General features: G+C 45.9%; 2 protein-coding genes and 1 pseudogene across 2 annotated transcripts; 1 reads left to right on the top strand and 2 right to left on the bottom strand.

Moving 5' to 3' along the window:
- Nucleotides 1-21,930: 21,930 nt before the first annotated feature.
- LOC123096915 (50S ribosomal protein L3, chloroplastic-like) lies at nt 21,931-24,660 on the bottom strand (annotated as a pseudogene).
- A 1,914-nt stretch (nt 24,661-26,574) lies between these two features.
- On the top strand, nt 26,575-30,293 carry LOC123097583 (endoglucanase 9). Its single transcript, XM_044519363.1, has 6 exons — nt 26,575-27,158; nt 27,535-27,842; nt 27,929-28,396; nt 29,248-29,383; nt 29,469-29,641; nt 29,732-30,293. Exons 1-6 carry the CDS (start codon nt 26,777-26,779, stop codon nt 30,131-30,133), a joined length of 1,869 nt encoding a protein of 622 aa, XP_044375298.1. The 5' UTR covers nt 26,575-26,776; the 3' UTR covers nt 30,134-30,293.
- Nucleotides 30,294-34,203: 3,910 nt separating this feature from the next.
- On the bottom strand, nt 34,204-42,680 carry LOC123097584 (probable apyrase 1). The gene is made up of 9 exons (XM_044519364.1): nt 41,939-42,680; nt 40,267-40,395; nt 40,129-40,185; nt 39,895-39,987; nt 39,518-39,723; nt 37,050-37,144; nt 36,331-36,548; nt 34,757-34,946; nt 34,204-34,669 (listed from the first exon to the last, which is right to left on the bottom strand). The coding sequence occupies exons 1-9, from the start codon at nt 42,293-42,295 to the stop codon at nt 34,557-34,559; spliced, it is 1,458 nt and encodes a 485-aa protein (XP_044375299.1). The 5' UTR covers nt 42,296-42,680; the 3' UTR covers nt 34,204-34,556.
- Between the last annotated feature and the right edge of the window lie 29,409 nt (nt 42,681-72,089).

Genomic DNA, 72,089 nt, shown 5'->3' on the forward strand with positions numbered 1-72,089 from the left:
CGGGAGAAGGTTTATCGTTCGTTGATCGTGAGAACTTATGATGGGCTAAGTTGGGACACCCCTGCTGTTGAGGATATAACCATTAGAGTCACCCGCCCAGGAGGGGCTGGGTTACTCATAATGGTCATCACGCGAAGCCCGGTACCGAGCTTGAAGACGGCGGGTCAATAATGGGCTTAAGACCCGGAGATGGCTTAAGGCCCGTAGTGATAACCGCCATTATGGTGGAACTTGTAGTGTAAGGCAAGAATAGTTGAGAGTCCGAGCCGGACACTCTTATGAGCCGGCCGGGACTCTGAGAGCCGCTGGGCGTCAACCTCTCTATATAAAGGGGCGACCCGGCGGCGGTTTAGGGACAAGTAAGATCTCGTCGAGAGCCAGGCATAGCGATTAAGCTCCCTGGTCATCGAAACCATAATCAATACCACCTCAACTGGACGTAGGATTTTACCTTCGCCGTAAGGGGCCGAACCAGTATAACCCCCGTGTTCCTTATCCCGTTTAACCCCTTTAAGCTTCCTAGCTGCGATGGCTCCACGACTAAGTCCTAGCTCGAGGACATCTGCCGTGACAATTCCACGACAGTTGGCGCCCGCCGTGGGGCTAGCGCACGGTGGATTTGAGTTCTTGAAGGGCAGCTTCGAAGGGCTCAAGGGATACGCTGTGGGCCGGATGACCAAGAGTCGTCGCGGCAAGCTCTACATCGACGATGCAAACTGGGGCCCCGACGCTGGCTCAATTGAGTACGGGTACCGGGTCCCCTTCGGCGGAATTCATGTCTTCATTGGCAAGATTGGTAAGCCGGGCCCTGAGCCGGATCTCTGCGCCGATCTCATCGAGACGGCTCAGCGTGCACGACCCGCCCGGGCTCTACCTGCCTTGAAGCATGCTTTTGTGGGATGTGTTCATGGAGGACTCTCTGAAGGATCTGGATCTGGTGATGAGACGGCCGCCGGCTCTGACGGCGAGTCGTCTACGGATGAGTCAAACTCGTTGTATCAACTTCAAGATGGCAGGCTCAGGGGTTGTTCCGATGGCGACAGCATTCCGGACCCTTTTGAACCGCCGAGCCGGGTTGGAATCTTCATGGCCAGCGCGCAACCTGTTCAGAACCCCACCTCCGGGTCAGGAAGCCCGGTGCCCTCACCGGCTCAGGTGCTGATGGATCTCACAGACAAGATGACGGTCCTGTTGACCGCTACGGTGGCTCCGGCGGATCAAGTTCAACATGACGCGGAGGTGGCACAGTTAAAGTTGGATCTAGCAAAGGCCAAGGAGGATCTGGCGGCGGAGGGGATCAGGATGGCTGCAGAGAGGGCGGCTCTCGACGCCCAGACTCAGCTGATTCAGGCACAGTCCTTCCGGCTCACGATGGATCAAAACGCATCCAATGAGGTCATGAGAAGGAGGCATCAAAAGGCCCAATCTCGACTCCCTCCGGTTTACGATCCTCGAAACCTCTTCAACACGCCGGGTGCAGGGTCTAGTAACCCGCCGGAGATCATAGTGCCCGGGGCTGGGACACCAATTCAGCCCCAAGTGATGGGACCTCCCCGGGTGAACCCTGCCCCGCCTCAGTACGTGCCAATACCACCGGGTCATTATGCCAACCCGCTGGAAAACATGGTCGCCGCGGCGGCACGGCTGGCGGCTCTCCCAATTGATGGCGACTCTCCAACGGCGGTTGAAACCCGCCGGGTCAGAGAACTCCTTCAGACAGCTCTGGCGCAGCAAGAGGCGTACTCTTATAGCCGGGACAGGATCCATTCAACCCCTCGTCCAGGCCGGAGCCCGAGTTATAGCAGACACATGATATCAGCGACCGGCTCAAGTAATGTCCGACGCCATGACTTGCCACCTGGCCACGGCCCGGCTCATAACGGGGCCTTTCACGCAGCAGACCAAGACAGAGCACGGCAAGAGGCGGAGCAGGTGCCTCAGTTGACGGCTTACCAGACACCCCCGGCTTATCCGACGGCTTCCGTCGACGTGGGTATCCCTACGAGGACTGGAGGTGTCCCTTGTTTAGTGCCGGCTCTCCGCAATGAACGTCTACCCAAGGACTTCAAAGGGCCTAGGAAGGTGCCTAATTACACGGCTGATTTACAACCCGGAGCCTGGATCGAGAGTTACGAGATGGCTATGGAATTGCTGGAGGTCAGCGAAGCGGCGATGGCCAAGTACTTCACCATGATGTTAGATGGGACTGCCCGCACTTGGTTGAAAGGGCTGCCACCGAATTCTATCGGGTCTTGGGCTGAGCTGAAAGCCCGGTTCATCCAAAACTTCAAAGATACCTGTAGGCAGTCTATGTCAATTGTGGATTTGACTAACTGTAAACAGCAGGAGGGTGAGTCTACGACACATTGGGTTCGCCGGGTCAAAGAGATAATACATTCATCTGATAAGATGGATGCCGGCTCTGCAGTCTTAATGTTGGAGCAGAATTGTCGTTTCCTGCCCCTGAAGATGAAACTCGGGCGGCTCAAGCGCGACTGCAATGATATGGGTACGCTGATGGCGGCTCTCGTCAAGTACGCCGACTCTGATAGTACCAAGGACCCCGCGTCAGATGATGAAAGGACAGGGAAGGGAAAGAAGAACGGCAATGGCAAGGGTCCTCAGCATAACCCGGCGAACCAAGGAGGTAACAAGCGTAAGGCTGATGGCAGCATGGAGTTTGTGGCCAGTGCCAGCTCACAGGGTAACAACCAGCGACGTAAGGGAGGCCACCTCCCCGAGCCGGCGGTTCAGGCCCAACGCTTGAGCAGTTGTTGAATGAGCCTTGTCCAAGGCATGGCTCTAGGGAGAAGCCAGCTACTCATCTATGGAAAGATTGTGCAATCATGAAGGCCTTTAAGAATTCCAATGCCTTTAATGGCAACAATGGCTCGGGCGGCGGCTCAGGCGCCGGCGGCTTTCATGGCCCGGGCGGCGGCTCAAATTCCAATCCTCAGAATGTTCAAGGGGGCTTTAATCAGCAGTCCGGCCAGGGTCATCAACAGCAACAGGGGGGATACCAGACCAATCCAAAGCAGCTCAATGGTGGACAGTACCATGTGTTTACCACCAGTCTGTGTAAGCGAGATCAGAAGCTTCATAAGAGGGCTGTGAATGCTGTTGAGCCGGCGGTTCCACGCTATTTAAGATGGTCTGAGCAGCCTATTGTGTGGAGTAGGGAGGATCACCCTCCCCGGGTTGATAATCCGGGTCACTTGGCCCTGGTGGTGGCTCCTCAGGTGGGAGGATATAAGTTCACTAAGGTGCTCATGGATGGAGGCAGCAGCATCAACATCCTCTATTATGAGACCTTCCGTCGTATGGGGTTGATTGATAAGAACCTCAGCCAGTCCAATACTGTTTTCCATGGTGTGGTGCCTGGTAAGTCGGCTTATCCAGTTGGTAAGATCGAACTGGAAGTGGCCTTTGGAGATGAATACAACTACAGGGTGGAAAAATTGACCTTTGAGGTGGTCAAGATAAGAAGTCCGTACCATGCCATATTTGGGCGGCCGGCTTACGCCAAGTTCATGGCACGGCCGTGTTACGTATACTTACAGCTCAAGATGCCGGGTCACAATGGGACCATTACGGTTCATGGCAGCCGAAAGATAGCCTTGGAGTGTGAGGAAGGCGACGCGGCTTATGCAGAGTCTGTTTGTGCAACAGAGGAGTTGAAGTTTTATAAAGACAATGTTGACCCAACAGATATGACATCTCTGAAAAACCGACCACGGAGCATGAGCCGGCGATGAAATTTAAGTCGGCTGATGAGACTAAACTTGTTGATTTCGTTCCAGGTGACTCATCTCAGCAGTTTAGCATCAGTGCCAATCTGGATCCAAAATAGGAAAGCGCGCTCATCGAGTTCATCCGTGAGAACAGGGACATTTTTGCATGGAAACCTTCTGACATGCCAGGTGTACCTAGAGAACTCGCTGAGCACACTCTCAATATTGATCCGAAATTTAAGCCGGTCAGGCAATTCCTTCGGCGGTTTAATGAAGAGAGGCGAAAAGCCATTGGTGAGGAGGTGGCCCGGCTCTTGGCGGCCGGGTTTATTGTCGAAGTCTTTCATCCAGAATGGTTAGCTAACCCGGTGCTCGTGCTCAAGAAGAATGGCACCTGGCGGATGTGTGTGGACTACACGGACTTAAACAAGGCGTGTCCGGCTGATCCTTTTGCTCTCCCCCGTATTGATCAAATCATTGATGCTACGGCGGGTTGTGAACGCTTAAGTTTCTTGGATGCTTATTCTGGATACCATCAGATTAAAATGGCAGTTAAGGACCAGGAGAAGACGGCGTTCATCACTCCCTTTGGAGCCTTCTGTTATGTGTCTATGCCTTTCGGACTCAAGAGTGCACAGGCGACTTACCAGCGTTGTGTGCAGAATTGTCTTCATAACCAGATTGGGCGCAATGTTCATGCCTATGTGGATGATATCGTGGTTAAATCCAGGGAAAAGGAGACTCTAGTCGATGACCTTAGAGAAACCTTTGATAATCTCCGGGTTTACAAGATGATGCTTAACCCGGCCAAATGTGTTTTTGGTGTTCCTGCAGGCAAGCTCTTGGGTTTCCTGGTTTCTAACAGAGGCATGGAAGCTAACCCGGAAAAAATCAAGGCAATCACCTCTCTAGCTAAGCCAGCGTGTCTAAACGACGTCCAGCGTCTAGCAGGCCGCATTGCTGCTTTGAGCCGGTTTATAAGCCGCTTGGGTGAAAAGGCCATGCCACTGTACCAGTTGATGAAGAAAACTGATGACTTTGTCTGGAATGATGCTGCTAATACTGCTTTTAAGGATTTGAAGAGGCAGCTGGCGGAGCCCCCAGTCCTTGCTGCTCCGGTTGACAATTACTGAATGTAGCTGCTAACACACGAGCCGTCAGTGTGGCTGTGGTGGTGGAGCGCAAGGAAGAGGGTAAGGAGTATCCGGTTCAGCGGCCGGTTTATTACGTCAGTGAAGTGCTCATTGAGTCCAAACAGCGGTATCCACATTGGCAGAAGCTTGTTTATGGTGTGTTCATGGCAAGCCGGAAGCTTAAGCATTATTTCCAGGGTCACCCTATCACTGTGGTTAGTTCTGCTCCCCTTGGAGATATCATCCAAAACAGAGAAGCCACAGGAAGAGTGGCTAAGTGGGCTATAGAGCTCGGGCCTCATGGTCTTAAATACGTACCGCGCACTGCTGTTAAATCTCAAGCTTTGGTGGATTTCATCAACGATTGGACAGAGCTACAAGTGCCTGAAGAAAAGCCGGATAATACATATTGGACTATTCACTTCGATGGGTCTAGGCAATTGGAGGGCTCGGGGGCTGGAGTCGTGTTGACTTCCCCTAAAGGTGACAAGTTCCGTTATGTGCTACGGTTGATGTTTCCATGCACTAACAATGCGGCTGAGTACGAGGCTTTGCTCCATGGTCTTCGGGTGGCTAAGGAGATGAGCTTGAGCAGAGTAAGATGTTTGGGCGACTAAGATCTAGTGGCTCAACAAGTATCAGGCAAGTGGGATTCCAAGGACCCTCTCATGGCGGCTTATCGCCGTGAAGTTGATGCCGTTGCTGGACACTTCCAGGGTTACCAAGTAGAGCACATCGATCGCAGGAAGAACGAGGCGACTGATGCATTAAGCCGGATGGGCTCTCAGCGAAAGCCGGTGCCGCCTAATACTTTCTTGGACATCTTGCATAACCCTTCTGTTAAGTTACCTACAGAGGAAGACTTGGCTGTCCCTGACCCGGAAGCACAGTTGGTGGCGGCTCTCCACATCACCCCAGACTGGACAGTACCATACTTGGCTTACATGACCCGGGGAGATTTGCCTGAGGATGAAACTTTGGCCAGACAAATAACCCGGCGGTCTAAGTCAATGGTCATAATCAATGGCGAGCTGCATCGTCGCAGTGTTACTGGAACTTTCCAGCGTTGTGTTTCCCCTGAGGAAGGCCAAGATATTTTGCGTGAGATTCACGAGGGGGATTGTGGCCATCATGCCGGCTCAAAATCTCTTGTGGCCAAGGCTTTCCGTCATGGTTTTTATTGGCTGATGGCTCACGCTGATGCGGAGGACTTGGTCAGTAAATGTGACGGTTGTCAGAGGTTCTCGCAACGGGCTCATGTGCCGGCTCAAGAGTTGAGGATGATACCAATCACTTGGCCATTTGCGGTCTGGGGGCTTGATATGGTTGGGCCTTTTAAAAGGTCCAAGGATAAGAAGACCCACCTTTTGGTGGCAGTTGACAAGTTCACAAAGTGGGTTGAGGCAGAGCCAGTTAGCAAGTGTGACGCGGCCACGGCAGTTCAGTTCATGAAAAGGGTGATATTTTGCTTCGGCTTTTCACACAGCATTATAACTGACAATGGTACCAATCTGTCTAAGGGCGCCATGGAGGAGTTTTGTCAACGAGAGCATATACGGCTTGATGTTTCATCAGTGGCTCATCCTCAATCCAATGGTCAAGCTGAGAGAGCTAATCAGGAGATCTTGAAGGGCATTAAGCCCCGGCTTTTGGTCCCTTTGCAACGGACGCCGGGTTGTTGGGTGGAGGAGTTACCCTCCGTGCTATGGAGCATCAATACTACTCCTAACAGGTCTACGGGTTACACGCCTTTCTTCATGGTTTATGGAGCGGAAGCAGTCCTCCCCAGTGACATCCGTCATGACTCGCCTCGAGTGGCGGCTTATGTTGAGGCAGATAATGAACAGGCGCGCCAGGATGCTCTTGACTTGTTGGACGAACAGCGTGACGTGGCAGCAGCTCGCTCAGCGATTTACCAACAAGACCTGCACCGTTATCACAGTCGCCGGGTTAAGTCCCGAGTCTTCCAGGAAGGTGATCTGGTGCTCCGGCTCATCCAAGATCAAACAGATGCACACAAGCTATCCCCGCCTTGGGAAGGGCCCTTTGTGGTCAGCAAGAACTTGCACAACGGGTCATACTACCTTATTGACGTCCGGGAGCATAAAGATTCACGCAAGTCGGAAGAAGAGACCCGTCGGCCGTGGAACATAGCTCAGCTTCGGCCTTATTACACCTGAGCCACCGGCTCTCATAATGTACATATTTCTATAGCCATGTATATATTATGTTCAATAATAAAGCAGGACCTCTATCCTTTTCTCCTCCAAAGGTAAACGTGTTATTTCCATTACAACATCACATGGTCACTTGGAGGTGGATCCGGCTTATGATCGTATTCAAATCTAGCCGTAACCAATATAATCACCTGGGGGCTTCCTGTTCAAACATAGGTCGTATTCGACCCAAAGAGAAGATAACTGTCGATACCCACTTGATTGGCAAAGTGCCGAGCTCATTGGGGAGTTTTTGTTGTTCATATTTGAATCATAGCTCAACCCCCTTTGGGAACCGACGTGGATCGTATTCGAATCAGCGTCGTTAAACAACTCTTAAGGTCATTTGGGGGCTTCCTGTTCAAACATGGGTCGTATTCGAACCAAAGAGAACATAGCTGTCGGTACCCTCTTGATTGGCATCGCCAAAGCCACTGGGGGCTATATGATCGCATTCGAATCTTAGCTTAACCCCTTTGGGACGGTTCTCTGGTCGTATTCGATAGATTGTATTTCCTTGTTGCAATCTGTGCTAAATTCTCCTCATGCTTATAGTCAAAATAAAGCTTTTACCAAACATATCGTTGATGCTTTGATGCAATCTTATGAAGAAAAACTTGAGTTGGAAGTTTCTAAGCCTAGAAAACTTTATGATGAGTGGGAACCTACTATTAAAATTAAAATTAAAGATCATGAATGCTATGCTTTGTGTGATTTGGGTGCTAGTGTTTCCACGATTCCAAAAACTTTGTGCGATTTGTTAGGTTTCCGTGATTTTGATGATTGCTCTTTAAACTTGCACCTTGCGGATTCCACTATTAAGAAACCTATGGGAAGAATTAATGATGTTCTTATTGTTGCAAATAGGAACTATGTGCCCGTAGATTTCATCGTTCTTGACATAGATTGCAATCCTTCATGTCCTATTATTCTTGGCAGACCTTTCCTTAGAACGATTGGTGCAATTATTGATATGAAGGAAGGGAATATTAGATTCCAATTTCCATTAAAGAAAGGCATGGAACACTTCCCTAGGAAGAAAATAAAACTGCCATATGAATCTATTATGAGAGCCACTCATGGATTGCCCACCAAAGATGGCAATACCTAGATCTATCCTTGCTTTTATGCCTAGCTAGGGGCGTTAAACGATAGCGCTTGTTGGGAGGCAACCCAATTTTATTTTTTAGTTTTTTTGCTTTTTGCTTCTGTTTAGGAATAAATATTTGATCTAGCCTCTGGTTAGATGTGTTTTTATGTTTTAATTAGTGTTTGTGCCAAGTTTAACCTAATCTTCTTGGATGATAGTTATTTGATCTTGCAGAAAATTTCAGAAACTTTCTGTTCATGAAAATAATTGTTAAAAATCAACAGAACGTGATAAAATACTGATTCCAATTGCTGCTGATCAATAAACAAATTTCCTACGACTTCCTATTTTGTATGATTTTTTGGAGTTCCAGAAGTTTGCGTTAGTTACAGATTACTACAGACTGTTTTGTTTTTGACAGATTCTGTTTTTCGTGTGTTGTTTGCTTATTTTGACGAATCTATGGCTAGTAAAATAGTTTATAAACCATATAGAAGTTGGAATACAGTAGGTTTAACACCAATATAAATAAAAAATAATTTCATTACAGTACCTTGAAGTGGTCTTTTGTTTTCTTTCACTAATGGAGCTCACGAGATTTTCTGCTAAGTTTTGTGTTGTGAAGTTTTCAAGTTTTGGGTAAAAGATTTGATGGATATGGAACAAGGAGTGGCAAGAGCCTAATCTTGGGGATATCCATGGCACCCCCAAGATAATCTAAGGACACCAAAAAGCCAAAGCTTGGGGATGCCCCGGAAGGCATCCCCTCTTTCGTCTACTTCCATCGGTAACTTCACTTGGAGCTATATTTTTATTCACCACATGATATGTGTTTTGCTTGGAGCGTCTTGTATGATTTGAGTCTTTGCTTTTTAGTTTGCCACAATCATCCTTGCTGTACACACCTTTTGATAGAGACACACATGATTCGGAAATTATTAGAATACTCTATATGCTTCACTTATATCTTTTGAGTTATATAGTTTTGCTCTAGTACTTCACTTATATATTTTAGAGCACGGTGGTGGATTTGTTTTATAGAAACTATGGATCTCTCATGCTTCACTTAGATTATTTTGAGAGTCTTAAATAGCATGGTAATTTGCTTAAACAATCCTAATATGCTAGGTATTCAAGATTAGTAAAAACTTTTTTATGAGTGTGTTGAATACTAAGAGAAGTTTGATGCTTGATGATTGTTTTGAGATATAAAGGTAGTAATATCATAGTTGTGCTAGTTGAGTAATTGTGGAATTGAAAAATACATGTGTTGGAGTTTGTGATTCCCGTAGCATGCACGTATAGTGAACCGTTATGTAACGAAGTCGGAGCATGAAGTATTTGTTGATTGTCTTCCTTTGTGTGGCGGTCGGGATCACGCGATGGTTAACTCCTACCAACCCTTCCCCTAGGAGCATGCATAGTAGTACTTTGCTTCGAGGGCTAATAAGTTTTTGCAATAAGTATATGAGTTCTTTATGACTAATGTGAGTCCATGGATTGTACGCACACTTACCTTTCCGCAATTTTCTAGCCTCTTCGGTACCGCGCATTGCCCTTTCTCACCTTGAGAGTTGGTGCAAACTTCACCGGTGCATCCAAACCCCGTGATATGATACGCTCTATCACACATAAACCTCCTTATATCTTCCTCAAAACAGCCACCATACCTACCTATCATGGCATTTCCATAGCCATTCCGAGATATATTGCCATGCAACTTTCCACCGTTCCGTTTATCATGACATACTCCATCATTGTCATATTGCTTTGCATGATCATGTAGTTGACATCGTATCATCGTATTTGTGGCAAAGCCACCATTCATAATTCTTTCATACATGTCGCTCTTGATTCATTGCATATCCCGGTACACTGCCGGAGGCATTCATATAGAGTCATGTTTTGTTCTAAGTATTGAGTTGTAATTCATGAGTTGTAAGTAAATAAAAGTGTGATGATCATCATTATTAGAGCATTGTCCCAAGTGAGGAAAGGATGATGGAGACTATGATTCCCCCACAAGTCGGGATGAGACTCCGGACTAAAAAAAAGAGGCCATAAAAAAAGAGAAAAGGCCCAAATAAAAAATGATGAGAGGAAAAGAGAGAAGGGACAATGTTACTATCCTTTTACCACACTTGTGCTTCAAAGTAGCACCGTGATCTTCATAATAGAGAGTCTCTCATTTTGTCACTTTCATATACTAGTGGGAAATTTCATTATAGAACTTGGCTTGTATATTCCTATGATGGGCTTCCTCAAATGCCCGAGGTCTTCGTGAGCAAGAAAGTTGGATGCACACCCACTTAGTTTCTTTTTGAGCTTTCATACACTTATAGCTCTAGTGCATCCGTTGCATGGCAATCCCTACTCCTCGCATTAACATCAATTGATGGGCATCTCCATAGCCCGTTGATTAGCCTCGTTGATGTGAGACTTTCTCTTTTTTTTGTCTTCCCACATAACCCCTACCATTATACCTCATTCCACCATAGTGCTATATCCATGGCTTGCGCTCATGTATTGCGTAAGAGTTGAAAAGGCTGAAGCGCGTTAAAAGTATGAACCAATTGCTTGGCTAAAACCGGGGTCGTACATGATATGAATATTTTGTGTGGGGAAGATGGAGCATAGCCAGACTATATGATTTTGTAGGGATAACTTGTTTTGGCTATGTTATTTTGATAAGACATAATTGCTTAGTTAGTATGCTTGAAGTATTATTGTTTTTATGTCAACATTAAACTTTTATCTTGAATCATATCAAATCTGAACATTCATGCCACAATAAGAAGAATTACATTGAAATTATGCCAAGTAGCATTCCACATCAAAAATTCTGTTTTTATCATTTACCTACTCGAGGACGAGCAGGAATTAAGCTTGGGGATGCTTGATACGTCTCCAACGTATCTATAATTTTTTATTGCTCCATGCTATATTTATCTTCTGTTTTGGACATTATTGGGCTTTATTATACACTTTTATATTATTTTTGGGACTAACCTATTAACCGGAGGCCCAGCCCAGAATTGCTGTTTTTTGCCTATTTCAGAGTTTCGCAGAAGAAAAATATCAAACGGAGTCCAAACGGAATGAAACCTTCGGGAACGTGATTTTTGGAACGAACATGATCCAGGAGACTTGGACCCTAAGTCAAGGAAGCTTCCAGGAAGCCACGAGGTAGGGGGGCGCGCCTACCCCCCAGGCGTGCCCTCCACCCTCGTGGGCCCCCTGTTGCTCCACCGACGTACTCCTTCCTCCTATATATACCTACGTACCCCCAAATGATCAGATACGGAGCCAAAAACCTAATTCCACTGCCGCAACCTTCTGTACCCGTGAGATCCCATCTTGGGGCCTGTTCCGGAGCTCCGCCGGAGAGGGCATCGATCACGGAGGGCTTCTACATCAACACCATAGCCTCTCCGATGATGTATGAGTAGTTTACCTCAGACCTTCGGGTCCATAGTTATTAGCTAGATGGCTTCTTCTCTCTTTTTGGATCTCAATACAATGTTCTACCCCTCTCTCATGGAGATCTATTCGATGTAATCTTCTTTTGTGGTGTGTTTGTTGAGACCGATGAGTTGTGGGTTTATGATCAAGTTTATCTATGAACAATATTTGAATCTTCTGAATTCTTTTATATATGATTCGTTATCTTTGCAAGTCTCTTCGAATTATCAGTTTGGTTTGGCCTACTAGATTGATCTTTCTTGCAATGGGAGAAGTGCTTAGCTTTGGGTTCAATCTTGCGGTGTCCATTCCCAGTGACAGTAGGGGCAGCAAGGCACGTATTGTATTGTTGCCATCGAGGATAACAAGATGGTTTTTTTATCATATTGCATGAATTTATCCCTCTACATCATGTCATCTTGCTTAAAGCGTTACTCTGTTCTTATGAACTTAATACTCTATATGCATGCTGGATAGCGGTCGATGTGTGGAGTAATACCAGTAGATGCAGGCAGGAGTCGGTCTACTTGTCTCGGACGTGATGCCTATATACATGATCATACCTAGATATTCTCATAACTATGCTCAGTTCTGTCAATTGCTCAACAGTAATTTGTTCACCCACTGTAAAATACTATGCTCTTGAGAGAAGCCACTAGTGAACCTATGGCCCCCGGGTCTATTTTCCATCATATTAATCTTCCAATACTTAGTTATTTCCGTTACTTTTATTTTACTTTGCATCTTTATCATAAAAATACCAAAAATATTATCATATCATATCTATCAGATCTCACTCTCGTAAGTGACCGTGTAGGGATTGACAACCCCTTATCGCGTTGGTTGCGAGGATTTATTTGTTTGTGTAGGTGCGAGGGACTCACGCGTAGCCTCCTACTGGATTGATACCTTGGTTCTCACAAACTGAGGGAAATACTTACGCTACTTTGCTGCATCACCCTTTCCTCTTCAAGGGAAAAACCAATGCAGTGCTCAAGAGGTAGCAGGTCACACTTGGGTCTTAGTCGAAATGGAGGATAAACCTGAAATAATTAAGTTGGTAAATAAATATGTGATTGTTGGGGAACGTAGTAATTTCAAAAAAAATCTACGCACATGCAAGATCATGGTGATGCATAGCAACGAGAGGGGAGAGTGTTGTCCACGTACCCTCGTAGACCGAAAGCGGAAGCGTTAGCACAACGCGGTTGATGTAGTCGTACGTCTTCACGATCCGACCGATCAAGTACCGAACGCATGGCACCTTCGAGTTCAGCACACGTTCAGCACCTAAGCACCGCTACGATATTATCGAGGTGGATTATGGTGGAGGGGGGCACCGCACACGGCTAAGAGATCAAGAGATCAATAGTTGTGTCTTTGGGGTGCCCCCTGCCCCCGTATATAAAGGAGCAAGGGGGAAGGCGGCCGGCCTAGGAGGAGGGCGCGCCAAGGGGGGAGTCCTACTCCCACCGGGAGTAGGACTCCTCCTTTCCTTGTTGGAGTAGGAGAAGGGAAAGGGAGAAGGAGAAGGAAGGAAGGGGGCGCCCCCCTTCCCTAGTCCAATTCGGACTAGTCCATGGGGAGGGGTGCGGCCACCCTTTGGGGCCTTTCTCTCCTTTTCCGTATGGCCCATTAAGGCCCAATACGAATTCCCGTAACTCTCCGGTACTCCGAATAATACCCGAATCACTCGGAACCTTTCCGATGTCCAAATATAATCGTCCAATATATCGATCTTTACGTCTCGACCATTTCAAGACTTCTCGTCATGTCCCTGATCTCATCCGGGACTCCGAATTCCTTCGGTACATCAAAATATATAAACTCATAATATAACCGTCATCTAACTTTAAGCGTGCGGACCCTACGGGTTCGAGAACTATGTAGACATGACCGAGACATGTCTCCGGTCAATAACCAATAGCGGAACCTGGATGCTCATATTGGCTCCCACATATTCTACGAAGATCTTTATCGGTCAAATCGCATAACAACATACGTTGTTCCCTTTGTCATCGGTATGTTACTTGCCCGAGATTCGATCATCGGTATCTCAATACCTAGTTCAATCTCGTTACCGGCAAGTCTCTTTACTCGTTCCGTAATACATCATCCCGCAACTAACTCATTAGTTACAATGCTTGCAAGGCTTATAGTGATGTGCATTACTGAGTAGGCCCAGAGATACCTCTCCGACAATCGGAGTGACAAATCCTAATCTCGAAATATGCCAACCCAACAAGTACCTTCAGAGACACCTGTAGAGCACCTTTATAATCTCCCAGTTACGTTGTGACGTTTGGTAGCACACAAAGTGTTCCTCCGGTAAACGGGAGTTGCATAATCTCATAGTCATAGGAACATGTATAAGTCATGAAGAAAGCAATAGCAACATCTAAACGATCGTGTGCTAAGCTAACGGAATAGGTCAAGTCAATCACATCATTCTCCTAATGATGTGATCCCGTTAATCAAATGACAACTCATGTCAATGGCTAGGAAACATAACCATCTTTGATCAACGAGCTAGTCAAGTAGAGGCATACTAGTGACATTCTGTTTGTCTATGTATTCACACATGTATCATGTTTCCGGTTAATACAATTCTAGCATGAATAATAAACATTTATCATGATATAAGGAAATAAATAATAACTTTATTATTGCCTCTAGGGCATATTTCCTTCAGTCTCCCACTTGCACTAGAGTCAATAATCTAGATTACACAGTAATGATTCTAACACCAATGGAGCCTTGGTGCTGATCATGTTTTGCTCGTGGAAGAGGCTTAGTCAACGGGTCTGCAACATTCAGATCCGTATGTATCTTGCAAATTTCTATGTCTCCCACCTGGACTAAATCCCAGATGGAATTGAAGCGTCTCTTGATGTGCTTGGTTCTCTTGTGAAATCTGGATTCCTTCGCCAAGGCAATTGCACCAGTATTGTCACAAAAGATTTTCATTGGACCCGATGCACTAGGTATGACACCTAGATCGGATATGAACTCCTTCATCCAGACTCCTTCATTTGCTGCTTCCGAAGCAGCTATGTATTCCGCCTCACATGTAGATCCCGCCACGACGCTTTGTTTAGAACTTCACCAACTGACAGCTCCACCGTTCAATGTAAACACGTATCCGGTTTACGATTTAGAATCGTCCGGATCAGTGTCAAAGCTTGCATCAACGTAACCATTTACGATGAGCTCTTTGTCACCTCCATAAACGAGAAACATATCCTTAGTCCTTTTCAGGTATTTCAGGATGTTCTTGACCGTTGTCCAGTGATCCACTCCTGGATTACTTTGGTACCTCCCTCCTAGACTTATAGCAAGGCACACATCAGGTCTGGTACACAGCATTGCATACATGATAGAGCCTATGGCTGAAGCATAGGGAACATCTTTTATCTTCTCTCTATCTTCTGCAGTGGTCGGGCATTGAGTCTTACTCAACTTCACACCTTGTAACACAGGCAAGAACCCTTTCTTTGCTTGATCCATTTTGAACTTCTTCAAAACTTTGTCAAGGTATGTGCTTTGTGAAAGTCCAATTAAGCGTCTTGATCTATCTCTATAGATCTTGATGCCCAATATATACGCATCTTCACCGAGGACTTTCATTGAAAAACTCTTATTCAAGTATCCCTTTATGCTATCCAGAAATTCTATATCATTTTCAATCAGCAATATGTCATCCACATATAATATCAGAAATGCTACAGAGCTCCCACTCACTTTCTTGTAAATACAGGCTTATCCAAAAGTTTGTACAAAACCAAATGCTTTGATCACACTATCAAAGCGTTTATTCCAACTCCGAGAGGCTTGCAGCAATCCATAAATGGATCGCTGGAGCTTGCACACTTTGTTAGCTCCCTTTGGATCGACAAAACCTTCCGGTTGCATCATATACAACTCTTCTTCCAGAAATTCATTCAGGAATGCAGTTTTGACATCCATTTGCCAAATTTCATAATCATAAAATGCGGCAATTGCTAACATGATTCGGACAGACTTAAGCATCGCTACGGGTGAGAAGGTCTCATCGTAGTCAATCCCTTGAACTTGTCAAAAACCTTTTGCAACAAGTCGAGCTTTATAGACAGTAACATTACTGTCAGCGTCAGTCTTCTTCTTGAAGATCCATTTATTCTCAATTGCTTGCCGATCATCGGGCAAGTCAACCAAAGTCCACACTTTGTTCTCATACATGGATCCCATCTCAGATTTCATGGCCTCAAGCCATTTCGCGGAATCTGGGCTCACCATCGCTTCTTCATAGTTCGTAGGTTCGTCATGGTCCAGTAACATAACTTCCAGAACAGGATTACCATTTCGCGGATCTTATTCTGGTTGACCTACGAGGTTCAGTAATAACTTGATCTGAAATTTCATGATCATCATCATTAACTTCCTCACTAATTGGTGTAGGTGTCGCAGAAACCGGTTTCTGTGATGAACTACTTTCCAATAAGGGAGCAGGTACAGTTACCTCATCAAGTTCTACTTTCCTCCCACTCACTTCTTTCGAGAGAAACTCCTCCAAAAAAAATCTGAATTTAGCAGCAAAAGTTTTTCCTTCGGATATGTGATAGAAGGTGTACCCAATAGTCTCCTTTGGGTATCCTATGAAGACACATTTCTTCGATTTGGGTTCGAGCTTATCAGGTTGAAGCTTTTTCACATAAGCATCGCAGCCCCAAACTTTAAGAAACGACAACTTTAGTTTTTTGCCAAACCACAGTTCATAAGGTGTCGTCTCAATGGATTTTGATGGTGCCCTATTTAACGTGAATGCGGCCGTCTCTAAAGCATAACCCCAAAACGATAGCGGTAAATCAGTAAGAGACATCATAGATTGCACCATATCTAGTAGAGTACGACTATGACATTCGGACACACCATTACGCTATGTTGTTCCGGGTGGCGTGAGTTGCGAAACTATTCCGCATTGTTTCAAATGAAGACCAAACTCATAACTGAAATATTCTCCTCCATGATCAGATCATGGAAACTTTATTTTCTTGTTACGATGATTTTCAACTTCACTTTGAAATTCTTTGAACTTTGCAAATGTTTCAGACTTATGTTTCATTAAGTAGATATACCCATATCTGCTCAAATCATCTGTGAAGGTGAGAAAATAACGATATCCGCCACGAGCCTCAATATTCATCGGACCACATACATCTGTATGTATGATTTCCAACAAATATGTTGCTCTCTCCATAGTTCCGGAGAACGGCGTTTTAGTCATCTTGCCCATGAGGCACGGTTCGCAAGTACCAAGTGATTCATAATCAAGTGGTTCCAAAAGTCCATCAGTATGGAGTTTCTTCATGCGCTTTACACCGATATGACCTAAACGGCAGTGCCACAAATAAGTTGCACTATCATTATCAACTCTGCATCTTTTGGCTTCAATATTATGAATATGTGTATCACTACTATCAAGATTTAATAAAAATAGACCACTCTTCAATGGTGCATGACCATAAAAGATATTACTCATATAAATAGAACAGCCATTATTCTCTGATTTAAATGAATAACCGTCTCGCATCAAACAAGATCCAGATATAATGTTCATGCTTAACGCTGGCACCAAATAACAATTATTCAGGTCTAAAACTAATCCCGAAGGTAGATGTAGAGGTAGCGTGCCGACCGTGATCACATCGACTTTGGAACCATTTCCCACGCGCATTGTCACCTCGTCCTTAGCCAATCTTCGCTTAATCCGTAGTCCCTGTTTCGAGTTGCAAATATTAGCAACAGAACCAGTATCAAATACCCAGGTGCTACTGCGAGCATTAGTAAGGTACACATCAATAACATGTATATCACATATACCTTTGTTAACCTTGCCATCCTTCTTATCCGCCAAATACTTGGGGCAGCTCCGCTTCTAGTGACCAGTCTGTTTGCAGTAGAAGCACTCAGTCTCAGGCTTAGGTCCAGACTTGGGTTTCTTCTCCTGAGCAGCAACTTGCTTGCTGTTCTTCTTGAAGTTCCCCTTCTTCTTCCCTTTGCCCTTTTTCTTGAAACTGGTGATCTTATTGACCATCAACACTTGATGCTCCTTTTTGATTTCTACCTCAGCAGCCTTTAGCATTGCGAAGAGCTCGGGAATTGTCTTATCCATCCCTTGCATGTTATAGTTCATCACGAAGCTCTTGTAGCTTGGTGGCAGTGATTGGAGAATTCTGTCAATGATGCTATCATCCGGAAGATAAACTCGCAATTGAATCATGTGATTATTATACCCAGACATTTTGAGTATATGCTCACTGACAGAACTATTCTCCTCCATCTTGCAGCTGTAGAACTTATTGGAGACTTCATATCTCTCAATCCGGGCATTCTTTTCAAATATTAACTTCAACTCCTGGAACATCTCATATGCTCCATGACGTTCAAAACGTCGTTGAAGTCCTGGTTCTAAGCCATAAAGCATGGCACATTGAACTATCGAGTAGTCATCAACACGTGACTGCCAGGCATTCACATGTCTGCAGTTGCTGGCGCAGGTTGTACACCTAGCGATGCTACCAGGATGTAATTCTTCTGTGTAGCAATGAGGATAATCCTCAAGTTACGGACCCAGTCCGTGTAATTGCTACCATCATCTTTCAACTTTGCTTTCTCAAGGAACGCATTAAAATTCAACGGAACAACAGCACGGGCCATCTATCTACAATCAACATAGACAAGCAAGATACTATCAGGTACTAAGTTCATGATAAATTCAAGTTCAATTAATCATATTACTTAAGAACTCCCACTTAGATAGATATCCCTCTAATCCTCTAAGTGATCACGTGATCCATATCAACTAAACCATGTCTGATCATCACGTGAGATGGAGTAGTTTCAACGGTGAACATCACTATGTTGATCATATCTACTATATGATTCACACTCGACCTTTCGGTCTCCGTGTTCCGAGGCCATATATGTTATATGCCAGGCTCGTCAAGCTTAACCTGAGTATTCCGCGTGTGCAACTGTTTTGCACCCGTTGTATTTGAACGTAGAGCCTATCACACCCGATCATCACGTGGTGTCTCAGCACGAAGAACTTTCGCAACGGTGCATACTCAGGGAGAACACTTATACTTTGATAATTTAGTGAGGGATCATCTTATAATGCTACCGTCAATCAAAGCAAGATAAGATGCATAAAAGATAAACATCACATGCAATCAATATAAGTGATATGATATGGCCATCATCATCTTGTGCTTGTGATCTCCATCTCCGAAGCACCGTCATGATCACCATCGTCACCGGCGCGACACCTTGATCTCCATCGTAGCATCGTTGTCGTCTCGTCAATCTTATGCTTCTACGACTATCGCTACCGCTTAGTGATAAAGTAAAGCATTACAGGGCGATTGCATTGCATACAATAAAGCGACAACCATATGGCTCCTGCCAGTTGCCGATAACTCGGTTACAAAACATGATCATCTCATACAATAAATTTAGCATCATGCTTTGACCATATCACATCACAACATGCCCTGCAAAAACAAGTTAGACGTCCTCTACTTTGTTGTTGCAAGTTTTACGTGGCTGCTACGGGCTTAGCAAGAACCGTTCTTACCTACGCATCAAAATCACAATGATAGTTTGTCAAGTTGGTGTTGTTTTAACCTTCGCAAGGACCGGGCATAGCCACACTCGGTTCAACTAAAGTTGAAGAAACTGACACCCGCCAGCCACGTATGTGCAAAGCACGTCGGTAGAACCAGTCTCGCGTAAGCGTACGCGTAATGTCGATCTGGGCCGCTTCATCCAACAATACCGCTGAACCAAAGTATGACATGCTGGTAAGCAGTATGACTTATATCGCCCACAACTCACTTGTGTTCTACTCATGCATATGACATCTACGCATAAAACCAGGCTCGGATGCCACTGTTGGGGAACGTAGTAATTTCAAAAAAATTCTACGCACACGCAAGATCATGGTGATGCATAGCAACGAGAGGGGAGAGTGTTGTCCACGTACCCTCGTAGACCGAAAGCGGAAGCGTTAGCACAACGCGGTTGATGTAGTCGTACGTCTTCACGATCCGACTGATCAAGTACCGAACGCACGGCACCTCCGAGTACAGCACATGTTCAGCTCGATGACGTCCCTCGAACTCCGATCCAGCCGAGCTTTGAGGGAGAGTTCCGTCAGCACGACGGCGTGGTGACGATGATGATGTTCTACCGACGCAGGGCTTCGCCTAAGCACCACTACGATATTATCGAGGTGGATTATGGTGGAGGGGGGCACCGCACACGGCTAAGAGATCAAGAGATCAATAGTTGTGTCTTTGGGGTGCCCCCTGCCCCCGTATATAAAGGAGCAAGGGGGAAGGCGGCCGGCCTAGGAGGAGGGCGCGCCAAGGGGGAGTCCTACTCCCACCAGGACTCCTTTCCTTGTTGGAGTAGGAGAAGGGAAGGGAGAAGGAAGGGGTGCGGCCACCCTTTGGGGCCTTTCTCTCCTTTCCCGTATGGCCCATTAAGGCCCAATACGAATTCCCGTAACTCTCCGGTACTCCGAATAATACCCGAATCACTCGGAACCTTTCCGATGTCCAAATATAGTCGTCCAATATATCGATCTTTACATCTCGACCATTTCGAGACTCCTCGTCATGTCCCTGATCTCATCCGGGACTCCGAACTCCTTCGGTACATCAAAACATATAAACTCATAATATAACCGTCATCTAACTTTAAGCGTGCGGACCCTACGGGTTCGAGAACTATGTAGACATGACCGAGACACGTCTCCGGTCAATAACCAATAGCGAAACCTGGATGCTCATATTGGCTCCCACATATTCTACGACGATCTTTATCGGTCAAACCGCATAACAACATACGTTGTTCCCTTTGTCATCGGTATGTTACTTGCCCGAGATTCGATCGTCGGTATCTCAATACCTAGTTCAATCTCGTTACCGGCAAGTCTCTTTACTCGTTCCGTAATACATCATCCCGCAACTAACTCATTAGTTACAATGCTTGCAAGGCTTATAGTGATGTGCATTACTGAGTGGGCCCAGAGATACCTCTCCGACAATCGGAGTGACAAATCCTAATCTCGAAATACGCCAACCCAACAAGTACCTTCGGAGACACCTGTAGAGCACCTTTATAATCACCCAGTTACGTTGTGACGTTTGGTAGCACACAAAGTGTTCCTCCGGTAAACGGGAGTTGCATAATCTCATAGTCATAGGAACATGTATAAGTCATGAAGAAAGCAATAGCAACATCTAAACGATCATGTGCTAAGCTAACGGAATGGGTCAAGTCAATCACATCATTAGGAGAATGATGTGATCTCGTTAATCAAATGACAACTCATGTCAATGGTTAGGAAACATAACCATCTTTGATCAACGAGCTAGTCAAGTAGAGGCATACTAGTGACATTCTATTTGTCTATGTATTCACACATGTATCATGTTTCCGGTTAATACAATTCTAGCATGAATAATAAATATTTATCATGATATAATGAAAATAAATAATAACTTTATTATTGCCTCTAGGGCATATTTCCTTCAGTGATAACCAGAATGTGGTGACTTGGACTATGAGATAGTCGTGAGAAGTCACGGCGATGTTTTGATATGATCACGAGACGAGGTCTCGGTGAGTGTTGGAGACCAAGTGTTGGTCATGGTTGTGATCACCGGAAAGATCACCGTTTGGTTACAAGGTAACCCGTTGAACCGAGTGTGGTTCCGTTTGTGATCCGCGCATGATCACAGTTTGGTTGCGAGGCAATCCGTTGGTAAGAGAGTCCGAGGGACTCAGTCCACAAGTTTGTTTGCATTGCATGAGTAATACGTTTGCATTTAAAGAACCTTGGCCGAACAAGAGATAGTTGCATAAAGTTAACATGCTATGTCTGCATTGGATATGACCCGTAGTTTATATTCAGCATAGTTTCATGATGCCATGCCATGCTTTGATTTATATGTTAAATTATGCCATGATTGAGATGATATGCTATGTTTTGCTATTATCATGTTATAAGCATGTTTTGATATGCCATGTTATTACCATGTTAGTAGATGCTAGGGAGTTGTTCATGCTTAGTTGACTTATATCATGCCATTTTTAGTAATTGATATGAGATAGGTTGTTGCATGCGCTTGGTTCTTGCTTTGTCTTCTGCTTGTTTGGATGCTATGTATTTGGTTGTCTTGCAAGTACATTCAAGTACATTCAATGTACTGACCTGGCGTGTCATGCCAGCTTGTAGGTCGTGCCTGGATTGTTCGCTTGATCCGTCGTGCTAGGCCGTAATCTTGCCAGTCCTGTGAGTTGTGGAGCCCAGCCAGAGTTGATGAGCCGCCAAACCAAGACTTCCGCCACCTTTTAAATAGCCTTAGGGCTATGCCAGATAATTGTATTCATCAATGATGTACTCTTCTATACATGTATTTGATGAATATTCTTGTACCCGGAATGTTGTATCTTGGACCTGTCGTGCGCCAGGTGTTATCCTGGGCTGACGTGCGAAGGCCCCCTGTTCCATGCGGATCGGGGTGCCACATCAATCTTGTCTAGCTCCGCCACTGCAAGATGCCATTGTCCATATACAGTATTATTTTGTTTTCTTGCCTATATATATGCCAGAAGATACTTTAGACTGTAGAAGATCCCTAGTTGATATATGAACTAAACCATACAACAAGAAATTTAAAAATATCAGATTTAGAACATAGCAGGCTATTGATCAAAATAAACATGTGTACTACCAAAAACATAGCCTAATTTTGCATCAAATATATAAAAAAAGATTGATTAATCTGTCAGCTACTTTCAGATACAGGCCCACCATTTAGTTAGAGTTTATATTTTTATAAAATGTTGAACAGATCTAGGTAGTATGTTTGTGCCACATGAAAATGTAATTATGAGTTAATATTATCTTTAAAGTATAAAATGTTGAACAGATCCAGGTAAAATATTTGTGCCACATAAAAATGGAAGGAATATAAAGGTGAATTCATGCATAACACAACAAAATAGAAGAATAACCTTCTCAACAATCATATGATATTGTGTCTCGTTGCCTGATGCAGGCGCCCCAGAGATCGTCACCTTCAGCGGTGCATCCACGTGTGCTGACAACAAGGGTTAAGACTGAAGAATGGGTAGGTTGGCAGCCCCATCTCCTTAGCCATGTGCACTGCCGAATCCCATGGCACCATCGGCGACGACACAGGTCACCGAAGGGACTCCCTCCATCCTTCCGAGCGTCTCGACGAACTCCCTGACGTCGCTAGGGCTGAAAGTTTAGAAAAAAATATCATGCAAGTTTATTTTGACCCGTGAAAAATTATACTTGTTCTGTAATTAGTTCTCATACCACTCAGTACACGTTATGCGGTATGAATAACCTTGCAGCATTGGAGGGCGGTGACGACCTATTGTGGTACATCTTCAGCTCCACTTCAACTCATGACCAGCTTGCTGTCATCTATGGAGCTGCACTCTGTCTCTTGAAACAGGGTGTGAATAACAAAATTAGAGGCGCGAACAAATATTAGCTGCAAATAATCTATAATTAGGTGCCGCACCAATGTAATTTCAAAAGAAGATACATCGTGGGAGACTGTACCATAAAAGGTACAAATTATAGACCACCTTCAATTTTGGATAATAGGAGAAGAAAACGCTAAACTGGTACAAAATGAAACTGATCCTGCGGATGTTCTTTCCAACAATCTCGGCAAGCCTAATGCGGAGAAGATTCACATGGAGTAATGGCTCCCTTGATAATCACAAGTTTAAGATCATTTACGATCTTGAGCTTCCTTCGTGCCCATCCTCCTGGGTTAGTTCCCACGCCGATCGAATCTAATTAAGACTTTGTGGTTCTTGGAACTGTAAGTCATCAGACCAAGCTTGAAGTTGTGCCTCCTAATTCCACCTGCACAACAACGACAAACCATGAGGCAAAAATTAAGAGCATAAGTGTCGCAAGTTATTAATGTTCTTAACCATCAGAAAAAATGAATCAAGGACACAACTGATGATGTCCCATGTTAGCGATCAGAATGGGCATGAGTAAAACTGATGATGACCCATGTTAGCTATTAGAAAATGAACCATCAGCATGTCACAACTCACAAGCTGTCAGTATTCTAAATTAAGAGCACAATGGATGGTGATCAATGTTGCTACTTGCTAGCCATCAGAAAATGAACCATGGGTATGTTAGAAGCTGTCAACGTTATTGACCTGATCAGAAAATCAATGGAAATAAAACACGGTCAGGTCACAAGTTGTCAATGTTCTTAACATTCAGAAAATTAAATCAAGGGAAATCTATAACCAATGCCAATTCTTGCATTAAGCTGTAAATACAGGAACTGTAAATGATGTCAAGCATTGACATGATTGTTGGAGATACTGCAAACTGCAAGGAAGTGACATTGCTTTGTTGGTAATTTCATGCGTTGATACACCAGATGGTTCAAGCATTGAGAGGAAATAACATAGGCATCAATACATTGCTCACCTTGAAATCCCTTTCCGATGGATTTGGCAGAGACGTCTGGCAAGGTTCGCCCTCCTTGAAGACCTCACTGAACAGGAGTGCCTGCCTGAGGTTGAAGGCGTGGACGAACATCAGCGGTTGTGAGCTAGCCCTACCGAGGCGGCCCAGCAGCTGGAACTGCTGCAGGTGCGCTTGCATTGCAGAGGTGTCCCAGCTCTGGGCGGGTGAGCATATCCTCACCCTGTCGCACACGCCATATTGATAGCCAACTTGCACGACGTCCTACCTGTCTGTGGCGGCGGTCTTCACCTGCGTCAGCACGTGCAGGTCCGCGGCGGCCACTATCCTCTCTCCACCGCGGTTGCCTACGGTGTCGGTCTACTGTGCCAACGACGACGACAGTTGTACCCAGCAGAGGCGGGCACGCCGTATGGGTGTGAACGAAAACGTTGAGGCCGCGCGTCCTGACAACGCGATGCCGGTCCTGCGGTGCCATGGTGCAGGGAGGCGAGCGGGGGAGGGGCGGGGTGGGAAGGTGCACGGGAGGAGGCCGGCGACGACGCGGTGCAGGGGGGCGCGCGGGAGGAGGCCGACGACGCCAGTGTACAAGGAGGAGTGCGGGAGGAGGCTGGCGGCGGCGATGCGGGAGGCAGGGGAGAGAGATTAGGTTTGGTCGGTCTTTTTTTAGAAAAAACAAATGGTATTAACCAGATGGAGCTCGCGGTGGAAAAAACAATGGTAGGGTTGGCGACTTCCTTCGTTCGATGGCAACGAACGAAACGAACGACGACCTACAGACTCCCCCGTTAGGAGTAGAGAAAAAAATTGATTCTTAGAAAAGGCAAAGTTGATGCATTAAGAAACTTAGGATTTGAAATTGATTACCATAAAAACTGAATATTATTGATTGGTAATGTGCTATCGGCTCCTGCCCGTTTGTAACGTGTCTAATTAGGAAAATTTTGAAAGGTTGGGAAAGTTTTTATTGTGAGGATAAAAAACCAACGTTAGGAGATATGATGATGGGATGTAAGACGAAAAAAATCAAACAAAAAAAATCAGATAAAAATGATGGAACTATTTAACCAACTCGTCTATTAAAAGTAAAGATGTGATAGGGCACCCCTAGAAGGTTGTGCCGGTTCTCCCTAAACCTATTGTCTCACCGTCCATTACGGGTCAGGGTTAGAGATGTGGTGAATACGTAAATTCTGGAGCGGTAGCGGGAAGCTTGGCGGGCACGGGCAGCACGGGGAAGGAATCCAAATTCCAGGCAGCCAATAAATTGCCGACGCGGCACAGCTCCAAAACCCCGTGAGTCCAGCGAGTCCGACCGAGTTGAAGTCTATGGTGTGGTGTGGTGATGCCGCGGCGTTCCCCTCCTCCGCTGGCAGAATGGAGCAGCATCCAGCAGTATCCAGTCCACTACGGGCAGACCCAGACCGTCCTCTCAGCGAGTCCAGAACCTGGTGTCTGAAAAACGGTGTTAGCAATCCCACTTGTATTAGGCTTTTTGTTTTTACCTCATGAGTAAGTACGTAGTTAGCACTCAAAATCATCAGAGTGGAACTACTCAACCCCGAATTGGCTATCGCGGGGGTTCGCCACGCAACAGGAGGAAGATGCATCATAATGCTGGCTGGCAACAAGTTAATAAGGTTAAAAGGGAAGGGAACAGTGAGGCGCCACATCGTCATGTTGGAGCTGCAAAAGGAAAGGTGGAGGTGGAGCTCCTTTTTCCTCTTCTTCTTGATTGATGAGGGTAAGGCTGAGTTCCTTTGCTAGGAAGGAACACGCACGGTGATGAATCAGAATGAAAAAGTGGCTGCCTTAAGCGATAAGAGGTTGCGCCACAGCTCAACGCGCAAAAGTGCATTTATTCATAACCTGATCAACGCCCTACGCTGTACTAGCACTACTTGAATCAATTACGGAAATGTTTTGTCAGTACTAGTATTATCATCTCAACAGCATTTCCGACACTCAAGTTTCACGTGATTGCTGCAGCGCAGGTGGATGCCTCCAAAATTCCTGCACCCGTTCCATATTAAACGACCCTGTCGAATGCCCTGAAATTATCTATCCCTTTAATTATCTCAGAGAAGAACAATAGTTGCCAGTATGTTTTTTGCGAATTAATAATAGTGAGGACAGGTGATTTTGATAAACAAACAGGAGAGAACTCTGACAGAGATATGGGCGACTATAAACAAAGACGAAACAATTAAAACCGCCTCTCCTTCCTAAGCCCAAAGCCCAAACGAACGACCATGGTCAAACAAGAAAACGAAAACAGTTCTCCATCTCGTAAGCACCCATCGCTGTCGCCGGACCCAACACAACACAGCGATACCAGTGCCAGTACCACCGCTTAGCAGTACTTTTGTTAAGCAAACGGCCAGAGCACCCGGTCCCTAATACACTCCCCCACACTAAATCCCTCCTCCCACTTCACCTCGTCGCCCACGCACGCCAAAAACCCACCCTTCCGTTCCCATTCCAAGGCGGCGGCGGCGGAGGAGGCGCGCCCGCGGCATTGCGGGAGGCGCTCATAGGCGTTTCGAGGTGGTGGTAGGGGATCTGTGGGATCGGGCGGGCCGGCGGGGGGCGAGATGAGCATGTACGGGAGGGACCCGTGGGGCGGCCCGCTCGAGATATGCCACGACTCGGCCACGGACGACGACCGGAGCCGGAACCTCGACCTCGACCGGGCGGCGCTCTCGCGGACGCTCGACGAGACGCAGCAGAGCTGGCTGCTCGCGGGGCCCGGCGACCAGGGCCGCAAGAAGAAGAGGTACGTCGACCTCGGATGCCTCCTCGTCAGCCGCAAGCTCTTCCTCTGGTCGCTCGGCCTGCTCCTCGCCGCCGCCGCGCTCGCGGGGATCGCCGCGGGGATTGCCAAGGCCGTCCCCAGGCACCAGGCCCCGCCCGCGCCACCGGACCAGTTCACCCTCGCGCTGCGCAAGGCGCTCATGTTCTTCAATGCCCAGAAATGTCAGTGCCCCTCTGCTGTCTTCTGCCCTTCATTTTCGGTTTCAAAGATTAGATTTTGATGCTTTTCGACCCAGCGGATGTTCTTTCTTTTGGTAATTGTTCCGGACCGGAGTTTCGGTTCTGATTTAAGGCGTGAGCTGCGCCGAACCGCAAATGCGAGATTCCCTTTCTTTATGCGGTGTTTCTGGTGGTTTTGTAGATGTAAATTCATCCTTGCCTGAATGGGGGCGGACAGTTGCCCTTAAACCCTCCCACCCACCAGATCCATTCTGAAGATTTTGAAGAACGATCCTCCCAATTAAAAAATATATTTTATTTTATTGATCTGTTTGCTCTGAAAAAAAATTCATCTGTTTGTTCTGCAAAATTTCTGCAGCCGGGAAGCTGCCGAAGCACAACAATGTACCATGGCGCGGCGACTCGTGCCTCAAGGACGGACGCTCGGACCAAACATCCCGGCGAGACCTCTCTGGTGGCTACTATGACGGCGGAAGCGCTGTGAAATTCAACTTCGCATCTGCCTTCTCCATGACCCTCCTCAGCTGGAGCGTCATCGAGTACAATGCTAAGTACGAGGCTGCTGGGGAACTTGGCCATGTCCGTGACACTATTAAGTGGGGGGCCGACTACCTATTGAAGACCTTCAACTCCACGGCACGTTCCATTGATCGCTTGGTTGCGCAGGTAAAAGCAACTCTGGATATACATACATGGACACAAAGTTCCTGCCACTCGTTCATTCCTAATGTGAATTTTGTTTGAGGGCGCAGGTGGGTGGTGCTGCAATGTCAGAAGGTCCGAGCCAGCCCAATGATCATTATTGTTGGATGAGGCCAGAGGACATCGACTACCCACGTCCAGTCACCGAGTGCCACACTTGCCCTGATCTTGGTGCTGAGATGGCCGCAGCATTGGCCGCAGCATCCATTGTGTTCAAGGATAACAGGGTTTACTCCCACAAGCTGTTACACGGTGCTACCACCGTCTGGGACTTTGCAAGGAAGGGAGGTAGTCGTCAAACATATAGTGTACCCCGGTCAGATGCTGCAAAGTTCTACAATTCAACCGCTTATTGGGATGAATATATTTGGGGCGGTTCGTGGATGTACCTCGCAACTGGCAATTCATCATACCTGCAGTTCGCAACGGATGCCAAGCTTGCAAAGAATGCTCACATTTACTCTCGTCCCCCCAACTATGGGGTGTTCAGCTGGGATAATAAGCTCCCTGGTGCACAGGTAATGTATTAGCGTATCTTGGTTTCGTTTAATTCGCAAGACATTCCCCATGCTGACCCATTGGCATTTTAGTTTGCATGATACTCCCTCCGTAAACTAATATAAGAGTGTATAGATCACTAAAGTAGTGATCTAAACGCTCTTATATTAGTTTACAGAGTCCCTCCGTCCCATAATGTAAGATGTTTTTTGACACTACACTAGAGTCAAAAGCCGTCTTACATTATGGGACCGGAGGGAGTAGATTCCATGTCTAACACACTGACCGTCAGGTTATAGTACTATTGGGACCAAATTTCTTTATAATATCTCACCCAGTTTACCTGCAGTACTAGTAAAGCGTGTAGTCAACTTGTCCTACCATGTGATAAGCATTAATGCTGCCTAAGTACAGGGCACTTACGATTGTAGCACAAAAGGTTTCCTGCTTGGTGGATATACCAAGGATTCTGTTGAAACCATGTCAGTGTTATCATGTTTTCATCTTCTGTACTTTGGAATTCTTATCCTTGAAAAGGATAGCCATAATGAAAACAGCCTTCAGCATGGAACCTACATTTTGGATTACCTAGTTGAGAAATTCGTTATTCGCAGAATCTGATGTTTATGCTTGTAAAGAACCATGTGACAATCCAAGCAAACCACTGTTAGTTAGCTATACAGTAGGATTTCATAAAAAACACTATACGACAGGTTTCAGTTTAGGTGTCATACAGCATGTTAGCGTTGCTTTGTAGAAGAATTTAGGGCTAAGTTTTTGTATTACCATGTGCCCTAGCTTGCAAAATAAAAGTTATAATAATAATTAATATGACTTAACTTTACTTATTTTGCATTGTTTGACGTTCCAGGTTCTTCTGAGCCGGTTAAGGCTCTTCTTGAGTCCTGGGTATCCGTATGAAGAGATGTTAAGGACATACCACAACCAAACCAGCACCATCATGTGCTCTTATCTTCCAGATTTTAGATCATTTAACAGAACAAAAGGTTTGAAGTCGCAACTAGCTAAAAACAAATACATGATTGCCTATTGAATTCATAGGACAGTTTACTGAATTATCTTGCATTACAGGTGGTTTGATACAGTTGAATCACGGGCAGCCACAACCGCTCCAGTATGTAGTCAATGCTGCATTCCTTGCTTCTCTGTTCAGTGACTATCTTGAGGCTGCAGATACCCCTGGGTGGTATTGTGGCCCCCATTTCTACTCCATCGAGGTTCTTCGCAGTTTTGCAAGGACTCAGGTAGGTTTCTATCATTGAATATCTGAACATATTTTTGATCTGGTATAATATTAATCTGCGCGCCTGGTTCTAACTCACTACATGTGTCAGATGGAGTACATCTTGGGCAAAAATCCTTTGAAGATGAGCTATGTGGTCGGGCACGGAAAGCATTATCCCAAGCGTGTTCATCACCGTGGTGCGTCGATCCCGAAGAAGAAAGGTGTTCACCCTGGCTGCAAAGGGGGTTGGACATGGAGGGACACCAAGAAGCCCAACCCTCACATCATTGTTGGAGCCATGGTGGCCGGCCCTGATCGCCATGACGGCTTCAAAGACGTCCGGAGGAACCGCAACTACACAGAACCAACCCTAGCGGGCAACGCTGGTCTAGTCGCAGCATTGGTAGCTTTATCGGGTGAAGGCCATGGAGTGGACAAGAACACCATGTTCTCTGCTGTGCCGCCAATGTTCCCTTCGCCCCCGCCGCCTCCAGCACCATGGAAGCCATAATGGCTGGGTGTTTAGAATAGAACAGTGGAGACGACGACGTAACCGTTTATTTTTATTTATTTTAGTGTAGTATCATCACCATGCCATGTTGTTTGCTATGCAAGGACTATGTTGAACGAAATGCATAATGACCTAAGTTAGTACTAGTAGTTTTCCCTCGTGTACCTGTAGCTGTCTGACACCATTGTCGTCTTGAAGCAGCGAGAGGATGCACAACCATTGCCTCTGATCTATATCTGTACTTTGTAGACATCAAATTTATAATCCACAATAGAAAAAACGTGCTTCACATCACAAAACTGAAGTAAATTTGCCCGTTGCAAGTTCAGTTTTAAAACCACTACATATCCATAGCATACGTGTCCTAAGGCAACCGCTCGTGTCCACATCCCTGACGGGGATTTGGATCATTTGCCCCACTTTACATGGGGTGATGATTTACCCTATTATTGTGTCAATGGTTAGTGGTTATCAAAGTTAGAAGTAAACTGGGGCAAAAGATCCAATTTCTTCATCCCTGTCCTGGACAAGACCACTCGACCAAATTCATGTTGGCGAAGCCATACCACCCCCACTTCAGCGCCATGAGGTGCTTCAGGTTCTTGGTCACGCGGGTGCTCGTTTATGTCTCGGGTGCCCGCTCCGCCCACTCTGGAGCGTGGCGATGACCGATAGTTTGTACAGTGTCTCTTTTAAGATAACTACTACTCCCTCCGTTTTTAAATATAAGAGATTTCAATATGAACTACATACGGATTATATAGACATATTTTAGAGTGTAGATTCACTTATTTTGCTTCATATGTAACCCATATTTAAATCTTTAAAAGGTCTTATATTTAAGAACAAAAGGAATATGAGTTAGTGCTGCCATTAGCATGAAGCAACATTGAGTATTTAGTGCTCAGTGCTAGAATATAGAAGGACTAGAGTCCTCTCTTGATTATGGATGATCGACTCATTTGTAACTGATGTTGTAACTCAAGTTGCATGTTTAATACTTCCTCCGTCCCAAAATAAGTGTCGCTGATTTATTACAAAGTTGTACTACAATGACACTTATTTTTAGATGGAATGAGTATATAAAGATAGCTCTCCAGTGAGGTTTATCATTGCTTAAACAACAATATTAACAGTTTTGCATGGTATCAGAGCGCCCACTTCAGGACAATGCGCAACACCGGAGGCCGCGCCGAAATAACAAAGGGCACTTAACCGTAGAGGAAATATCAGGTGCTCCTGTGATACAAGCTCACGTCGGTTGCTGGATCCACGGGTGGAGCTTCTCGACCTATGCGTAATTACTAGACTCTTAGTTTTTTTTAGAAAATTTGCCAGAGCTCCTCAGATGACCGTCAGATCTCAAATCCAATGCCGAGCTCACAAGGAAGACTGGGAGGCTAGGGAGCACATGACATTTCCCCTCAGACCACAAAAGCATGACCCAAGGGAATGGAAAAAGAAATGGTACCGCTCCACTAGCCGCTGCTACAGATCCCATCCTGTGCGTACACGACGACATATGTCGCCACCCGTTCCAACGTTACATCGCATGTCGCGCGCTCTTTGAGCTCAGCTTGTTCGCTCCTTCAGGCTTGGCTCCAATATCCACACCCGTCAATTACTTGACTCACATCATCCCATATCAGTTGTACACACGAGCTACCATCGACGTGTTAACAGGTCATGATCTCATCTTCCCGCGCTCCAATCCCATCTTCTCCAGTACTCTCGTGTATGCGGCCATGGCAAATGTCGCCTCCCACGGACACGCCCACGTTTTCCTCATCCCCTCCTCCTCTACGTTGGACAAGCCGGTGTTGTCCTTTCTCTGCCTCAACGCCAGCTCGGTCCCTGCATAGTTCCTCCCTGGCTTCATCGTCCTGTCCATCCTCCTCCAAGGACAGTTTCTCTCTAATATTTATATCATTTTTTAATTGTTACACTCTAGCATCTCTGTCTAATTTGCACGCAATCTCTGTAACAATAACTTTCGTGCTTGTTAGAGAAACTCTAACAGATGTGTCGTATCAACCCAATCGCCATAATAACCACCCATATGGCAAACACGGTCAAATAGGGTGGTCTATCACAGTCACCATATGCCCCTCAGACCACATAATATTTGGAGACCACTCCAAATGGAGCATGTGAGCCTCCATATTTGAAGGCTAGGGGACGCTGATATGGAGTGACCTTCAAACACACTGTTCATGCGGGAGGGAAGTCTCAACCCGACATCTTTCTCATGCACCTAGCCCGTTGAGTGGTTGTTTGGACCAAGTGAGGAATGCACCTCCAAGTGGTGTCATAATTGATGACTATGTGAGTTCGTTGAACATATTTGTGACTTTGTTTGCTTTGATGACAATTTGAGCTCACACTTGCCTCTATTCCAATTGTAGGATCGCATTGCGCATGAAAGGTTCAAGCAAAGGGATCAAGAAGCTCCACCAAAGAAAGGTGCACTAGTTAACTTGGAAGACGATGATGATAGTGATGATGCACCAAAGGGGGGAAGAAACAAGAACAAGCCCGATGGAAGAAAGTTGGACAAGGATAGGGTGAACAGGTCGGCCGAAGCATCTAACTTGAGGGAGCAAATTAGTGAAATGGTGAAGGTCAAGGAAACCATGTTGGAGAAGCCTTTGGAAACCAAGTGGCCTTGGCCGAGAAGAAACCAACAAAAGGAGGCAAATTGGGAGATGATATGTATCTTCGAGGAGCACAAATCGCTCTTGAGGAGCAAAAGAGGAGTGGCGAGAAGACCGCCGAGGAGGACCAGTTCTTGATTATGAATCCGAATGACATGGAACTAATGACAAGGGAGTTTTGGGAGTTGAAAAGAATGGAGATCATGTTTCAGAGGAGGCAAGAGCTTCAATATCTTATGGTTGGTGGTGGTGGTTTCGGCAATTGAGGTGGTGATGGTGGTGGTGGTTTCGACAATGGTGGTGGTGGTGGTTTCGGCAATGGAGGTGGTGGTGGTGCTTTTGGCAATGGAGGTGGTGGCGGCAATGGAGGTGGTGGTGGTGTCGGCCAATGGAGGTGGTGATGCTTCGGCCGATGGACTTGGTGGTGCTTCCGCCAATGGTGATGATCATTCTTCGACCAATGTTGTTGACGCAGATGGTGCTATGGCCGGTGGTGGAGGAGATGATCTTGGCAACCATGTTGTTGCTTGATTTAATCATGTTTAATTGTGTTTGATTGCACATTCTTTTGGACAAACTTGCTGCCTCTTGTATTGCGCATGTATTTGGATGTGAATTATTATCGTACAAGTATTTAAATCGGTGTATTGCATGACTATACGAATTTGTAGTTGATGTGAATATGAAAATCAAAAGTGATATGTGGTATGGCGAGGGCTCCAACGAAACAGATCCCATAAACTCGTACCGCAAATCAGTTCCGCCGGAGCCCTCATCGTACCGCAAATCAGTTTTCGGGTGAACCTTAAAACGGTTTTGCGGGACGCCGATTTGCGTGATCTGCTAGATAATTAGGATTCTTGATCCCTCTCAATCTCTCTTCAATTCAAGGATCCAAGAGGTGCTTTCATTGTCATGCTCTAACCAAAGGAAAAACAGGGTATCTACAGGAAAGTTTCCTACGGGGTTTCTATGGAATGGGCTATTTCATAAGAATTTTCCTTATCTTTCTGTCCACAATTCATGTATTTCCTGCTGTGACACCCCAATGATAATTTTGCAGTTTTCTGTATGAATCCAGGATGCATGACGACATATCAATTTCTGAGTTTTTCCTATCTCTACGTTTTGAGTGCTTGGGCCCTACTTTGTTATGCGTTCAGGCAGTGACCAGGAAACCGCAGACTGGTTTCAGGTAGTCGTTGTTAAGCCCTTCATTTTGCATCTCGTGCCCATTTCAAAGTTCAAACGCTGATGAAATACAAGTTTCAAAACCAATTGGCGTTTCGGTACACTATATAATTCAAAAGAGGATTTGGTTCGCATGGAAAAAGAAAATCTATAGAAAAGAGGGAACGATCATATTCTTACACACAAACAAACAACAGTAAGTCAACCGAGTTGTACAAAAGAGCATAAGATATTATGAAACTACTCACTAAACAGAAACTAGATTGAATAGTGCAGATTTATGCATCTGCATCAGAGTCTAAAAGGATTACAAAGTTTCTGATCTGGCTTTCGTTAGTACAAAAAAATAGACGTTCAAATGGCCGCACGGGACAACTCCAAGCTATATTCCTCATGTATACGTCAATGTATTTAAAGGCTAAATAAATAGAATGGAAGATGGAGAACAAATGGTGAATCAAAGGCAAAATCCTAACATCAAACCTAGAATCTGAACTCGCTATTCCAGATTGATAAGCTAAGCCAAAACTATATGCTGGGTGGTTCTTTTTGATAAGTTACTTCCAAGCTGTTTCTGCCTATGATGAAGATGCAACCTCAATGGCACTACCAAGGGGCCATGCTGCTTCCACAAACGAATTGCCATAACGCACCTTCTTTACTAACGTAATATCTTGGTAGGGGTCCACACCTGAAAGAATACGGGCGGAAAAAAAATAAGAAATATGTCGAAAGCTTCTAAGTTATTGCGAATTTTGTCCTTCGCACTAAGTCATACCAAATCCATCCACAAGTAATGTGTGCTGGTAAACAAGATCCATGCAAAGGAATGGAATGTCTTCCTCCGAAACATCAGGGTAGGTGGCATGTGCCTCCTTCACATTCAATTTACAAACACGTCGTGCAGCTTCTTCAAAGTCTGATGGTTTAACCTTAGCAACTGCTGCCTTAGGGTTTACAAAACCAGCCTGATGAGACAATGAGATATAATTAAATGTGTACGTGACAAGAGCAAGCAAGTCAACAGAAACCAGCATCAGAAAAGTTTAGACGTCAATTTATGGCAGAGGAAAGACTGATGGTTTAGGGATTCCTGACATACAGGATTTAGATATCTGCATGATTGCCTGTTGGCTACCTGGGTGGTAAATATTTTTTGGAGAACTGTTTGATTTCAACAAACAAGGGCTTTAGGGCAGGTTGGTAACGGTAGAGGATCATATGGATTGTCATGTACTCCCTCCGTCCCAAAATAAGTGTCTCAACCTTAGTACAAGATAGTACAAAGTTGAGACACTTATTTTGGGACGGAGGGAGTAGCAACTAGCAACAAAGGGTTTTAGATGGCAGGTTGGCAATGGTGGCAATGTTCACTTCCGGGATGGTAACTGGTTTAGGAGCTGCAGTTTAGCAATGCAATGTTGGGATCCATTCATTATTTCTCATGAGCAGGATGGTTCTCTCTAGCCCATGTCTCTGGTGGATCAATCTGAATTTGGTTTTCGGAAGATGTTTTGATTATTGCTCCTTGAACCTCAGGTTTGAACTGTTAAAGATTCAGTCTTTTACTGAGGAACCTAACTGCATGTTTTGGAACTTTGATGAGAATGCTAGGGTGTAGGGTCTGAGTTCTTTGTAGGCTGTCAAACTTTGGGCCGTATGGTCAATATACCCCAACTCCTGTCATTTGGCAATCGTGCATTCCACCATTTATTCTGATCTTTTAACGGCTGTTGGCAAAACAAAACAAAAAACTGCTGCCACAGATAAACTAAGCAAGGTGCAAAATGTACACGATAAAATATAACTTATTGTAATGAACCTGAGACGGTGCACCGTTTCTTCAAACGTGTCGTGGTTCAAGACTATTGGGGTTTCAACTCTCAATTTGTTGGCATCACAGTATTGGTCAAGATTTTGAATGTCTCGGTGGCGGTTAAGTGAGAATAATCAGTGTGTGCTAAATATTGTTTGTGCTGCAGCATAATGGTTTGTATAGAAACTAAGTAGTGCAGTTCTTTTTCAGGGAATTGTCTGGTTAGACTAGACTACTTAGATGGCCGAGACCTGCTATGGTGGTGCTGAATTTGCAATGACCTGTTGTGGCTTCAGATCACCCGCTATACTGAAAGACTGGAGACTGGAGAGTGAGTCAAAGGAACTACAGAGGATAGCCTGGAGCGAACTGGAACATGAAGGCTCTGATGGATGTTTGGTGCTGAAATATCCTTTATCTAAGAATAGAAACATTTGCTGAGTGTGGGACTGCTTGGTTTCATCAATCCAATGGAGGCATGACAAATAGCCCATTTGCCCGAGAAAAAAATTCTGTCAAAACTCAAAAGGACTTACCTGGGCAGCCCTATCATAGAAAAATGATGCTACAAATAGATTTTTCTGTCCATCTCCACCACCACCATTCCACACGCCACCAAATGTGCATTTCATGTGAGTGCATGCCGGTTCATCAACTTTAAGAGCTCTGACTGCAACAGCCCTGCACTTGGAATAAGTAGCACCAGATGATGAACCTGAGGCCTCAAATGTATCATCCCCATATTGGTATTTCCCTACAATTCAACGTAAAAAAATTGCAATTAAAACCCATCACTGTCATACAGAATCATAAGGGTAAAATGCGACATGAGCAATTAGCACGTTGAATTCAAGGGGATGGGAAAACTGGAACATGCATACACACTAAAGACTCTGCCTACTGAGCATAATAGGATAGTATAGCAAACATGCTTTTATTAATGCCTCCATTATACAGCATAATGTAAATATTTATTAAAACTTGACTGCATGCAAATTTCCACATGATGAAAATATAGTGTTGCTTATTACGGAATAAGGTACAAAACCTTGCATAGGATAGAACAATGTTCATGAAAAAGAAAAACACCTTAGTTTTAAAATTGGCATCCGTCGTTAAGATGCTGCCACAATTTCAGTATATTCGCATGAAGTTCATTTTAAGTTCTAGAAAGGTAATAACAAGGAAAAGATGAATCAGTTTTAAACATATGGGTGTTGGGCTCGGAAGATAAAGCAAAACCAAGCGGACATACCATGATATCCATCCAACATGCAGTTGCTGTAATCACTGTTTTCACCAGCTTTTAAGATCTCTGCTCTAGCCGCCAGCAAACCGTAATGCAAATAACTGCAGAAAATAATGGCACTTATGTGAATGGTACATACCCATCTTATTTAGATGGAAAAGAAATACTGTGATATCTGTTCAAATAGTCGATGATCACAATGCAGTAAACGATATGTTCTATATGAGAGTGGTGACAAGCAGAATGGGTTGAAGGACAAATGGTGCGACCTCCATGACAAAACATTACAGGATACTAAATTTCATTATCCTGTTCAAACTAAACAATTTAAAGTAACATTAGGGCATCTCCAACGCCAACCCGCAAACCTCCGGCATGCGTCCGGACCGCGCTGTCCGGACAGCAGAAGCCATCCAACGCGGGCCTGTATCTGTCCGTGGGGCGGTCCGGACGCAATTTCTCCCGCAAACTGGAGACAAACGTGGGGGGCTTTGCGGGAGTCCGGACCGCTCCCAAGCCCTCTTCTGACCGCCCTGGCCCACCCAAAACCCCACCCCCACCCCCCACCCCCACCCGCGCGCATCTTTGGTCAGCGCCACTCCAGAGCGTCAGCGCCCGCATTCATGCCCGGCCAGAGCGGACTAGCGCCGGCATTGAAGCGGCGCGCCGGCCGCTCCGCTTCCCGGTGCAGGCGATTGCCGCGCGTTCAAACGACACGACCGCCGCCCGTCCGTCCGTCTACCACCCACATTGATGGCACACGGTTGCCGAGGCATCTCCTCTGGCGCCACCCGTCCGTCCCTCTGCCGCCCACCATTGGTATATAAACCGATGCCCCGGCCATAGCCGCAGTCATCTGCCTCCGACCCCTCTCCGCACCACTCCCACCATGGATCCCTCCCCCGCCAAAGCTCTGTGTGACGGGCTGACTTCGGACCAAAAGAAGGAGATGGCCACTATTGCTACCGGCTGGCTGGCCAGCAGGCAGCGGGAGGACGACGGCGTCCCAATGGAGGACGCTGCCGACGACGAACCGGCGCCACCCTCCTCCGCGTCAACCTTGCCGGTGCATTGCACCATGACCATCGGCGAGGCCCGTGTCCATTACATGGACATGGTGCGGGAGGAGCAGTTCCGGGAGGCGCAGGCCGACACCGCCTACAACCACCACCTCCTGCAGGAGCACATGCAGGCGGAGGAGCAGCTCGCCGCCGGCAGGGATGTCGCGCCGGACGCGGACCTGGCGGAGCAGGAGGCGCTGCTGGAGTCCTACCGCTCCGCCCGCAAGATCCGCCTCGCCCAGTGGTGGTACTGCCAGAGGGTGGCGTCTGCCTACAAGGAGAGCAACGACGCGAGCGAGGTGGTGTTCGGCGAGACCAATGACGAGGAGGACATCACCAAGTCTGCGCCCCGCCGCGACGACCACGAAGCCGGCACGTCCGCGAACGCCGCCGACAGCGAGGAAGAATAGTGCACGGTAGGTCGCCGCCGCTCGTGTCCCAAGAAGGCCACCGCTCCTCCCCTCCCATCGACACCAAGCTTGGTGGGCTCAACATCTTCGGACGATTAGTCGCTTGGCGGCAATGTGGAGGCGGGCAGCTTCACTTCCCGGGCCTCCGGAGGCGGAGCTGGAGGGCGCCGAGGCAGAACTGGAGACGGTGAAGCTTCAGTTCTCGGGGCTCATGGCCGGACACGAGGAACGGGCACCAGCGACCATTTAGATCAGGTATTAATTATACCTCTAGAGCAGGACTAGCACCGCTTTGATGTAAATGTAATGAAATCCGTCATGTTTATATGAAATCCGGACGTGTTTATATGAAATCCGTCATGTTTACATGAAATACGGCTTTGTTTGCACGAATTTCATCCGGTTTGTTAAAAAAGAGTTTGAAATGTATGCGGCTAGCGTTGGATGACGTCCTCCCGCATCCATGTCTGCAGACTGGTCCCCCCTGTCCGCGGACGGATGCAGGAGGAAATTTGCGGGTTGCCGTTGGAGATGCCCTTACAAGGCCTTAACATCTTTGAGGATGGGGCAGATGGCAGGGTTGGTCGCAACTCTGCAAGATTGACTGGGACATGCAGGCGGTGAACCACAACAGATTGAGTAGTTTCCACTCAACTATAGTTCACTTCTACTAATGCAACGGATGGAGTAAAATAATAAGATGGGCCACTGGGTCAGCCCAAACATGCACCTTACCTGTGTCACTGTCTGGTACCAACATCTAAAGGACAATTATGTATAACCTAAGAGTCCAAACTCCAAATCCAAAGTATTTGTAGGTCATTCTTACTGGAGGAATCATAACTACGCAGCATAAAGATTGATTCCACAAAATTTACACCACTAATAACAGGTTCTAGATATAACTGGTGTAGTATCGTGGTCACAAAAATAATACAACAAAAACGTTCAATGATCTTTGGACATTTGAAGTTTGGGCTAAAACCATTTATTTGATCCATACCTGTGAACATAAAGATAATATGTTGTTCCCTTAAGTACCAGCTTCTTCACATATGAATCTTTGCCATCTGAAACTTGAGGAGCCTTTGCTGCATCCTTTTCTGAGATAGCATAAGCCATTTGGACAGAACCACCACCTAAGTCAACCACTCCAACAGTGTGTGAGTAAGGCTTTCCCAATTTCTCCAACAGATAGTTGATGGTAACCTATAAAAGCCAAAGAAACATCCAAGTTGATATATAAGAAAACATTCATGTTGTTTCTTAATGGTAAAGGTTACAAAAGAGCAACAAATGGTAAGTTTTTCTTTACTTCCATCGAGACTAAACATTTTTTTTTTGGAGTGCATACACAAATTGGGACTGCATCTATCGTACCCACGCGAATGCACCTTCCTGAGATCCGTCTAGAACAGAGACCCAATCTGGTTGGGATTTGAAGGAACTCTTGTCACGAAGGAGATCCCTAACCTGGTAATCAAGAATAATCCAAGCGACATATTAATTAAGAATATAAAATGATACTATGATGAAACATGATATAATCCAATCTTGATAGAATGACAGATACAAGACACACTATTGCTGGATTAATACAAGGAGAATACTTGCCGCTTGCAAAATTTCTTCAGACCTTTCAGCTCCTAATGCTCTGAGACCTGCGGTGGCCTGCATAAGGGTTCAACAATTAAAAAATCACCAGAAAACCCTTTATGAAAGTCTGTAGATAGCGAAAAAGCCATTACTCACCCCAACCCTGACAGGTGTTTGCTCACGCAATTCTACAGGAACTACTTTTTCAGCTTCCTCAAGAAGAGAAACAAGTGACTCGGCAGCCTCCTGAGGATCCTTGGCATAAGAACTCAAGCCTGGTTTTTTCTGAAATGAAAAAGGGATGAGCATCAGATAAATTGTATTTTCCCCTCTCTTTTTTCCGTGGAAAATTCTTCTTTTATATTCAAGTATATTACAGAGTGGCATGAGCATTCGTGGATTGTCAGATCATTTTATGTCTAGGAAAAAAAAGCATCTTTCTCTCTCAATATCCATGAAACTCCTACTGAATTTGACGCATAAACATTTTCGAGTGAAGATAAGCCTTACCAAGGTAGCAAGCTAGTGCATTTTCGAGAAGTGAAGATAAGCCTTACCAAGGTACTAAGCTAGTGCTGCATACTTGTCTTGCCAAGAACAGGATGTATCTTGGACAATGATAATCAATTACTACATTTTACGTTTGAAGTTTCATAGATTGTCAAATCATTTTGTGCCTAGGAAGAAACAAGCATCTTTCTCTGCAAGGTCCATCAAAATCCTAATGAACTTGATGCATAAATCCAGTGCTGACAAGCCTTACCAAAGTAGTAAGCTAGCGCTGCATACTTCTCTGGCCAAGAACAGGCCGTAGCTTTGACAATGATAATCAATAAATAATGTTTTAAGTTCGAAGTAAGTTTTTCTCCAGTATAAATAACTCGGCACAAACGCCTTAGATTGATTGACTGACGACCAACCTGGGTTCTATAACTGATAAAAGGGCAAGATTGCCCGTACTTCATAGCAGTTTTTTTCAATTTGCAACTGAATGGTTCTACAGTTTAACAAATTCATATATATTGTTTCTAGAATATCATTCGGGTAAAAGGCAGGTAGAACATCCATTTTTCAAATATTTCAGGAAATACCAGCTAGTTCTGCTTGATATATATGCAGCATTCCATGGTTCAGGCGACTGCAGAAGAATAATAGACATGACCATCCATAAGGTTGACAACTACGAAATAATTGATTGCTTTAGATAAACAAACTGGACCAGGTTATTGAGTTTATTGGGTAGATATCAAATACAAACAGCCGGTAGTACATCTATGCTCCCACAAACATGAGCCAATCATAAGTCAAAGGGCTCAAATTTCCTTCATAGCCACGACAAAGGAGATGGATTGGTTGTCAACTTTTCATGAACTGATGAGTGTGCCACCCAAGCATGTCAAATGCATTCATGCAACTAGCATCACTGGCGCTATTTATTGTAAATGACTTTACAACAAACCACCAATGTATATATCGAATTCAATTGTACAATATTTTTTCTAATTGTGGGGGTACAAGATAGTACGTTCATGGGTCCAATGATCTACTCAGTGCTGCCATACAGCAATATCTGCATCAAGTGTCACAATTCACCACTCAACTCAATAGTATGCACTGGCTATTTGTATACAGTAAGTTGATTCTGTTTGCTCTCGCATGTGCATGTTTTGCAGGAATGGAACAATCTCATTCCAAACATCAACCCAGAAACAACCATCCCAACGAAAGCTCTCGCATAAGATCACAACAAGAGCAGATCCAACCAACAACGCCAGCACATTTCGTTATTAAAGATAAAGTAGAGCCAAAAAAAATCACAAAAAGTCACCTGCTTGAACAGCTCGATCGCATTCCCTATAGGAACAAGATCCAGGCTCTCGTCGAAGCAGTACACGTGCACGCGGCTCCCGGAGCTTCCGGCGTCAAATATCACCGCGTACCTGTTCGATCCGTCACCAACTCCGCCGACGGCCTGGGGTCCCCACCTCCTGCCTCCAGTGGCGACGAGCACGCCGGAGGCCCCGCCGGTGACGGAGGCCGGGGAGCGCGGCATGAGGAGGAGCACGAAGGAGACGAGGAGCACCGGCGAGAGCACCACCATCAGCACCCCGCGGTAGCGGTGCAGGCGGTCGGAGACGGCCTCCCCCTGCTGCTGGCGCGCGCCGGCGGCCGAGAAGCGGCGCATCCTGGCGGCTGCCGCAGTAGCCGCAGCGGCATCGGCGGCGGAGGGGCCAACGGTGAGGTCATCGACGGGGAGCAGATCGGCCGCGGAGGGCGAGCGGTAGCGAATGCGGCCGTTGGTCGGGGAAGGCTTCAGCGCCTCCTGCTGCGACGGCTCCAGGGCGTCGGACGGGGAGGCCGCGCGCGGCCTTGCACGGGGTCTGGGTGAGGTGGGGGTGGGCGACGCCAATTGGCGCGCGGGATCTCTCCGCCGCGGCTCACAGCGACCGCTGGGTTTGACCCCGGGGCGGCATTGAGATCGGAGGGGGGGCGAACTGGTGACTTGGGTGATGAATTCGCTGGGCTCGATTGGAGAGGGGAGCGAGGAGAGGGGAGGGGAAAACCCGGTGTGGTTAGTTTGGTTTACCGGTGAAGCCGTGACCGGAAATACGACGAGGGCCCAGAGCACGGCATCCAACGGCTGAGATTGAGGCTGTCAGATCCGATGGTTCACTGTCAGCCAGTGGATGTTGTTTCTGCACTTGGGTTCAGCCTCGGCCATTGGATCGGGGAATTTGATTATTTGCCACCACTTTCTTTGCTCTTTGATAATTTGCCATCCCTTACCTTGTAATTGATCTAATGACACCAGTTACATGAAACTTTGTTATTTTGCCCTCTGTCGACTGGGTCCCACAAGAAAAGTCGAAAATACCCCTCTCCCAGGATTGACCACGAACGAACTGGAGATCTCGTTATGGTTCGCTCGCCCTTGTTCCCTTTCTCTCGCCCGCAAGACGGTGGCAACGGCGACTTACGCGGGGTGGCTCAACGACGGCGGACCTGGTGGTCCTCAACGGCGGCTGGATCCCGGCTAGGAAGGTGAGGCCCTCTCTCCCGCCCCCTCTGTCCCGTCCCTAGGGTTAGGCGAGTCGGGCTCGGTCTCGGCCGCCGCCCGCCGCTAGCGTTGCTTTTGCTGCTGCTCCCAATTCTGAACCGTTGATGCTGCCCAAGTTGTTGTTGCTTGTGCACCGCTGCCATGCTGCGTGGTGATGCTTGCTGCTGTTGCTTTTTTACTGCTATTCTAGTGTTGCTTGCTGCTAGAGATTTTATTGTGGTTCGATTGATGGTTGATGATAGACCACAAATTTAAGATGAACTAGGTAATAATGGCTGAACCGGAGATGGGTGACGGGTTTTTGGCATTATGGGGCTGATTTTGCTCACGGGTTCTCCAAGCCCCCTCCTCCCCAAGATCCACCGGCTCTTCTACCTGTGCATTGTGGGGCTGATTTTGCTTGTCGATTGCTTGCAAGTGCGCCGCCGATTCCCTGCGCATTGATCTGTCATTACTTGTGTTAACCTGCACATCAGAGACAACTTACAGTTAGTCGAAGTATACTAGGGAAAATTGAGAGTATGTAAATTCTATTCTGCATAGTTCAGTTAGCATGATGTCATGTTATCCTACATGCCATTGGAACCACATTAGATTCAGGCAAAATGTACTAGCGAATTTTCTGAATCTCTTAATTTCTAGATGCTACAGTACTAGTTCAGTATGGTGGTTAACATGCATTTAACCAGTCACCATGTTAGATGTTTGGTTTACTTTTCTGGAAGTCAAGAATTAGATGCCTGAAGCTTATATATGTCTCATCTTGTTCTATAGAAATATCTAAACTATCATGATGATGGCTCCTTTTCCTGTCCTTGAACAAGCTACAACAAGTGCAGCAGAACGGGTAGACTGAAATTTGTGGCATTCCTTTCTTGTATTGTTGCTCAGTTGACCTAGGCCGTGAAACTAAACGTGGCATCCTATTCTTAACGTAATTTCCAAATTTGAATCCAAGAACAAGTAAATGATTACATCAAACATGACTTACAGGTTACTTGCATTCTCCATTTTCAGCACCTGCGCACGCGTCCATCTCCTCACAGCCACCAAAAGGGCCTCGAGTCGATGCCGCCATGACTTCACTGCTGATGTTGTTCATTACCGCCCTCGCTACTGCATGTTCACTGGTGTTAGGGACAGGAAGTCGCCGGCGCACCTCTCTAGCATGCCGCGAGCTCCGCCAGCACGCAGGTGAGGCCGAGCTGCGGTTGCTTGCGCAGGGCCTGGGCGGCGAGCTGCGGCGGCTCACGCAGGCATCAGCGAGCCGAGGACGAGCTGTCCCCGCTCGTGCAGACTTGGACGAGCACCGGCGGCGAGTTACGAGAGCGCAGGCATAAGCGAGGCGACGGCGAGCTCCGCCGGTGCAAGCAAGCATGGGCTAGCAACGGCGGGCGGCGGCGAGCTGCGGTTGCTGGCGCAGGCGTGGGGGAGCTACTATTGCCTTATGGTGGATGAGATATGGAGATATGATGTATGGACATGTTAAATGCTTTATTTTGCTATGTCCTCTTCATATTGTGTCATGGTATATGAATATATGCATATGGAAATATATGTTTGAATTTGGATATTATGTGCACAAAATTGTTGAAAAGCCAAACAACAGCCAAAATGCTGTCCAAATTGAGCCTGATTGCTGTCAAAATTCGGATCAACGGTTCAATTCATTTCAACTAGTTTGAGAAATTTTTGACCAAAATTTGAAGAGGAGCAGCACGGCAGCAGGGGAAGGAGAGACCGTAGTAGTTGGGCCAGTGATGGCGGGGTATAAGGTGCAGGAGGTGGCCGGCAGCAGCAGGGCAGCAAGGCCGACGAGGAGCAGCAAGAGCCAGCGAGGAGCAGCAGGGCCGGTGAGGAGCAGTAGAGAGGATCAGTGGAGCACGAGTTCATCCTTATGTTTGGGTCAAACAGGTACAAGGGCATAATAGTCCTCTATTTTGTTCACTTATGCTGTCTATTATTTACAAAGTTTGTTTTTGTGTTGAAAAGTGGCAAAAGATCAAAGTCCAAACAAAAGAGTGTCACTAGATCAATTACAAAGTAAGGGATGGCAAATTATCAAAGAGCAAAGAAAGTGGTGGCAAATAATCAAATCCCCCCATTGGATCATAGTTACCCGATTCGCGGTTTGCTGGGTTCAGGATTCGCGATTCGATCAAGGGCGTACCTACGAATCGAGTACGCTGGGGGTATACATCTCTATTCGTGAATCAGGTAACTGATTCGTGATTCGGAGGATTCCGATTCGTGGATGTAATGACTCAGATTTATGAACTTGATAGCTTCGATTCATGAATTCAGTATAAGAAAACAAATTTATATGATGTCCAGATAAGACATTTGATTACATGACTAGGAGTGCATGCATAAAGACATAAGGATTCACTATTTTCATGGTTTAACCAGAAAATGCACTTAGAAAAATACTAGTACTACATTGGTTGACTCTCCTTGCATAGGAAGCTCTTAGTGAGCACTTGAATCAGAGACGTGGCTATGGTTGAGGTAGCCGGCTTTTCTCCGTCATGTCCGTGGGGATCGTCTCGGCTGGTTTGTTGTTGTAAAGTTGAAGCTGTAGTGATGGGACCTGGTGGCGTATGATGATGGGTAATAGGTGGTTTGTTCGATGATCTTCCCCGATGCCACTCATGCCTAGTTCTCCTTCGTAGTTCTCCCTCAGAGTCGGAGCTGCACTGTCTAGTCGCAGTGCCTGAGTCTGGCGTAGATCTTTATACATCTCCACATGGCCACTATAGTGTGGGTTGGGTCGACAATCGCCTACGACGAAGTCGAAGTCGTTTGCTCGGGGTTTAGGGATGACGAGGACACCTCTAGGGGAGGAACGATGACGATGTCGCATGTGTGCTGTCTTGACGAAGCCCTCTTTGGAGTGGTGTGGGGGGTATCTTATATGTGCCGCTCAGCGGTTATGATGGTTTTCGCTCGGTTCTCCATAACTACTGGTAATCTGATTTTTGCTTGATTTCCCCCATATACACAATCAAGTTTGAAACTTGGTAGACTCTCAACATTACGAACATAAATGGATCTATAATGATACGCGGATGAAATTGTTTAGAACCATAAAGCTCGACTTGTTGCAAAGTATTATTGACAAGTTCAAGGAGTTGACTATGACGAGATCGTCTCGCCATAGCGATGCTTAACTCAGTTCAGGTTATTCTAGAAATTGTTGCGCATTTCGATTATTAGATGTGGCAGATGGCTGTCAAAATGGATTTCCTCAACGAAAATTTAATCGAGGATGTATACATGATACAACCCGAGGGTTTGACGATCCTAAGGATGTTATACGTTATGCAAACTTCATGGAGTAAAAAGCAATCATAAAGGAGTTAGAATCTTTGTTTCGATAAAACAGTCAAAAAGTTTGACTTCATCAAGAATGGCGAAGATGCTTGTGTTTGCCAGAAAGTAAGTGGGAGCTCAATAACATTTCTAATACTTTATATGGATGACATAATGTTGATTGAAAATAAAATGAATTTCTCGACACGAATTAGAACTTCATTGAAGATAGTTTTTGATGAAGAACTTGGGCTAGAAACATACATATTGGGGTACAATGATCTATGTTGATAGACCGAGGCACCTAATAATGCTAAGCCAAAATACATATTAATAGAATACTAGTAGGTTTAGTATGAAAACGCCAAGAAGTGTTCTTGCCGAGGTCACATGGAAATATTGAAAATACACTAAAAGGTTAAGTATATTCCAAGAAGTGTTATTTTCGAGGTCACATGAAATGTTTTGAGCAAGACTCGATATTCTAAGAGGACTGATGAGCAAGAACACATGAGTGATATTCTATATACATTTGTGTATGGATTTATCATATAAGCCATGGTATGTACACAACCAGATAGATCATATGCTCTAAGTGTTACGAGCAAGATACCAATATGATCAAGGTGTTGATCAAGTGGACTAGAGCGAAGAATATCCTTAAGTACTTGAGAAAGTTCTAAGGACATATTTCTCATAACAGGACATGATGAAAAACTTCACTGGAAAGTGTTACACTAATGCACGATCATGGTAAATAGTTACATTGATGCAATCTTCACCATTGATTCAGACGATTTTTGATCTCAAACAAAGTTTTATGAATACACAAAACGATGGCAAAGTAAGCTGGAATCGTTCCAAGAAGAAAACTATGGAGGTTTTTACAACAAAGACTGAGTATATTGCCACTTTAGATGTGGCAATGGAGGGTGTTTGGAACAAGAAGTTCATCACCAAGCTTGGTATGTGAAAGGATCGATACGGTCGACTAGAGGGGGGGGTGAATAGGAGACTACAAATTTTAATCTTTCTTGTCGTTTTTAAGGCTTAGCGGATAAAAGAGTTCACTAGATATGCAACTAGGTGAATGCAACCTATATGACAAGCAAGCTCCAAGATAAATATGCTAGGCAACAAACTAATTAGCAAGCCAACAAGCAAACAACCACAAAGTAAGGTGCGGGAAAGGATTAACCACAAGTGAGACGAGGACGCGGATTTTAACCCGAAGTTCACCCTTCCTTGGGGAAGAGCTACTCTCCGTTTGGAGCGGTGCCGGAGCCAAAGCTTGCGGAACGCCACCGAAGGCTCACCGTATTCTCCTTCGAGTCACCCCCAACGGATGAGCCTCGAATCACTCGGGGTTGGTCTTGAAGGCGACCCACCACACCTTTACAACTTCTCGGAGCACACCACAAGCAAGGAAGCTCCGGAGACCTCTACCGCCTAGGGCCCAAGCTCCAAGAGTAACAAGTCAATGGGGAAGAAATGTTGCGGGGAACGCGATTTGGTTGGTCAAGATTGTAGATCGGGTCTTTGCTCTCCCAATCCCCAAAGTTTCAACAAGTTTGAGTGGAGGATTGAGAGTATTGAGCAAAAGGGGGTTAGCAATGGTGGAGCTCAACAAGACATTAGGGTTAGGGTTGGAGGTGGAAGAAGGGCCTTTAATATAGTGTGTAGGGGCTGGTAGGAATTTCTTGCCCGTTGGACCCCGTGCGCACGGGCTAAGCACCCTGCGCATGGGAGTACCCAAGAGTTACGCAGTACCCCGTGCGCACGGGTTGCGCAGGGGTACCAGAGAGTTACGCAGTACCCCGTGCGCACGGGGGTCAAAGGACCCCGTGCGCACGGGGTACCCAGTAACTTTCTGTTGCAACTTTCTGAGTACCACAACACACACACTAGGTTCTTTTAGGTGGTCGGAGTGGGAAGGGTAAGAGAGTAAGGCTCGGCAATGGCATTCCCACACGACATTTCATCCACACAAACCCCTCTTAATAGTGCGGTCTTTCCTACGACTCGAAGCAAACCAAAACTAAACCTTCGAAGCGTCGAAAGACCACGCCTTTGCCCTTTTTGAAATGGGGGGGTCGCACATCTCCATCGGGGCACTTAGAACCAATATCCTGAGATAAACTTTAGCAACCGATATTAGTTCAACTAACCACATTGTCATCACACCAAAATATAGCATAAGTGCCACTTAGCACTTTCAATCTCCCCCTTTTGGTGCATTGATGACAACGTGGTTAGAGCATGGCATAGAGGATAAACAGATAAAAGCCATGGAACAAATAATGATCATGATAGCTCCCCCTATATGTGTGCCCGAAACCAGAATGCATCTAGTACACCCATAGGAGGTTCGACCAAGATCATTATTGATAAGTCATGAGATTCATCAAAATAAACCTATAACGGTGCCTAGATCTCATGACACAGTGTGGTGAGCAAATAATGTGAGACCCAATAAGCATAAGAGGATAATGGCAAGGTTCAATAATAAAGCTAGAGTCTACACAACCACACAGACGGAAGGTAAATAAGAGTATCTCAAGCCAACTAAAACCAACCAACAGCGAGAAACACGAGGCTTGAGATCTCAACACACCCACGAACGCACACCCCCACAACCACACCACACACCACTTCTCCCCCTTTGTCATCAAGACAACAAAAAGGAGACAAATGGCGACACGAGACCCACTAGACAAGAGGAGGAGCACTCGAGGCATCATCATCATCATCAAAACGCCACCCGGCCATTGGGAAAGACCAAGCAGTGGCCTCACTGTCGTTGTCCTCTGAACCTGGACCGACCTCCTCACCAGCTAGCAGCCCTTGCTGCCTTCTGCTCATGCCGAACAAGCTTCTCCTTGTTGATTTCCTTGATCTGACGACGCTGAATCGACTGGCACATCTTGAACATGTTGCTCAAGGTCTTGAACAGAGACTTCTTCTCTCCCCTGGCAAAGATGGCCTCAGAACCAACAGACTTGGCCTTACCACGAGGGATCCGTGCAGTAGAGGACATGCCTGGAGTGTAAGTAGCACGATCCTCAGGCCTAGGGTTGCGCCCCTTCTTGATAGGCACATAAGGAGCAGGAGCAGCTGGGGTCCAGTTGGAGTTGCGCTTGGGAACAGAGGTCTTGAAAGAGGAAATGTACTTGGCAGGACAAACGGTCTCAATCAAAGCCTATATGAATGGAGCATAGATCAAAGACTTGTTCTCTTGCACACACTGACGAAGCTCATAGTACATGAAATCCAGAACATCCACTTTCTTCTTCTGATGAAGATACACAAAGACATCTAGCATGGCGCTCCGAATGTTATGGGAATCCCCGGCCTTTGGAGTGAGGGTATACCTCAGGATATGGCGCATGGTGTCATAGAGGGGCAAGAGATCTTTGATTGACCCAGTGACAAACGACTTCTCTTGTTTGTAAGCAAAGGCAATCTCATCCTTAGTGCGCTGCCCACTTTCCCTAACAATGCCAAACTCATCAGAAACAGCCTCTGCATCCATAAATGGGCAGGGAATGATCTTAGAGAATTTTGCCATAGGAGCCGAGCACCGATGCGTTCCAGACATCCAAGTGAGGGTGCGAGCAGAGTCATTGGGGAAAACAGAGTGGCAAAGAACTGCATCACTAGATCTTCATTATAGGGATGGTTGAAGGTGACAAACGGAATAAGACCCAATCTGCCAAGAGCGGAGTACACACCGGGATACAGATGATCATTGTCGCGCAAACTCTCAGTGTTGACTTGCTTGTGAGGAGCAAACTTCTTTGACTTGGTCATAAGAAGCTCATGATAGACCTTTTGCTGAAACTCGTTCTTGAAGCGAGGATCCACTCCCATACCAGTGGCAGCTGCATAAGGATGGCTCTGTCTCTCAGCCCAGATCTCTGGCTTGGTCCACTTGGCAAGAGGCATATTCCGGAGGTCACGCCCACCCGGAATGGCTTGCTCGGGACTAGACACCTCTTCCTCTTCTTCATCTTCCTCAACACGATCATCCTCTTCTTCTATCTCATCATCAACATTGGGGTTGTCATAGTAAGCATCATCTTGCGAGTCATAATCTTCCTTAGAATTATCAGAGGTCTCAACAACGGGCCGCTTTGAGGCAGCACAGCGAACACGGCCCTGACCTGACCCAGACCCCTGACCCATGCCTTCAGACGGCTGACGACGAGCAATAGTGGAGTCCTTTGATCCTCCTTTTGCACGCTTGCGACGAAGCTCAGACCTCTTGTCAGCGGAGTCTGAAACACACGCAAACACCCAACAACACAAAGCACGCAACAAAAATGAGTACAAGTGCAAGATGGATGGCAAGGAGTTAGACAGAATCCAGGCAAAAAGTTCCTGGATAGCCCGTGCGCACGGGAGTTTAGACCCGTGGTACGGGGGTCCCGTGCGCACGGTACAGGACCGTGGACACGGTGCCCCATGCGCACGGGGTCAAACACGCCGTGGACACGGGGGTCTCCCAGCGGCAGCCACTTCCAGATCTAAATCCGGGAGTGGGTGGAGCAGAGAGACCAAAGGACCTATGCACATCGAATTCTGTCTAAACAAAAGTCTAGGCCAAACGAAACTATGGAGGAAACCCTAAAGCTATAAACTAGATAGGAACTTAAGGGAGAGAAATCAAGAGACAGGACCAACCGGAGGAGGAACCCATCTGAAGCAGATCCACGGAGGAGAAGCCCGACGAAGCCCGGAGGAGCTCCGGCGAGCGGAGGCGACGGCGGCGGCGCTGGAGGTTTCCTAGGGAGTGGAGGGGGCGAATGGGTGGGAATGAACCCGAGCCCCCCCACGCCCCACCTCTTTAGGGCCAGAAACCGCAAACCCCGTGCGCACGGTACAGAGCCCGTGGGCACGTGGGCCCCGTGCGCACGGTACAGAGCCCGTGGGCACGGGGTATTCAGGAACTTTGACATGAGTGAATTTTTGAATACAGGGCTGAGTGTAGACTCTTACCCCTACTTCACAAAACACTCGGTCTATATTTCTGAATACGCCGCGAGGAAAGTCCTATCACTACGAGAAGGGCATATGTGGAGCACTTGTACCAAAAGAGAAGCGAGACACGAAAAGAGAGAAAAGACACGAAAAACAACACACCACACACGCGAAACAAACACGGACACAACCCTCAAGAGAGGGCGGTGGCCGAGGCCACCATGTTTGAGTTTACTTGGTATGGCACCGCGAAGATATGAACCTTGGGCCCAAGACCAATACTCATCTTTGAAGCACAAGTACCACCTAAAGTGGCTTATGTGAAAGATTGTGTTTGTTTTATGCACTTCTAGGATAAGATAGCTCATGAGTTGAGCTAGCTCCCCCTAGACATGTGCCTACATCTAAGCAAGATAATACATGAGTATGTGTGTATGAGCAAGAATTTCATCCCAAGTTACTAATATCCACGATATTTAGCTCATGCCTTAACTCGCGGAATCTTGCTTCTTCAAGGGGCTTGGTGAAGATGTCTGCTAGTTGATTCTCGGTGTTGACATGGAGTAACTCAATGTTTCCCTTGGCCACATGATCTCTAATGAAATGATGGCGAATCTCAATATGCTTGGTCTTGCTATGTTGAACCGGATTCTCGGCGATCTTGATGGCACTTTCATTGTCACACCAAAGAGGCACTTTGTCACATTTGACACCATAATCCATCAAAGTTTGCCTCATCCATAATAATTGAGCACAACAACTTCCGGCGGCAATGTACTCGGCTTCGGCTGTGGAGAGAGATATACAATTTTGCTTCTTTGAAGACCAACTTACCAACGATCTCCCTAGGAATTGACATGAACCGGAAGTGGACTTGCGATCAACCTTGTCTCCGGCCCAATCCGAATCCGAGTAACCCATTAACTCAAATGATGATCCCTTGGGATACCAAAGGCCCAAGTTTGGGGTATGAACCAAATATCGAAGGATTCTTTTCACTGCCGAATAGTGGCTCTCCTTAGGAGCGGATTGAAATCTTGCACACATACACACACTCAACATAATATCTGGCCTAGATGCACAAAGGTAAAGCAAGGAACCGATCATAGAGCGATATACCTTTTGATCCACTTCTTTACCATTTGGATCAAGATGAAGTTGACCATTTGTGGGCATGGGTGTCTTCATTGGCTTGACATCTTGCATTTTGAATCTCTTGAGCATGTCTTGGATATAACGAGATTGATTGATGAAGGTTCCTCCTCTCAATTGCTTCACTTGAAAACCGAGGAAGAACTTCAACTCTCCCATCATGCTCATCGCAAATTCCTTAGTCATAAGATTCTCAAACTCAACGTTAATAGCATGGTTAGTGGACCCAAAGATAATATCATCAACATATATTTGGCAGACAAACAACTCTCCTTTTACCCTCTTCGTGAAGAGAGTGGAATCTATTACCCCAATCTGGAACCCCTTCTCGCTTAGGAACGCCGTAAGGTGATCATACCAAGCACGAGGTGCTTGTTTGAGTCCATAGAGTGCCTTATGGAGTTCATAAACGTGAGAGGGGTGATCGGGGTCTTCAAAACCGGGAGGTTGCTTGACATACACCAACTCCTTAAGAGGACCATTAAGAAATGCACTCTTCACATCCATTTGATATAATTTGAAATCATGATGAGAGGCATAAGCAAGCAAGATGCGAATGGATTCGAGACGGGCAACGGGGGCAAAAGTTTCACCAAAGTCCAAACCTTCAACTTGGGTGAAACCTTGTGCCACTAACCTTGCCTTGTTCCTTATTACTTGTCCATGTTCATCTTGTTTGTTCTTGAAAATCCACTTTGTTCCAATGACATTATGAATTCCTTGGGTCTTTCTACAAGGGTCCACACTTTGTTGCGGGTGAAGTTGTTGAGTTCTTCATGCATGGCATCTATCCAATCCGGATCGTCAAGTGCATCTTCCACCTTAAGGGGCTCAACACAAGAGACAAACGAGTGATGTTCACAAAAGTTTGCCAAACGTCTACGAGTAGTTACCCCCTTTTTGATGCTTCCGTAGATGTTCTCGGTGAGGTGTTGAAGATGTTTTAGCTTGGCGGCCACTTTTTGCTCTTTGCGGTCAAGCTCTTCTTCACTTGGTTTTGGACTTGATGAAGAAGCTTGCCCTTGGGATTGTTTTAGCCTTGGAGACACTCTTCTCTTTGCAACCACAAGTTCTTGCTCAGTAGGAAGTGATGACGATGAAGACACTTGTGGTTGGGGTTGATCTTGATCTTGATCATGACTTGAGCTTGATCTTGAGCCTCAATGATTGGTTCTTCATTATTTGGAAGAGTTTGCTCTTGATCTTGCTCAGGAATATGAGGGACTTGATCTTGTTCTTGGATAGGTTCATTATTCCCGAAGCATCTTGTACAAGTGGTGTCGGTGATGACTTCCCTTGTGGAGAATCCTCAAGAGGGGCTCTTACTCCTTCTTCTTCTACTTGGACATGGGGTGTTTCTTGTGGAAGAATGTGGCCTATCCCCATTGTCCTTATAGCTTGTGAAGGAGCCTCATCACCTACAACACTAGGAACAATTTGCTCCATACGGGAGCCGTTATCTTCATCAAACTCCACATTTACCGTTTCCTCAATGCACCCGGTGGATTTATTGAGAACTCGGTAAGCATGAGAGTTTGATGCATATCCAACAAATATGCCCTCATAAGTTCTAGACTCAAATTTAGCTAACCGGGATTTTTTGTTTAAAATGAAACACTTACAACCGAATACCCGAAAGTATTTGACGTTAGGCTTTCTCCCGATTAGGAGCTCATAAGGGGTCTTGTTCTTGAGCTTGCGAAGATAAAGCCGGTTTGAAGCATGGCACGCGGTGTTGATGGCTTCTGCCCAAAGCTTGTATGGTGATTTGTACTCATCAAGCATGGTCCTAGCCATCTCAATAAGAGTCCGATTCTTCCTCTCCGCAACACCATTTTGTTGGGGAGTATATGGTGCGGCATATTGGTGCTTTATCCCCTCTTCACTCAAGAATTCATCCATTGTATAGTTTTTGAACTCGGTGCCATTGTCACTTCGAATTGCCTTGATCTCACAGTTATGTTGACGTTGAGCTTCTTTGGCAAAGTTGATGAAGGTTTCTTGAGTTTCATCTTTAGTCTTGAGAAAGAACACCCAAGTATATCTTGTGAAGTCATCAACAATGACAAGGCAATACCTCCTCCCTCCCAAACTATCATATGTTGGAGGCCCAAAAGATCCAAATGGATAAGCTCAAGGGGCCTCAAGGTGGTGATGATAGTCTTCACTTTATGAGCTTTTTCATGAAGCTTTCCGGCAATGCAAGCACTACAAGGACGATCTTTGGCAAAAGACACATTGGTTAGTCCAAGAATGTGCTCCCCCTTTAAGAGAGCTTGTAAATTTCTCATGCCCACGTGGGCTAGCCTACGGTGCCATAGCCACCCCACGTCGGCCTTGGCCATTAGGCATGTTGCAAGATGAGTTTTCTCTTTCGAGAAATCAACCACGTAAAGGTTGTCTTCAACATGCCCAACGAAGACCACTTTGAGATTGCTTCTCTTAAAGACGGTCACATGGAATTCACCAAAATGTGAATCATATCCGGCACGAGCCAATTGAATAGTTGAAAGTAAATTGTAGTGAAGGGATTGGACAAGCATGACATTTGAAAGAGATGAATCATTAGAGATTACCACCTTGCCCAAACCCAATACCTTGCCCTTGCTATTGTCACCAAAGGAGATGTTCGAAGAGGCCTTGAGTGAATCAACGAACTCCACAAGCATCTCCCTTTCTCCGGTCATATGATTGGTGCATCCACTGTCGATCACCCATTGAGTTCCACCGGAGACATAGTCCTACAATAATCAAGCTTTGGTTATAGGTACCCATTTTGCAATGGGTCCTGGTGAGTTAGCAACAAGGGTCTTGGGAACCCAAATAGTCCAAGCATAATCATCATAGTTAGTTCCAACAAATTTTGCAAAGGTATAGCCATCATCTCCTCTCATGAGAACATATGATGGATTGTTCTTGCCGGCAAAATTCTTGGGAATGGCCTTGTCCCTAATGACCTTTCCATTCCCAACACCCTTCATTTCCTTCTCCTTCTCCTTGTGCCCTTCTTGCACAAACACTACCTTTTGGGGAGGGGAAGGAGTCGGACCGATCTTCTTGTTGTTGTTCTTCTTCTTTTTCTTACCACTCTTAGATGCGGGATTAAACCCAACTCCCTCCTTGGCAACACACTCCTTTTGGTTGCTCAAGAGGTCGTTTAGGTTTTTCTCCCCTTGGATGCATGATACAAGCCCTTTCTCAATTTGGGCTTTCAACTTCTTATTCTCCTCTTGAAGGGAGGTGCAATCATGAACAAAGTTAGCCGTACAAGCATCATCATTTAAATCTATATGAGGTACGGAAGTGAGAGCCTTAATGGTTGTAGCTTTTAGTTGGGCATAAGACTCGGTGAGGGCAATGAGGTCACCTTTGACAACCTTGGAACTAATCACAAGGAACTCATGCTCCTCAACAAGTCTTGTATGGTCAACTAGAAGCTTTTCAACTCTAACGTTAAGAGCATCTTTGTTCTCAAGAGCAAGTTGCAAAGCATCATTGGTTTTAACAAAGTCAATTTGATGAGCAGATAAGGCTTCCTCAAGTGATGCTCTCATGACACTCTCTTCATTAAGTTCGTGCTCGAGGAGATCAACTCTCTCTTTTTCCTCTATAAGGAGGTTTTCAACGTTCTCAATAAAGTCATCGCGTTCGGCAAGTGACTTAAGGAGATCGCCAAAACGAGCACGAGCTTCACCATGAAGAGTTTTCATGAAAGCCATTAAGGATTCCTCATCATTATCCACACCCTCCTCACACTCATCCTCCACTATCTCACATGAGACATTGGGAGTGTAGTTGTCGGGTTTCTTGGATTTGGACTTTGTTTTTACCTCTTTGGCCATGAGGCACCGATGAGTGAACGGCTTGTCCTCATTTGGAGAGTCGAAGAGGCCGGTGGTGGAGGAGGAGGTAGTGGCATGCATGGCAAAGGCGGCCGTGCCCACTTGATCATCATCACCGTCATCTTCATCTCCAGACATGTATTCTTCATGAACAAGAGCCTTGTCATCCTTCCTCTTTGCAAACTTGGTGAACTTCTTCTTCTTAAGCACAAGCTTCTCGGACTTGTCTTCACGTCTCTCATACGGACAATCATGAACAAAGTGTCTTGGGCTATCACAATTGTAGCATTTCCTTCGTCCAAAAGATCTTCCTTGAAGATTTTTCCTTTGTTTGCCATGGTCCCGGAGTACTTCTTGACTAAGAGAGCCAAGTCTTCTGCAAAATCATTTGCCGGGCACGAGGTGTCATTATCCTCCTCACATATCTCTTCACTCACTTCTTCCTCCCTTGAGGGTTGGCTTATCACTTTCTTGGCCTTCAAAGCAAGATTGGAGTTCTTGGTTGCTTGAGCTATTGCAAATGTTTTCTTGGACTTGGTTTCCAAAAGAACATGGGTAGAGAAGGTGGAAACAACTTGAGCCGCGGTCAACTTGTGATAGTCCGGACGTTGATGAACCATCATGACCATGGTATGTTCCGTGAGAACCATAGCATCTATGAACTTGTCCTTGATGAAATCATCATTTGCCCAAGTGCACCCAAAGGTTCTCAAGTTGAGCACAAGGGACTTCAACCTTCGGTAAACCTCTTCTGCGGACTCACCCTCATTCCTCACAAAGAGATTGACTTCTTGCTTGAGCAAAGCCAACCGAGATCTTCGAATTGCTTCATCTCCTTCAAGAGCCTCCTCAAGGCAATCCCAAATTTCCTTTGCGGTTTTGAGAAGAGCAATGGAGTCACTATAGTCTTCAGTCACAGCGGTGCGAAGCATGTTGTGTGCGGTAGCATTGAGTTGGTCATCAACTGCTTCCCTTGGAGTGAGATTCATTGGGTCCTTGGGGTTGAATCCATTGACCACAATCCACCACAATTGAGTTGAAGCACTGCGCATGTGAGACTCCATATCTAGCTTCCACTTAGCAAATGCATTAGCTTTCAAAGGGGGCGGAGGCCCAACAGGATTAATGCGGGGATGTTGCAAGGGTTGAGGAGAGTAAAAGGGTTCCACGGCATTGTACTTGGGAACTTGAGTACGAGCCGGAGAAGCAAGAGGTTCCCTCGAGTCATCCGCATCATGAACCTCATTTGGATCAAACGAGTTTGATGCGGACGTTGATGGCTTTAAGCGAGCATCAATTTCCTCCTTGACCGAGGCCCGAACCTCTTTCAACATAGAGACTTTGAGGTCCGCAAACATTGAAAGAAGATCGGCCGCGGTCAAGGGGACACTCGGGTTAGTAGGAGCGGCGGGAGCAACGACAGGAGCACCAAGTGCCTCGGCCGTGGCGGGGGGTTGGTTTTGACCATCCTCCGCAACGGGTGTGCCACCTCCCTCATTCCCTAGATCGACCATATCCTCTAAGGTTGTAAAACCTTATATTAGAGCACGAGGCTCTGATACCAATTGAAAGGATCGATACGGTCGACTAGAGGGGGGTGAATAGGAGACTACAAATTTTAATCTTTCTTGTCGTTTTAAGGCTTAGCGGATAAAAGAGTTCACTAGATATGCAACTAGGTGAATGCAACCTATATGACAAGCAAGCTCCAAGATAAATATGCTAGGCAACAAACTAATTAGCAAGCCAACAAGCATACAACACAAAGTAAGGTGCGGGAAAGGATTAACCACAAGTGAGACGAGGACGCGGATTTTAACCCGAAGTTCACCCTTCCTTGGGGAAGAGCTACTCTCCGTTTGGAGCGGTGCCGGAGCCAAAGCTTGCGGAACGCCACCGAAGGCTCACCGTATTCTCCTTCAAGTCACCCCCAACGGATGAGCCTCGAACCACTCGGGGTTGGTCTTGAAGGCGACCACCACACCTTTACAAACTTCTCCGGAGCACACCACAAGCAAGGAAGCTTCCGGAGGAACCTCTAACCGCCTAGGAGCCCAAGCTCCAAGAGTAACAAGTCAATGGGGAAGAAATGTTGCGGGAAACGCGATTTGGTTTGGTCAAGTTGTAGATCGGGTCTTGCTCTCCCAATCCCCAAAGTTTCAACAAGTTTGGGTGGAGGGATTGAGAGTATTGAGCAAAATGGGGTGTAGCAATGGTGGAGCTCAACAAGACATTAGGGTTGAGGGTTGGAGGTGGAAGAAGGCCCTATATATAGTGTTCTTGAGCTGGTGGGGATTTCTGCCCGTTGGACCCCGTGCGCACGGGCTAAGTCAGCCCCGTGCGCACGGGGTACTCAGAGACTATCACACCAGCCCGTGCGCACGGGGGTCAGAAGACCCCGTGCGCACGGGGGTCAGAAGACCCCGTGCGCACGGGGTACTCAGAGAGTTACGCAGTACCCCGTGCGCACGGGGGTCAAAGGACCCCATGCGCACGGGGTACCTAGTAACTTTCTGTTGCAAGCTTTCTGAGTACCACAGCACACACACTAGGTTCTTTAGGTGGTCGGAGTGGGAAGGATAAGAGAGTAAGGCTCGGCAATGGCATTCCCACACGACTTTCATCCACACAAACCCCTCTTAATAGTGCGGTCTTTCCTACGACTCGAAGCAAACCAAAACTAAAACCTTCGAAGCGTCGAAAGACCACACCTTTGCCCTTTTAGAAATGTGGGGGTCGCACATCTCCATCGTGGGCACTTAGAACCAATATCCTGAGATAAACTTAAGCAACCGATATTAGTTCAACTAACCATATTGTCATCACACCAAAATATAGTATAAGTGCCACTTGCACTTTCAGTATGGTTTCAAGTGCACTTGAGCCAATGGTCACTATTGAGAATAGTGGTGCCATAGCCCAAGCCAAGAAGCCAAGGTTCTACGAGGAGTTCAAACATATACAAAGCTTATTTCACATAAATTTTGAATTTTGTGTAGCATGGATACGCAAAGCTATGCAAGATGCACGCGGACCTAGAGATGTCATATCCATTGATGAAGTCAATACCACATGCAAATGATGAGGAACGAAGCATGAAAATAAAAAATCCTACGAAACACCCAAGATCTAATCTAGGATCTACATAGGTACGAGGGGGGAGTGTGTCTACATACCCTTGTAGACCGAAAGCGGAAGCGTATGTTGGGAAACGTTGCATGGAAAAACAAAAAAATTCTACGCACACGCAAGATCTATCCATGGAGATGCATAGCTACAAGAGGGGGAGAACATATTCATACCCTTGAAGATCGCTAAGCGGAAGCGTTTATGAACGCGGTTGATGTAGATCAAGTACCGAACGTATGGTACCTCCGCGTTCAGCACACGTTCAACTCGACGACGTCCTCGCCTTCTTGATCCAGCAAGAGGGGCGAAGTAGTAGATGAGTTCTGGCAGCACGACGGCGTGGTGACGGTGTTGGTGAAGAACAATCTCCGCAGGGCTTCGCTAAGCACAATGGAAACTATGACGGAGGATAAACTAGATGGACGGGGTTGCCGGCACACGGCTTGGTGTATCTGGATGTGTTCCGGGTGCTAGCCCTGCCCCTCTATTTATATGTTGATGAAGGAAATATGCCCTAGAGGCAATAATAAAGTTGTTATTTATATTTTCCTTATATCATGATAAATGTTTATTATTCATGCTGGAATTGTATTAACCGAAAACTTAGTACATGTGTGAATATTTAGACAAACAGAGTGTCCCTACTATGCCTCTACTTGACTAGCTCGTTAATCAAAGATGGTTAAGTTTCCTGACCATAGACATGTGTTGTCATTTGATGAATGGGATCACATCATTAGAGAATGATGTGATGGACAAGACCCATCCGTTAGCTTAGCATAATGATCATTTAGTTTTATTGCTATTGCTTTCTTCATGACTTATACATATTTCTCTGACTATGAGATTATGCAACTCCCGAATACCTGAGGAACACTTTGTGTGCTATCAAACGTCACAACGTAACTGGGTGATTATAAAGATGCTCTACACGTGTCTCCGAAGGTGTTTGTTGAGTTGGCATAGATCAAGATTAGGATTTGTCACTCCATGTATCTGGGCCTTTTCGGTAATGCGCATCACTATAAGACTTGCAAGCAATGTGACTAATGAGTTAGTTTCGGGATGATGCATTACGGAACGAGTAAAGAGACTTGCTGGTAACGAGATTGAACTAGGTATGAGGATACCGACGATCGAATCTCGGGCAAGTAACATACCGATGACAAAGGGAATGACGTATGTTGTTATGCGGTTTGACCGATAAAGATCTCCGTAGAATATGTAGGAGCCAATATGAGCATCTAGGTTCCGCTATTGGTTATTGACCGGAGATGTGTCTCGGTCATGTCTACATAGTTCTCGAACCCGTAGGGTCCGCACGCTTAACGTTCGACGACGATTTGTATTATGAGTTATGTGTTTTGGTGACTGAAGTTTGTTCGGAGTCCCGGATGAGATCACGGACATGACGAGGAGTCTCGAAATGGTCAAGAGGTAAAGATTGATATATTGGAAGCCTATATTTAGACGTCGGAAGAGTTCCGGGTGAAATCAGGATTTTACCGGAGTGCCGGAGGGGTTACCGGAACCCCCCGGGGGTTAATGGGCTTAGTTCGGACCTAGTAGGAAAGAGGGGAGTCCTACTCCTACTAGGAGGAGGAGTCCTCCTGGCGTGCCCTAAAGATTGATATATTGGTCCACTAGGGCCCAACTAGGCCCATTAACTCCCGGGGGGTTCCGGTAACCCCTCCGGCACTCCGGTAAAATCCCGATTTCACCCGGAACTCTTCCGACGTCCAAATATAGGCTTCCAATATATCAATCTTTATGTCTCAACCATTTCGAGACTCCTCGTCATGTACGGATCATATCCGGGACTCCGAACTACCTTCGGTACATCAAAACATATAAACTCATAATACCGATCGTCACAGAACTTTAAGCGTGCGGACCCTACGGGTTCGAGAACTATGTAGACATGACCGAGACACGTCTCCGGTCAATAACCAATAGCGGAACCTGGATGCTTATATTGGTTCCTACATATTCTACGAAGATCTTTATCGGTCAAACCGCATAACAACATACGTTGTTCCCTTTGTCATCGGTATGTTACTTGCCCGAGATTCGATCGTCGGTATCTCAATACCTAGCTCAATCTCGTTACCGGCAAGTCTCTTTACTCGTTCTGTAATGCATCATCCGGCAACTAACTCATTAGTCACATTTCTTGCAAGGCTTATAGTGATGTGCATTACCGAGAGGGCCCAGAGATACCACTCCGACAATCGGAGTGACAAATTCCAATCTCGATCTATGCCAACTCAACAAGTACCATCAGAGACACCTGTAGAGCACCTTTATAATCACCCAGTTACGTTGTGACGTTTGGTAGCACACAAAGTGTTCCTCCGGTAATCGGGAGTTGCATAATCTCATAGTCATAGGAACATGTATAAGTCATGAAGAAAGCAATAGCAGTAAACTAAACGATCAAGTGCTAAGCTAACGGAATGGGTCAAGTCAATCACATCATTCTCCTAATGATGTCATCCCGTTAATCAAATGACAACTCATGTCTATGGCTAGGAAACTCAACCATCTTTGATCAACGAGCTAGTCAAGTAGAGGCATACTAGTGACACTATGTTTGTCTATGTATTCACACATGTATTATGTTTCCGGTTAATACAATTCTAGCATGAATAATAAACATTTATCATGATATGAGGAAATAAATAATAACTTTATTATTGCCTCTAGGGCATATTTCCTTCAGTCTCCCACTTGCACTAGAGTCAATAATCTAGATTACACAGTAATGATTCTAACACCCATGGAGTCTTGGTGCTGATCATGTTTTGCTCGTGGAAGAGGCTTAGTCAACGGGTCTGCAACATTCAGATCCGTATGTATCTTGCAAATCTCTATGTCTCCCACCTGGACTTGATCCCGGATGGAATTGAAGCGTCTCTTGATGTGCTTGGTTCTCTTGTGAAATCTGGATTCCTTTGCCAAGGCAATTGCACCAGTATTGTCACAAAAGATTTTCATTGGACCCGATGCACTAGGTATGACACCTAGATCGGATATGAACTCCTTCATCCAGACTCCTTCATTTGCTGCTTCCGAAGCAGCTATGTACTCCGCTTCACACGTAGATCCCGCCACGACGCTTTGTTTAGAACTGCACCAACTGACAGCTCCACCGTTCAATGTAAACACGTATCCGGTTTGCGATTTAGAATCGTCCGGATCAGTGTCAAAGCTTGCATCGACGTAACCATTTACGACGAGCTCTTTGTCACCTCCATAAACGAGAAACATATCCTTAGTCCTTTTCAGGTATTTCAGGATGTTCTTGACCGCTGTCCAGTGATCCACTCCTGGATTACTTTGGTACCTCCCTGCTAAGCTAATAGCAAGGCACACATCAGGTCTGGTACACAGCATTGCATACATGATAGAGCCTATGGCTGAAGCATAGGGAACACTTTTCATTTTCTCTCTATCTTCTGCAGTGGTCGGGCATTGAGTCTGACTCAACTTCACACCTTGTAACACAGGCAAGAACCCTTTCTTTGCTTGATCCATTTTGAACTTTTCAAAACTTTGTCAAGGTATGTGCTTTGTGAAAGTCCAATTAAGCGTATTGATCTATCTCTATAGATCTTGATGCCCAATATATAAGCAGCTTCACCGAGGTCTTTCATTGAAAAACTCTTATTCAAGTATCCTTTTATGCTATCCAGAAATTCTATATCATTTCCAATTAGCAATATGTCATCCACATATAATATTAGAAATGCTACAGAGCTCCCACTCACTTTCTTGTAAATACAGGCTTCTCCAAAAGTCTGTATAAAACCATATGCTTTGATCACACTATCAAAACGTTTATTCCAACTCCGAGAGGCTTGCACCAGTCCATAAATGGATCGCTGGAGCTTGCACACTTTGTTAGCTCCCTTTGGATCGACAAAACCTTCCGGTTGCATCATATACAACTCTTCTTCCAGAAATCCATTCAGGAATGCAGTTTTGACATCCATTTGCCAAATTTCATAATCATAAAATGCGGCAATTGCTAACATGATTCGGACAGACTTAAGCATCGCTACGGGTGAGAAAGTCTCATCGTAGTCAACTCCTTGAACTTGTCGAAAACCTTTCGCAACAAGTCGAGCTTTGTAGACAGTAACATTACCGTCAGCGTCAGTCTTCTTCTTGAAGATCCATTTATTCTCTATGGCTTGCCGATCATCGGGCAAGTCAACCAAAGTCCACACTTTGTTCTCATACATGGATCCCATCTCAGATTTCATGGCCTCAAGCCATTTTGCGGAATCTGGGCTCACCATCGCTTCTTCATAGTTCGTAGGTTCGCCTTGGTCAAGTAACATGACCTCCAGAATAGGATTACCGTACCACTCTGGTGCGGATCTTACTCTGGTTGACCTACGAGGTTCGGTAGTAACTTGATCTGAAGTTTCATGATCAATATCATTAGCTTCTTCACTGATTGGTGTAGGTGTCACAGGAACCGGTTTCTGTGATGAACTACTTTCCAATAAGGGAGCAGGTACAGTTACCTCATCAAGTTCTACTTTCCTCCCACTCACTTCTTTCGAGAGAAACTCCTTCTCTAGAAAGGATCCATTCTTAGCAACAAATGTCTTGCCTTCGGATCTGTGATAGAAGGTGTACCCAACAGTTTCCTTTGGGTATCCTATGAAGACACATTTCTCCGATTTGGGTTCGAGCTTATCAGGTTGAAGCTTTTTCACATAAGCATCGCAGCCCCAAACTTTAAGAAACGACAACTTTGGTTTCTTGCCAAACCACAGTTCATAAGGCGTCGTCTCAACGGATTTCGATGGTGCCCTATTTAACGTGAATGCAGCCGTCTCTAAAGCATAACCCCAAAACGATAGCGGTAAATCAGTAAGAGACATCATAGATCGCACCATATCTAGTAAAGTACGATTACGACGTTCGGACACACCATTTCGCTGTGGTGTTCCGGGTGGCGTGAGTTGCGAAACTATTCCGCATTGTTTCAAATGTAGACCAAACTCGTAACTCAAATATTCTCCTCCACGATCAGATCGTAGAAACTTTATTTTCTTGTTACGATGATTTTCCACTTCACTCTGAAATTCTTTGAACTTTTCAAATGTTTCAGACTTATGTTTCATTAAGTAGATATACCCATATCTGCTCAAATCATCTGTGAAGGTGAGAAAATAACGATACCCGCCGCGAGCCTCAATATTCATCGGACCACATACATCAGTATGTATGATCTCCAACAAATCTGTTGCTCGCTCCATTGTTCCGGAGAACGGCGTTTTAGTCATCTTGCCCATGAGGCATGGTTCGCAAGTACCAAGTGATTCATAATCAAGTGATTCCAAAAGTCCATCAGTATGGAGTTTCTTCATGCGCTTTACACCAATATGACCTAAACGGCAGTGCCACAAATAAGTTGCACTATCATTATCAACTCTGCATCTTTTGGCTTCAATATTATGAATATGTGTATCACTACTATCGAGATTTAATAAAAATAGACCACTCTTCAAGGGTGCATGACCATAAAAGATATTACTCATATAAATAGAACAACCATTATTCTCTGATTTAAATGAATAACCGTCTCGCATCAAACAAGATCCAGATATAATGTTCATGCTTAACGCTGGCACCAAATAACAATTATTCAGGTCTAAAACTAATCCCGAAGGTAGATGTAGAGGTAGCGTGCCGACCGCGATCACATCGACTTTGGAACCATTTCCCACGCGCATCGTCACCTCGTCCTTAGCCAATCTTCGCTTAATCCGTAGTCCCTGTTTCGAGTTGCAAATATTAGCAACAGAACCAGTATCAAATACCCAGGTGCTACTGCGAGCATTAGTAAGGTACACATCAATAACATGTATATCACATATACCTTTGTTCACCTTGCCATCCTTCTTATCCGCCAAATACTTGGGGCAGTTCCGCTTCCAGTGACCAGTCTGTTTGCAGTAGAAGCACTCAGTCTCAGGCTTAGGTCCAGACTTGGGTTTCTTCTCCTGAGCAGCAACTTGTTTGCTGTTCTTCTTGAAGTTGCCCTTCTTCTTCCCTTTACCCTTTTTCTTGAAACTGGTGGTCTTGTTGACCATCAACACTTGATGCTCCTTCTTGATTTCTACCTCCGCAGCCTTTAGCATTGCGAAGAGCTCGGGAATTGTCTTATCCATCCCTTGCATATTATAGTTCATCACAAAGCTCTTGTAGCTTGGTGGCAGTGATTGAAGAATTCTGTCAATGACACTATCATCCGGAAGATTAACTCCCAGTTGAATCAAGTGATTATTATACCCAGACATTTTGAGTATATGTTCACTGACAGAACTATTCTCCTCCATCTTGCAGCTGTAGAACTTATTGGAGACTTCATATCTCTCAATCCGGGCATTTGCTTGAAATATTAACTTCAACTCCTGGAACATCTCATATGCTCCATGACGTTCAAAACGTCGTTGAAGTCCCGGTTCTAAGCCGTAAAGCATGGCACACTGAACTATCGAGTAGTCATCAGCTTTGCTCTGCCAGACGTTCTTAACGTCGTCAGTTGCATCTGCAGCAGGCCTGGCACCCAGCGGTGCTTCCAGGACGTAATTCTTCTGTGCAGCAATGAGGATAATCCTCAAGTTACGGACCCAGTCCGTGTAATTGCTACCATCATCTTTCAACTTTGCTTTCTCAAGGAACGCATTAAAATTCAACGGAACAACAGCACGGGCCATCTATCTACAACAACATAGACAAGCAAAATACTATCAGGTACTAAGTTCATGATAAATTAAAGTTCAATTAATCATATTACTTAAGAACTCCCACTTAGATAGACATCCCTCGAATCATCTAAGTGATCACGTGATCCATCTCAACTAAACCATGTCCGATCATCACGTGAGATGGAGTAGTTTTCAATGGTGAACATCACTATGTTGATCATATCTACTATATGGTTCACGCTCGACCTTTCGGTCTCAGTGTTCCGAGGCCATATCTGCATATGCTAGGCTCGTCAAGTTCAACCCGAGTATTCTGCGTGTGCAAAACTGGCTTACACCCGTTGTATTTGAACGTAGAGCTTATCACACCCGATCATCACGTGGTGTCTCGGCACGAAGAACTTTCGCAACGGTGCATACTCAAGGAGAACACTTGTACCTTGAAATTTAGTGAGAGATCATCTTATAATGCTACCGTCAATCAAAGCAGAATAAGATGCGTAAAGGATAAACATCACATGCAATCATTATAAGTGATATGATTTGGCCATCATCATCTTGTGCCTTTGATCTCCATCTCCAAAGCACCGTCATGATCACCATCGTCACTGGCGCGACACCTTGATCTCCATCGTAGCATCGTTGTCGTCTCGCCAACTATTGCTTCTACAACTATCGCTACCGCTTAGTGATAAAGTAAAGCAATTACAGGGCAATTGCATTGCATACAATAAAGCGACAACCATATGGCTCCTGCCAGTTGCCGATAACTCCGTTACAAAACATGGTCATCTCATACAATAAAATATAGCATCATGTCTTGACCATATCACATCACAACATGCCCTGCAAAAACAAGTTAGACGTCCTCTACTTTGTTGTTGCAAGTTTTACGTGGCTGCTACGGGCTGAGCAAGAACCGTTCTTACCTACGCATCAAAACCACAACGATAGTTCGTCAAGTTAGTGCTGTTTTAACCTTCTCAAGGACCGGGCGTAGCCACACTCGGTTCAACTAAAGTTGGAGAAACTGACACCCGCCAGCCACCTGTGTGCAAAGCACGTCGGTAGAACCAGTCTCGCGTAAGCATACACATACGCGTAATGTCGGTCCGGGCCGCTTCATCCAACAATACCGTCGAACCAAAGTATGACATGCCGGTAAGCAGTATGACTTGTATCGCCCACAACTCACTTGTGTTCTACTCGTGCATATAACATCTACGCATAAACCTGGCTCGGATGCCACTGTTGGAGAACGTAGTAATTTCAAAAAAATTCCTACGCACATGCAAGATCATGGTGATGCATAGCAACGAGAGGGGAGAGTGTCGTCCACATACCCTTGTAGACCATTAAGCGGAAGCGTTATGACAACGCGGTTGATGTAGTCGTATGTCTTCACGATCGACCGATCCTCAGTACCGAATGTACGGCACCTCCGCATTGAGCACACGTTCAGCTCAGTGACATCCCGCGAACTCATGATCCAGTAGAGCTCGAGGGAGAGTTTCGTCAGCACGACTGCGTGATGACGATGTTGATGAAGCTACCGTCGCAGGGCTTCGCCTAAGCACCGCTATGATATGACCGAGGTGGATTATGGTGGAGGGGGGCACCGCACACGGCTGGGAGAGATCAATGATCAACCTGTGTGTCCTAGGGTGCCCCATGCCCCTGTATATAAAGGAGCAAGGGGGGAGGCCGGCCGGCCCTGTAGGGCGCGCCAGGAGGAGGAGTCCTCCTCCTAGTAGGAGTAGGACTCCCCTCTTTCCTACTCCTACTAGGAGGGGGAAAGGAAGGGGGAGAAGGAGAAGGAAAGGGGGGCGCTGCCCCCTTCCTAGTCCAATTCGGACCAGAGGGGGAGGGGGCGCGCGGCCTGCCCTGGCCGGCCCCTCTCTCTCTTCACTAGGGCCCAACTAGGCCCATTAACCCCCGAGGGGTTCTGGTAACCCCTCCGGCACTCCGGTAAAATCCCGATTTCACCCGGAACTCTTCCGACGTCCAAATATAGGCTTCCAATATATCAATCTTTATGTCTCGACCATTTCGAGACTCCTCGTCATGTCCGTGATCATATCCGGGACTCCGAACTACCGTCAGTACATCAACATATAAACTCATAATGCCGATCGTCACAGAACTTTAAGCGTGCGGACCCTACGGGTTCGAGAACTATGTAGACATGACTGAGACACGTCTTCGGTCAATAACCAATAGCGGAACCTGGATGCTCATATTGGTTCCTACATATTCTACGAAGATCTTTATCGGTCAAACCGCATAACAACATACGTTGTTCCCTTTGTCATCGGTATGTTACTTGCCCGAGATTCGATCGTCTATCTCAATACCTAGCTCAATCTCGTTACTGGCAAGTCTCTTACTCGTTCTGTAGTGCATCATCCCGCAATTAACTCATTAGTCACATTTCTTGCAAGGCTTATAGTGATGTGAATTACCGAGAGGGCCCAGAGATACCTCTCCGACAATCGGAGTGACAAATTCTAATCTCGATCTATGCCAACTCAACAAGTACCATCGGAGACACCTGTAGAGCACCTTTATAATCACCCAGTTATGTTGTGACGTTTGGTAGCACACAAAGTGTTCCTCCGGTAATCGGGAGTTGCATAATCTCATAGTCATAGGAACATGTATAAGTCATGAAGAAAGCAGTAGTAGTAAACTAAACGATCAAGTGCTAAGCTAACGGAATGGGTCAAGTCAATCAAATAATTCTCCTAATCATGTGTTCCCGTTAATCAAATTACAACTCATGTCTATGGCTAGGAAACTCAAACATCTTTGATCAACAAGCTAGTCAAGTAGAGGCATACTAGTGACACTATGTTTGTCTATGTATTCACACATGTATTATGTTCCGGTTAATACAATTCTAGCATGAATAATAAACATTTATCATGATATGAGGAAATAAATAATAACTTTATTATTGCCTCTAGGGCATATTTCCTTCACTCCTTCCCTCCTTTCCCCTCTTGGAATAGGAAAGGGAATCCAACTAGGATTGGGAATTCTAGTTGGACTCCACCCTTGGCGCGCCCTCCTTGGCCTCCGGCCTCCTCCTCCCCCTCCTTTATATACGTGGCCAGGGGCACCCCAAAGGCACATCAATTTTTCTTAGCCGTGTGCGGTGCCCCGCTCCACAGTTTACCACCTCGGTCATATTGTCGTAGTGCTTAGGCGAAGCCCTGCGCAAATCACATCACCAACACCGTCACCACGCCGTCGTGCTGACGGAACTCTCCCTCGACCCTCTACTGGATCAAGAGCTCGAGGGACGTCATCGTACTGAACGTGTGCTGAACACGGAGGTGATATATGTTCGGTACTTGGATCGGTTGGATCGTGAAGACGTTCAACTACATCAACCGCGTTCCTAAATGCTTCCGCTCTCGGTCTTCAAGGGTACATGGACACACTCTCCCGTCTCGTTGCTATGCATCTCCTACATAAATCTTACGTGATTGTAGGATTTTTTTTGAATTACTACGTTCCCAACAGTTGAACCCTGGGGCTAAAACTTGGAGAAAGAGCCTCCTCAAAGTCGGTTTTGCTCGCAAGGAAGAGTCCTTCTCGGACTTCCAGGACCAGATGCCATAGTCCTTGGGGTCTAGCCTAGACGCCATGGGCCTCGGCATCTGGCCCAGGGCCAGACGCCAGGGTCTCCGGCGTTTGGCCCCTGGCCTCTGCAAAACTCCTTCTGCACCGACCTAAAGCCCCGTGGGCTTAACCCCTTAGCCTAACCATATCATCGTATATATCAATCTTCACCTGTGGCCATTCCGGAGCTCCTCGTCATGTCTTTGGTCGCATCCGGGACTTCGAACAACATTCGGTCACCAACATACATAACTCATATAATATTATATCGTCAACAAACATTAAGCGTGCAGACCCTACGGGTTCGAGAACTATGTAGACATGACCGAGACACCTCTCCGGTCAATAACCAATAGCGGAACCTGGATGCCCATATTGGCTCCTACATATTCTACAAAGATCTTTATCGGTCGAACCTTATGATAACATACGTAATTCCCTTTGTCCATCGCTATGTTACTTGCCCGAGATTCGATCGTCGGTATCTTCATACCTAGTTCAATCTCGTTACCGGCAAGTCTCTTTACTCGTTCCGTAATACATCACCTCGTGACTAACTCCTTAGTCGTTTGCTTGCAAGCTTATGATGTGTATTACCGAGAGGGCCCAGTGATACCTCTCCGATACTTGGAGTGACAACTCCTAATCTTGATCTATGCCAACTCAACAAACACCTTCGGAGATACCTGTAGAGCATCTTTATGATCACCCAGTTACGTTGTGACGTTAGATAGCACACAAGGTATTCCTCCGGTATCTGGGAGTTGCATAATCTCATAGTCGAAGGAATATGTGAAGTAAATACTCCCTAGAGGCAATAATAAAGTTGTTCTTTTATATTTCCTTATATCATCATAAATGTTTATTATTCATGCTAGAATTGTATTAACCGAAAACTTGATACATGTGTGAATACATAGACAAAACACCGTATCCCTAGTAAGCCTCTACTAGACTAGCTCGTTAATCAAAGATGGTTAAGTTTCCTAACCATAGACATGTGCTGTCATTTGATGAACGGGATCACACCATTAGAAGAATGATGTGATGGACATGACCCATCCGTTAGCTTAGCATATTGATCGTTCAGTTTTATTGCTATAGCTTTCTTCATGTCATATACATATTCCTTTGACTATGAGATTATGCAACTCCCGAATACCGGAGGAATACCTTGTGTGCTATCAAATGTCACAACGTAAACGGTTGATTATAAAGATGCTCTACAGGTATCTCTGAAGGTGTTTGTTGGGTTGGCATAGATCGAGATTAGGATTTATCACTCCGAGTATCGGAGAGGTATCTCTAGGCCCTCTCGGTAATACACATCATAATAAGCCTTGCAAGCAATGTGACTAATGAGTTAGTTGCCGGATGATGTATTACGGAACGAGTAAAGAGACTTGCCGGTAACGAGATTGAACTAGGTATGAAGATACCGACGGTCGAATCTCGGGCAAGTAACATACCGATGACAAAGGGAATAACGTATGTTGTCATTATGGTTCGACCGATAAAGATCTTCGTAGAATATGTAGGAGCCAATATTAGCATCCAGGTTCCGCTATTGGTTATTGACCGGAGAGGTATCTCGGTCATGTCTACATAGTTCTCGAACCCGTAGGGTCCGCACGCTTAACGTTCGACGACGATTTGTATTATGAGTTATGTGTTTTGGTGACTGAAGTTTGTTCGGAGTCCCGGATGAGATCACGGACATGACGAGGAGTCTCGAAATGGTCAAGAGGTAAAGATTGATATATAGGACGATGATATTCGGACACCGGAAGTGTTCCGGGGGTACCGGGTACATATCGGGTCACCGGAAGGGGTTCCGGACCCCCCGACAACTATATGGGCCTAATGGGCCATGAGGGGAAACGCAGCAGCCAGCATGGGCTGCTGCGCCCCCATATAGGCCGAACCTGGAGGGCAAGGAAAGAGGGGAAGAGAGAAAGGAAGGGGAGGGATTCGGCCTCCCCCTTCCTTCCCTCCTCCCTCCTCCTTCCTTCCCCCTCCGGATATTATGGTAGGGGGGGGGGCGAATAGGATTAGGGCCCCAAGTAGGATTCCTCCTACTTGGGTGCCCCCTTGGCTGCTCCCCCTCCCTCCCACCTATATATATATGAGGGGGGCACCGCTAGAACA

Source organism: Triticum aestivum, chromosome 4D (genome assembly GCF_018294505.1).
Source record: "Triticum aestivum cultivar Chinese Spring chromosome 4D, IWGSC CS RefSeq v2.1, whole genome shotgun sequence".
NCBI lineage: Eukaryota > Viridiplantae > Streptophyta > Magnoliopsida > Poales > Poaceae > Triticum > Triticum aestivum.

Coding starts and splice junctions, on each gene's coding strand:
- LOC123097583 (XM_044519363.1), top strand. CDS start 26,777: ATGAGCATGTACGGGAGGGACCCGTGGGGCGGCCCGCTCGAGATATGC. Junction 27,159..27,534: donor GTTCTTCAATGCCCAGAAAT/GTCAGTGCCCCT, acceptor AAATTTCTGCAG/CCGGGAAGCTGCCGAAGCAC. Junction 29,642..29,731: donor GCAGTTTTGCAAGGACTCAG/GTAGGTTTCTAT, acceptor TACATGTGTCAG/ATGGAGTACATCTTGGGCAA.
- LOC123097584 (XM_044519364.1), bottom strand. CDS start 42,295: ATGCGCCGCTTCTCGGCCGCCGGCGCGCGCCAGCAGCAGGGGGAGGCC. Junction 37,145..39,517: donor TATTATCTTTATGTTCACAG/GTATGGATCAAA, acceptor TATTTTCTGCAG/TTATTTGCATTACGGTTTGC. Junction 34,670..34,756: donor ATTACTTGTGGATGGATTTG/GTATGACTTAGT, acceptor GTATTCTTTCAG/GTGTGGACCCCTACCAAGAT.